At 37.3% G+C, this 72,089-nt stretch overlaps 4 protein-coding genes across 4 annotated transcripts in view; 1 reads left to right on the forward strand and 3 right to left on the reverse strand.

Moving 5' to 3' along the window:
• The window catches only part of LOC146488117 (dopamine D2-like receptor), a 3,675-nt gene extending 2,893 nt beyond the window's left edge, over positions 1-782 (reverse strand). Inside the window, exon 1 of the mRNA XM_085119854.1 lies at positions 1-782. This exon is cut by the window's left edge and continues 2,893 nt beyond it. The gene's annotated coding sequence lies outside the window, so the exon portion shown is untranslated.
• Positions 783-8,780: 7,998 nt separating this feature from the next.
• Positions 8,781-24,581, forward strand: LOC146488118 (EVI5-like protein). The gene is made up of 14 exons (XM_085121265.1): positions 8,781-9,236; positions 12,190-12,547; positions 12,784-12,900; positions 13,270-13,344; positions 15,396-15,521; positions 16,402-16,440; positions 17,289-17,393; positions 18,413-18,502; positions 19,101-19,198; positions 19,909-20,023; positions 20,788-20,820; positions 21,416-21,556; positions 22,236-22,406; positions 23,613-24,581. Exons 1-14 carry the CDS (start codon positions 9,109-9,111, stop codon positions 23,736-23,738), a joined length of 1,722 nt encoding a protein of 573 aa, XP_084977391.1. The 5' UTR covers positions 8,781-9,108; the 3' UTR covers positions 23,739-24,581.
• Positions 24,582-24,708: 127 nt separating this feature from the next.
• On the reverse strand, positions 24,709-41,370 carry LOC146488119 (zinc metalloproteinase nas-15-like). The gene is made up of 19 exons (XM_085121250.1): positions 41,271-41,370; positions 40,474-40,625; positions 39,764-39,887; positions 38,872-39,057; positions 37,931-38,054; positions 37,203-37,381; positions 36,451-36,669; positions 35,035-35,064; positions 34,640-34,768; positions 33,793-33,915; positions 33,289-33,423; positions 32,554-32,676; positions 31,867-31,932; positions 30,516-30,653; positions 29,976-30,065; positions 28,848-29,003; positions 28,112-28,209; positions 27,130-27,272; positions 24,709-25,310 (listed from the first exon to the last, which is right to left on the reverse strand). Exons 3-18 carry the CDS (start codon positions 39,867-39,869, stop codon positions 27,135-27,137), a joined length of 2,040 nt encoding a protein of 679 aa, XP_084977376.1. The 5' UTR covers positions 39,870-39,887; positions 40,474-40,625; positions 41,271-41,370; the 3' UTR covers positions 24,709-25,310; positions 27,130-27,134.
• Positions 41,371-59,022: 17,652 nt separating this feature from the next.
• Positions 59,023-71,913, reverse strand: LOC146488120 (uncharacterized). The gene is made up of 16 exons (XM_085121259.1): positions 71,885-71,913; positions 71,466-71,593; positions 69,275-69,460; positions 68,497-68,620; positions 67,927-68,105; positions 67,216-67,434; positions 66,763-66,789; positions 65,931-66,068; positions 64,446-64,556; positions 63,171-63,359; positions 61,719-61,856; positions 61,162-61,251; positions 60,511-60,666; positions 60,085-60,182; positions 59,754-59,896; positions 59,023-59,150 (listed from the first exon to the last, which is right to left on the reverse strand). Coding segments are annotated over exons 1-16 (1,959 nt in total). The 5' UTR covers positions 71,887-71,913; the 3' UTR covers positions 59,023-59,119.
• Between the last annotated feature and the right edge of the window lie 176 nt (positions 71,914-72,089).

A 72,089-nucleotide genomic window follows, 5' to 3' on the forward strand; every position in this document is an offset into this window, starting at 1 on the left:
CCATTTCGCTGTTATATTCGAAGATCCCTTCTTATTGCCACCATGCTTATTTTCTATGTTATCTTTATATAGGTTGTTTATAGATGTTTCTTGACAATTTTCAATAAACATCCTCTCCGCATAAATTTCATAATTAAATTTCCTTGCAAACACATTATCCCAATTGATCCATATCTTGTAAACAGACTTTAGATATATATTTTCTGATTTTGGCAGCTCAAAAGATGGCAACCTTTCTGTATAATATATAACTTCCTTTTTGTATTTCCAGTTTCTGTGCCAAAGTTAACTTGCAAATTTTATTAGTGAGGACGGCGGAATACAAGTGTTTGATAGGCCGATAGTGCTTAATGCACTAAAGTGGCATGTGCCAAAATATTTGTCTGGCGTTCAAATAAAGTGAAAGTCATTCTTAAAACATCTTATTGGACACATTGACAGATTATTTTAGCTGCAAAACTCTGGATCTGTTTTTTTATTTCAGGTTTTTTTCGTTACGCCTCAATGAAAACCTGTTTATTTACATGCTACACTTTCTAGCTTCTAAGCAGACCAGTTCACCATGTTTAAATTGGCTGACGTGGGATAATTTAATGTTTGCTTGGAAATAATTTCCGCTTACCTTTTGCTTCCCGGTAAAAATAAGGAGAGTTGTAAATAAATAATCTCATCGCTTGCTATGCGCTGAGGTTAAAATTTTCAATTGAATCACGCTGCAAGTTATTTTTATGTCTTTAGCTGTTCATTAAAATTTATAACCCGCAAATACCTAAAATTGTTGAAATACAATTAAAGAACAATAAAATTGCAAATCCTACCACGTGGAAAAAAATAAATCAGTAAAGTACTTATGGGGGTGGGGGTGTTATATCTACCAGTCAAACATTTGTTGAAAATTTAAAGTCAACTTCGTAAACGCCGGTATTTTGCTAAGAAAATGGGAAATATTGGTCATTATGTTAAGAAAGATGCAATATCCAGCATTTCACAAACTCGGAACTAGGAGAATAATCTGAATTCCCAATTAGAATCAAAAGCCATCTGGTCGGATGATGTAGCTACATACAAAACTACAGTCAACACCCTTTATTGCGGATACCCTCGGGACCGCGAGTTAGTGTCCTTATAGCTAGCGTCCGTGATAGTGGGAATTTATTTCAGTCAAACGTCTGTAATTTAGTTATGCAGGCCCCAGTTGTTCAAAGGCCGGATAACTTTATCCGCTGGATAAGGCACTATTCGGGGTCTAAAATATGCTTCACGTTAAACGTTGTCCAAGGTTTTCGTTCACTCCCAAACTTAACTGTGGTTAGAGTGTGCATATTCGCTTGTACAAGAGGAAATACTGAAATCTTTGCACAGATTGAAACTGACGGATAGCGACTTATCCACTGGATAAAGTTATCCGGCCTTTGAACAACTGGGGCCAGGAGATTTAGTTGCTGTCCGTATTATCGGGGTGTCCGTAATATAGCGAGGTGTACGCAAGGCGAGAGTTGACCGAAGTGTGCTATCAATAAAAATATCAAAGCAGATTTGGGGTAGGGGGAGGGGTTGGGGGGGGGGGGGAGGTGGGGATGCAGTATATGTACATACTGATAGTATACTCTCATCTTTACACAAGTGTTACAAAAAGTCATGAACAGGAATACAGCTCCTAACAGTCTCTCAAGAGCTTAGTTGTTAAAGCATTCGACAGGTATACGGCAAAGTATGGGTTCGAATCCCGTAGGTGAATTAATGTTTTCCTCGTTCCATGCTAGTCGCGTACTGGAAATTACGTCTTTCTTAGCTTATTTCATCATCATTATCGTCGTCCTATCGTCATACCTTTTCTGATGCTTGCGCAAACGCTATGAAACTTGGTGACTTTCTTAGAAATAAATTTGTTTAAGGTAGTTCTGAACTCCTCTGACAGATTTTTTTAAGCTTTGCAAAAATTGTACCTAAACATGCTGATTACAGTTCCATAATAATAATAATAATAATAATAATAATAATAATAATAATAATAATAATAATAATAATAATAAAAATTTTTAAATGATCTCTTTATTAAAATATTCCAAGGAAAATCGATATCCACAAGTTAAAAAAAAGATTAAAAAAGAGTATCTCGAAGCACAACAGAGCTATTTTTAAGCACAATATTAAAAAAAAAAATAATATTAAATTTACAAAAAGAATAAAAGTCATTCATGTGACCAATCATACACTAAAATGAGAAAAATTCGGAAACCCCTATTAATCAACCCATAATAAAGTATCTATAGCAGTCTAGCGAAGTCCTGCTTGGCCCCTCTCTATTTCTAGATCCCTGTCCTTAACATCTACGTTCCTCCTTCTCAGGGTTCTCGATCCCCTTAGGAATAGGAGCGCGCTCCGCAAAATTGCAAAGAACACGTTCGCCCTAACCCATGAAATTGTTGTGGCGTAGCTCTCTTGCTTTTTTGCAGATAATAGCTCGGCTAATCTTGAGTGGTATCTCAGGCATTCGTCAGCCATCCCTCCCGTCGTTGTAAACACCAGTAGGGAGAATGTGCCTTGCTCTATTTCTGTGACGCGAGAGTTGTTTAATAATCATAATAATAATAATAATGATAATAATAATAATAATAATAATAATAATAATAATAATAATAATAATAATAGTAATAATGATCATAATCATAATCATAATCATAATCATAATCATAACAATAATAATAATAATAATAATAATAATAATAATAATAATAATAATAATAATAATAAATAATAATAATAATAATAATAATAAATAATAATAATAATAATAATAATAATAATAATAATAATATAAAAATGGGATCACCGAGCTCGTATTAAGTCATTTCCACTTAAAGGTAAAATAAGGCAGGGGTGTTTTGAACAGGCTATACTGTTGCTATGCTAACCCATCATGGTGAGAAAATGGCCATAACTTGTTCTCAATGTTTAGCCATGTTTTTGATACCATTATTGTTGCATGAACTCATAAAGAATCGTTATATTAATCCGTCAAAGTAATAAGTACTAAAAAGTGATGGAAACTATTTCCAGCAGCCTAAAGCAAAGTACGATTATACTTCAGGTGGACTTACAAAAGAATTATTTTGATTGTTGATAGCCGGGTCCCCAGTAGTTCTCGGCGCGCAATAGGATGTGATGTCACTCAGTGAACCGATCGAGGATCGCTAGTCAAGACCGTTGAGGCCTGGGGCCTAGGCTGAATTATTGATAAATAAAGGGTGAAAGCTGGTTAAGAATCTAATTGCTTATTTTTCAAAGCCGTTGCAAGGAGAAATTCTGATTGTCATAACTCTCAAATTCACACCAAAACAAATGTTTCGGCTATAGCTAAGACTAAACTAAGAATATCAACTGAAAAATGTGATAAGTAAGTTGAAAAATGTGAGTAGATCAGCAAATGAAGAAAAAAAACTCCGAACCGGAACTCAAATCTACTTGCAACCGTCCCGGGAACCGTGCAACTTAGCAACGAGATAAGTAAATTAAGAAACATGTCTTTGAGACGCCAGGTGAAACAAAAAAAAAAAAAAGAAAAGAATAGAGAGAGAGAGAGAGAGAACTTTGTGTATCACAGAAACGCTCGTAAAAGATTTTGAAGGCAAACTTTCGATTTTGTGCTTTTTCTTTGCTTAAAAAAATAATAATATGTGCATTCTTACATGATGCATTTCCACAGCTCAAGGCGAATTTACAATTATTGCCAATACATACAAAGTAAAAATAAGATAAACCCTACAACTCTAAATTCTAATTCCTAAAAAGGTAAGTTTTCAGTTTGGTTTTAAAACAGCTCACAGTCTTCGCTTCCTCTTAATATCCTCTGGCAAGGAAGTCCATAATTTCGGTGCAGTAAACGAAAAAGTTCTGCCACAGTTGTTAGTTTTAATTTTTTTAGGGCAGAGTAGTAAACGTGACACTGATCTTAGAGTTCACGGCAGATAATACACTTAATTATCAGAGGCTTCAATGTACAATCAGGACTTAAAATGAGTAAGTTTATAGAGTCAACTCCCTTTAATGCGGATACCCTCGGGACCGCGAGTTAGTGTCCTTAATAGCGAGGGTCCGTAATAGCGGGAATTTAAATCAGTCAAACGTCTGTAATTTATTTATACAGGAGATTTAGCTGCTGTCCGTATTATCGGGGTGTCCGTAATAGCGAGGTGTCCGCAAGGCGAGAGTTGACTGTAACTCGGCAGCAGCTATCAGTTCTGGAACGTTCCCTTCCCGGCTTCCCTTTATAGTTGTCGACTGATGATCGTTACTCAGATGATTGTTTGCTTTCTGATTAAAATATTGTTGTACTAAACGCAATATTTACTTAAAATTGAGCAGATAAGCTAGCGGCAATATCCTTCGTGAAAAATTCACGAAGGTTCAAAACAGCAGAGTTCTAAACCGAATCTAAACAGCGTTCAGCTCAGTTCAATGGATGACAGTTCACCCAGAAATAGATCGCGCTTAAAGCTAATTAACCCAAGCAAAAATAAAAGATGATTAATGGTACCTTCTATCGTGTTTTGTGCATGTTTAGTTTCCGAGGCTTACCTAAAGGACAGCGGCTTAACAATGATTCCTTGCTTATAAACGAGTCCGACGCCAGAATGTTTGGAGACTTAAGGCGGTCAGAAGCTGTTATTTAAATATGTTATATCAAACCACAGTTGACATAATGTCCTAAGCATGATTAAAGCGGTTGGTTAAATGGCAATAACAATCACAAAGGCTGGGTTTCTAGTCAGTTGCTATGATCTTAATTCAATGACACCTGGCGCGGAATGAGACTTACACTGTGAACAAAAGTATTGATCATAAATCATGGCCAGAGCCGAGAAACTTACGTTTGCCGTTTTCCGTAAACGCAGTTATAAGTTCCTCTAATGTTAAAGAGAAAATCTACACGTACACGTAGGAAACTTAACATTAGAGGAACTTATAATTACGTTTGCGGAAAACGGCAAATGTGAGTTTCTCGTTCATGTTTACTTGAACTGAAAAATTAGTAAACAGTTGAAAATAGTCCAAAATAATTCTGACCTTAAATGCCAATGCAAAACTTCTCATCTCAATTTTACTGAAAATATGAAAACAGTGAGTGGTAAATATAGGGTAAACATGGTCACGTGGTCATTTGTGTCGTCTGCCTGAAACGTAGTTCTTAATCTGTCTCTAATGTTTTAATTTTTCAACAAGAAATAATACTGTAAAGTATAAATGATCCGGGCATAATACGAAAGTTCTTTTTACACCGAATATCTAGCTGTACGTTACAAATTTGCCATCAACAATATCTTCAATAACAAAGCCTTGGTAACAAACAGGTGTGTCTGTGGAATTTATGAGTGCAATTACCGAGTATTTAGTTGACGTCTCATCTTTCAATAAACCTATGCCGGTCTATCAGTTTTAATAAAAACGGCCAGTACGTTCACTTTTAGCAGCAATTTATAGTCATAAATGGTGCTCGGTGTCAGTTAGCGATAGAATCAATAATTTGTTGAACAAGCTACAGTCAAGTCACCTTGCGGACAACTCGCTATTACGGACACCCTGATAACATGGACAGTAACTTAATCTCCTGCACAAATAAATTACAGACGTTTGACTGGAATAAATTCCCGCAATCATACGGCCCGGACTCTTGCTCTTAAGGACACTAACTCGCAGTTCCAAGGGTGTCCGCAATAAAGGGAGTTGACTGTACTGCTTACTAGATGCTCAGCCGACGTCAAACCGGATCTTACGGGTCACGTGAAACTTTCAATTGCAAAATGCGATAATAACTCGACATCGATAAAATATTCTTATTGGATCAGTGCTTTTTCCTTTTCTTTCGTTTTTGTTTGTTTAGTTATTTGTTTTTAGGTCCAAAGCAACATTAACGCCTGCACGTATTTCATAGACAGACTAATATTCCGTTTCCGAGTTGCTTTGAGACTCATTATCAAAGCGAGGTTAAGTCCAAAGTATTTATTATGAAAATTAGTTTATGAAACGTTTTGCACTTGAGGTTTACAACAACTTGGAAATGGCTTATTATTGAACATTGTTGTCAGTGGCGTGTCAACATCTCACTTAACCCAACCCGTTGAACGAAATGTTTTTTCAGTTTGTCTGACTGCTGGGCCACCCTCTTGAATGATGTTAACTCTGTTCGGACTGGACTTTTATTTTGAGTTGGTTAGCTTCATTAAGAAACGGCAGATTTTTCCCGCGACCGGCCTCCTCCCTATGTTATCTTTTCTCGACCCTCGCCAAAGTCTCAGGATGACATCTTGGAATTCCCGATTCCGCCGACTTCGTCCCCAGGGTCCTCTCGATATTCAAAATAGCTTTTGCCCTGGGGACGAGGTTAAATTTCCGAACAAAAAAAAAAAAAAAAAAAAAAAACTGATTGCAGGGCTGACACTACGGCAAAGGGCTTATTAATTTGGGCCAATATTTCGACTAGTACAACTAGTCTTCTTCAGGGCCAGAGGTACAAATTAAATTTCTCCAATTCCGGCCAAAACCACCAGTAACGGAATTGAGCCAAGAGTAATTATAATCAAAATCAACAAAGTTACATAAAAACAATAAACTGCAATTCTACATTTCAAAAACAAAAAAAAAAACAAAAAAATAAATAAATAAAATGAAATAAAATAAATTAATAATAATAATAATGATGATGATGATGATGATGATAACAATAATAATAAATTAAAAATCGAAATTTTCAAAAACATGCCTGTCAAAATGAGGCTGGAAACAACACGCTAGTCATGTGAACAGCTAGCTAAAGTGACATGTCCTACCAAATTAAAACAAGATACGTTTCTGGAAAAGCCGAGAAACTTGATGCACAATGTTCCCCAATTAGAAATAAAATACGAGAACTAATTAAAATATAAGTTCGTGGTTCTTAATCGCAGAATTCCCTCCCTCCTCTCCAGTCATGTCCAATATAGACAAACTGATACGGTCAAAACAAAGCCTCATGATCGGTACAGTTTGACAAACTGATACGGTCTGAAAAAACAGCCTCACGATCCTTCAGATCCTTACGGTTTGACAGATCGTAAACACAATTTTCGGTCCGTATACAGTCTGACAATTGCATCTCATTACAATTGCATGTCGTTACCTGAGCGACGGGTGAACGGTTTGACGATCCCTACGGTTTGTACAGATCGTAAAGGCACTTTTCGGTCCGTATACGGTCCGTAAAACGTATACAGTCTGACAATTGCATCTCATTACCTGAGCGACGGGTGAACGGTTTGATCGACGATCCGTACGGTTTGTACGGATCGTAAACTGGGCACTTTTCGGTTCGTATACAGTCCGTAAACAGAATACAAGTTGAAAAGTAAACAAAATATAAACTAGGGGCTGATGCTGTAAAATTAGTAGTCTACCAGTCGTTCGGTTTGCTGTTACTTTGGCATAAGACATGGTTTTTTTAATCCGCTTTATCCACGCGCTGGCCGATTTATTTTAAATTCCCATTTCCAACCAAGTTTGATATAAGATGTCTTATTAAAAAAAGAAAACTCTGGGAACGCCGGACGTGACGGACGATTTGTCCGGCGTTCCATACATTTGTTAAGATTTTGAATGGCTATATCTCGCCTAATATTAGCTTGATTAACACCAAACTTGAGGATGTTGTAAAGTTCGATGTGCTCTTTCTCGCTATGTGGGTGTTGAGTCCCATAACCCATAATACACAGACTTGTACCCAGACCCCCACGGTATGAAATCAGGCAATGGGGGATTCGCTCAGACCGAGACGTGGAAACTAAACTTAAGTGTCCTAAATGAGATGCAGTTTACGGACCGTATACGGATCGAAAAGTGCCTTTACGATCTGTACAAACCGTACGGATCATCAAACCATATAAGCCCCTCTCTCAGACTCGTGGAAATATTCTAAATGAGATGCAATTTACGGACCGTATACGGACCGAAAAGTGTCTTTACGATCTGTACAAACCGTACGGATCGTCAAACCGTATAAGCCCCTCTTTAAGACTGAGACGTGGAAATATTCTAAGTGTTTGAAATGAGATGCAATTTACGGACCGTATATACGGACCGAAAAGTGCCTTTAGGATCTGTACAAACCGTACGGATCGTCAAACCGTATAAGCCCCTCTCGGCTCAGACTGAGACGTGGAAATATTCTAAGTGTCCTAAATGAGATGCAATTTACGGACCGTATACGGACCGAAAAGTGCCTTTACGATCTGTACAAACCGTACGGATCGTCAAACCTTATAAGCCTCTCTCTAAGACTGAGGCGTGTAAATATTCTAAGTGTCTGAAATGAGATGTAATTTACGGACCGTATACGGACCGGGAAGTGCCTTTACGATGTGTTTTCAGACCGTATCAGTTTGTCAAACCGTACGGATCGTGAGGCTGTTTTTTAAGACCGTATCATTTTGAAACTACACAAGGAAACTTTGCAATAAACTGATTACCAAAAATGGATGAAAAAACCGGCAAATCGCCAATAAGTCCCCGTGTATAGCGATTGACCCGACAACTTTCCCGACCAGTTTTTTAACCATTTTTTTTTTTCAAATCTGCGTTTTATCATTTGGTTACTTATCTGTGTGGTATACAAGATTACAAAAAATTATGAAAAAACAAGATCTTTAATGATTGCATCCACCGGTCCATCGCCTCACCCGACTGGTTTTCGGGCGTCCCTCGGTCGCGTATGGTTGTGTTAGCAATCAACTGTGTGAGAGACTGGACACTAAAATGTAGTGATATTGAAATAGAAATCCGCTGAAACACTGATTTAACTGCGAATTTCTTCCTTTCTTTTTGCTGGAATTTGTTGACTCCTTCTGACCTCCGAACAGCTTCTGTGTCCATTTTTCGCAGTTGCGAGCTTTGAATCTCCAGCTGAGGAAACCGGCTGTTGTTTACCGGGACGTGAGACTAAGGGGGACATGATGTTTGTTGTTTCGTTTGCTCTAAGCTAAGAGGATCGACCATGATCTGACCTTGGTTATTTCGAGTACATGGCATCGACTTCTGTTAGTCACAGGAGTTACCGGAAAGCCTATTGTAATTGTCGCTATGGCCAGCAACTTTAACGGAGATACGGAAGATGTTCCCGATTCTGAAATCCCCAAACCACGTCCGCGTGGCAAGTCGCGAACGAAATCCGAAGATGAACTTGTCGCAAAAATGGAGGAGCAAAATAGGTAAGACTTTAGCTAAGTCCTGCCTGGTGTTATATTCAAGGTTTTTTTGACTTTGGAAATGATTTAATATGTCCAAACCAGTATTTTTTTTCAATTATCGAAGCTTGGAAGAAATTGAAACATGTTTGTGTCTTGCTTTCACTTTTTGTTGCGGTGAAATTAAAGGTGTTATAATTAAAATTATCATGTACATGTAGGATACAATTGTCATGTCTTTAATATATTTCAGCTGCATGTACCGAAGCAACATAGATTCATTCTTTCGGCCTTGCTATTGAAAGGATTGAACGTGTCTAATGTATAATTTATCTCCGGTGCAGAAATTCATTCATTTTTATCAGTAAGCTTATTTATAATTTCAAAGAATTTGAAAGACTTGATTTCCGGTAAGAGTGATGATTTTAAGTTTGGGGGTTAAGTACTGTACTGTTGTACTAAATGGTTTAACCCTAACAGTGATCAGCATCAAATTTCTCCTTGTAATTTCAATTCTTTTCGTTTAGACACAATGTTAATAACTCTAAAGATGAGATATGCAAGAATGAATGTTCTTAAATATACTTATTTTCTGAGAGTTGTGAGAACATGGAACTCCCTTCCCCTTTCCATTCGTGAGGCAACAAGTGCAAATTCTTTTAAAGCCTTAGTTAAAAAAAGTTTTTATGGATTAGTTCATTCTCTTAGTGTTTTTATTGTTATAATATTTAATATTTATTACTTTTTAATTTTTATCATTATTTTCATCTTTGTACCATTGGTGATTTGCTTTAATGTGGGGTCTTAGACTCTTTTGCATTTCATCCCTTGAGTGTAAAGTATTAATGAGGCAAATGAGTCAATGAGTCATGAGTCATGAGTCATGAGTCATGAGTCATGAGTCAATGAGTCAGGTCTGAAAAAGATATTCTGTACATGTAGAAACAATAAAATTATGCGTTACGTTTACTTGTTTTGTCTAGTTGTTTTATTGCTGCCTGCACAAGGCAGTTAGTTTCCTTTTAAATCTCAACCCGGGCTGTTTGTTAGCAGTTCCCAGGTCCTGCCGCATAGCAGCCGATCAGAAGCGAAAATATATGGCGGCCTAAATGTTGTGACTGCTACGGAAGAGAGTCTTTAATTTCCTTTGAACACAGCGCTTAAAGTAAATTGAGTTAAACCTGTTGTGGAGTTTGCCTGCGCTCAAAGACTCAAATCTGTGAACAGTCGCTCTTTGACTTTCGGTGTATTGATGATTTGGCCCGGTTGAAGTAAAAAATCGGTCGCAAGTGCCAAGGAAAGTTTGTCACGCTGGTGTAAATTGGAAAGGGGAAACCCTAAGCGTAAATCACTCTTTTTCACCCTTCCCACTTGTCCCCCACGCCACTGCTTTGTCGTATCCAATCTTAGTAGTTTTATCTACTTTTGTCCTCCATTGACCGAGATTTCCCATTATCAGGAAGAAAAATGACTTGGTATTCATTATCCATTTGTTTTTTCGGGTGCATTTAAGTAATAATATGATTAATGTACAGATACGGGGTCACTTCAGAATGGCAGCCAAAGAGAAGGTATCAACAATCAACATTAACTTATAAAAAACCGCTGATCCGACCTGTTAACTCATTGACTCATGACTCATGACTCATTGACTCATGACTCATTGACTCATTTGACTCATAAAACATCCGTTCTCTCATCCCTTGGCTTCTGTTTTTGTATGCCATAAATTTGTAAAAAAAAAATAAAAAAAAAATAAAATAAAATTCTAATTCAACCACTGAGATCATGAGTATTAAGGATATGATCACCGAAGGTGAATTTTCTTGATATTTCAATGATATCTCTCCAGTACATTTATAAGAAAAGTATGGGGACAGGATAGGAGAATTTGTTCTTTGATATTAGGGGTTACGGGGTTAATTAATAATGCATGTTTCAGCAGAACTCGTGGATGTTGATAAAAATGGCCAGGAGTTTATTTTGTAAGCAGGAATTAATTTATTGGTAGTCATGGTTAATTATATCACAATCAACAAAGATGGGAAGTGTCATGTTAAGAGTTATTCACCAGCTGAGGGAATTTGACCAGCCACAGTTGTATAGGCTCTGTGTATGTAGGATGCATGGTCCTTACTGAAGCCAGTCCGTTTAGCACAGCTGTCAACTCTGTTTATTGCGGACACCCACGGGACCGCGAGTTAGTGTCCTTAATAGCGAGCGTCCATAATAGCAGGAAATTATTTCAGTCAAACAGCTGTTATTTTACTTAAGCAGGAGATTTAGCTGCTGTCCATGTTATCGGGGTGTCTGTAATAGCGAGGTGTCCACCAAGCAAGAGTTGACTGTACTTATTAGCTTTTCCTGGTATGATATTTATAGTCCTGTAGGTCAGGATCGGGGTTTATCAAAAGCCCTGTGTTCGTTGTGCAGCACAGGGTGGGGGAGGGGCAAGGAGCTTTCCTGTGTTACTTGCCAAGTGGGCAAGGCTAAATGTGTCTGCAAACTTAAAATTCTGCAGTTAGATATGTTGTGGCTCAAAATTTTTTTGGTTTAAAAAATTTCAAACCAGTCTGATTTTTATTTCCCTTTGCCTCAGATTATGGTAAATTGAATACTGCATAAAGGAAAATGAAAATTAAGCCGATTTTAAAAAATCTCCCCCCCCCCCCAACAAAAAAAAAAACAACAACAACAAAAAAAACAATTGGGACCTGCTGAGATTAAGAGCAAGAGTTACGTAGAATGAGCTTTGTAAATATGCAGCTGGCAACAGAAGGTGGCTTGGCTTAACCCTTGAAGCCCCAGTATCAGCCTATGTATTCTCCCTATTGTTTTGCCTACATTTCTTATGGTCCTGGTCGGGCGAAATTGCATTTTTATTGTGGTGATCATTTTTCTTTTTATTCCTGCTAAATGGATGCTGATACAAGATGGAGTTCAATAATTATTACTTGTTAATCTTTTAATCAAACAGGATTCTTAGCAGCGATGCCAAGGCATTGACAACAATCCCAGATGCAGCATTATCTCTGGGAGCTGGCAACAGCAAGAGGTGGTCATCATGCAGTGTGGGGAGCAACTCCATAGATGGCGCCTCGGCTGATTCACCAGAAACACCAGAAAATTACGAGGAAGTGTGTGTAGAGGCAGACTCCTATCATCAGTGGGGGCAGGTTATAGGGAACTGGAATGATGCACAAAGAAGAAGACCCAAGCTTGTAAGGGACATGGTCAGAAGAGGAATCCCAAATGCTTTGCGAGGCATGGTTTGGCAGCTGCTTTGTGGTGCAAGGGACTTACCTCTTAGAGATCAGTATCCTCAGCTTATTAAGGTAACATAAAGTAAAATTTCATGTTTTGTTACACTTGTTGACAAGTTGATTGATTAATGGGACAGTGTTTTCCAACATCACTGATCACATTTATTTAATTCTTGCTTCATTAGCATTATTAAACAATAAGCTACATGTACGAACAGTAATGTATCACTGTAACAGTAGTGTATTTTATATAATTATTCTGGTTTAATTACATTTCTTTTTGATTTACTATGCCTGTTCATTTGCAGAGTAACTCTGCTTGTGAACGGATGATCAAGCGTGATATTGCAAGAACATTCCCTGACCATTCATTCTTCAAAGACAAAGATGGAATTGGACAGGGAACCCTTTTTAATGTCATCAAGGTACATGATCTTTTAAGATTAAATACGTAGGATGACGCTATCTATTACTTTTATGTCTAACTTGAATAAACATCCCTGGTATTTCAAATGCCACCTGCAAATCAGAACCCTTAAAATGAAAAAAAAAAAAATGTAACAACCCCAAGGGTTTTCTGGAGAGCGAACATCATTATTGATACTGTACTATCATTTACATAAAGAACACAACATTTTCTATAGGTCTGTAATATCACTGTGATGGTGTTGTTCAAATGAATAATAAGGCAAACTGATTCTACATTGCATATTGATGAAATGAAATATTCTTAATGTTTTAAATTAATATTATAATTTAATATACTAATAAAGACATTATTTTTCCTGCTGCAGGCATACTCCATTTGGGATAAGGAAGTAGGCTACTGTCAAGGGAGTGCATTTATTGTTGGCATTTTACTGATGCAGGTTAAATATAGATACCTGATTTGATATTCAGTAGAATGCCCACAGAATCCTGTGCCTGACTAGATGCTTCATTGTTGCATCTGCCAATCCATCCATTCACTCATAGACAAATTCCCTTATAAATGGAAATCACTCTTTACAAGGATGAATAGTGAAGGTTTTAAGGGACTTAATGTCAGCTGGGGAGCATGCGCAGTAGTCTAATAATATGAGTCTGGTTGAGAATAATTTCACACCACTTGTCGCCAGATTTTTGCTTTTCTGCCATTTTGCAAAAGCTTTCAAAATATCGCAACAAACAGCAATCTTTATTTAACTATAAAAGTTAACGTTAAAAGAGAACGACGTTTCGACCGGCCGACGGTCATTTTCAAGTTCAAAATGAGAAGTAAAATATGTGCTTATATACAATTGTGAAAAAACTAATGAAATACTGACTTAAAGAGCTCTAAGATATTCACATCTAAACAATATAAAAAATAATAGCGTGAATGATAAATACAAAGGAACGCTTAAAACGATAAAAGGTATTTAAAAGGTATTTAAAAGTGAAATAATTAAACAAATAACTTCGCGCGGATCGAGTTGCATTGTTTGTTCAGTTTCGGCGTTAGGTCGCGAATAAACAACATCTCGAAGATCAAGCAGTCGAGTTTGCTCTGACACTTTCTCAGGATTCTGAAGTTGCTTTTAATGGTCTCTGGATCCTGTCCATGGTCGTCCTTTACATGATTACCAATTGCTGATCGTTTGTGTTCCTCCACACGTTGATGTAAGTGTCGACTCGTGAAGCTAACATAGTCTGCATCGCACAGACCACATTTGAAATAATAAACAGCGTTTTGTTGATTCACAATGGGAGGTTTATGTTCCTTTGGTTTGATTTTGCTCTTAATCTTCTGACTTGTGTAGACAGGATGGACATCAGCATCGATCTTTCGGCTGAGATCATTAAGTTGGTGTCTTACCGCGTTTTACTTCTCATTTTGAACTTGAAAATGATCGTCGGACGGTCGAAACATTAACTTTTATAGTTAAATCAATTTCGAAAAACAGCAATCTGTAATTGTTGCAATTTTGAATGAAAAAGTCAGTTAACTTTTCAAAGGTGAGCATGATTCAAAGACATGAAAACAACTGCCTGAACCCTCAGATTGTATTTGAAAAAGTTGGGCAAATGATTTAAATGCACTTATCATCAAAGTGTGCATGCACTTGGGGTGACATAGTCCCTTTGAGATCCCTAACAGGTGAAATCTTTCTTACCACAGGTAACAAATTTGGGTCACATTAGAGAAAACGTTAATCAGCTATGGTTTTCAACCAGAAATATTACAATTTTTTACATGTGTGAAGAAAAGTCAAGTCTTGAGGCTGTTGTTTTTTTCTGTACTAGTTTGCCTGTTATTTAAATCCTGGCTACATTATTGTTTGCTATAAAAATGATGTATTGTAGAACCTCCACTCATAACCACCAAAAAGGCAAAAAGTGACTCTTTGAGCCTAAGTGGCACAATTAGTTTTCCTGTACAAGGAGTGTTAGTACTACTCCTCCCTCCATAAAATGCTAAACCATTGCAGAGTTACTCGTAGCAGTATGTTTTTCACTGCCCATTTAAACATGTGGGTTGGGGAGACAATATGGAGCAAAGTTTCTTGTGTACAGAAAGGATACTGAAGGCTACATGTATGTAGAGACCAAACTAGCCTTGTCAGAACCAACAACCCTTCAGTATTTGGACTGGATGTCTGATTTATAGAAACTGATGGTCTCCCCTTTGTACTAACCTCCACTCTCCAACAGCCAAGCTTCATAATGTTCTTGTAAGTCGTTAGAAATTTCTTATTGACACCTCCTTACATCATACCATGACCGCACCCCCTTTATGATGGCTAGTAAATTGTCTGCAAGTCACTCTTGTTGGAAGGTTTGACTTAAGAGTTATGTGCACTTTGTACATTTGTACATGTATGTGCTTCAAGCAATATTCCCAACGGCTTTGGAGGGTAGGTGTGAGTTGCATATCATTTGTTTGTTTTTCTTTTAATAGATGCCAGAAGAAGATGCATTTTGTGTATTTGTAAAGCTAATGCAAGATTACAGAATGAGAGAAATATTTAAACCAACAATGGCAGAGTTGGGACTGTGTATATTTCAACTTGAAAGCATGTTACAGGTGCATCATATGACCATGTTAACTCTGTACGTAATGTCAGCGTTTTTCATGAGAAAAATACCAGATTTGCCACCTGACATACTTAATTCTTATATGTGCATGGTTTTGTACATCTTTTGCAAAGTACTCATTTGATCTTTTGAGTAACGTTCAACACCAGTTGTAGGTGTTGCTAGTACATGTATAATTTGTAAGTGTAATCATGGCTGTAAAAGTCCAGTGCTTCCATTAACAGTGATCAGCATCAAATTTCTCCTTGTAATTTATCCATGCCTAATTGCAACCCCTGAGGCCATGAGAATTAAGGATATGATCACCCACGGTGATTTTTTTTGATACACTGTATTTTTAATAACTTCTCACAAGTACTTTTATAAGAATTGTGTGGGGCAAGATAGGAGAATTTTTTGTGACATATTAGGGGTTAAGGGTTAAACAAAAGGAAGTCTCCCATTCTTTCTTTTTGTCTTTTAGTCATTTTTAAACTGTAACTACATGTAGCTTGGTATCGTCACTGTTGTTTAAGCTGGCCATAACTGTTGGCTTCAAACTAAAAATTACCGCTCTGTACATTCCTGTTGAAAGCACTTTGTGTTTTTTTTCAGGAGATCAATATGAGCTGCAGCACACATTCTTTGGTTGTGTACATGTACTTCCATGTTAGGGGACAGTGTAAACATCACAGTTCCAATTGCTGATAAAATGTTTCATCGATAATCTCGTTAAACAGTATAATTATAACTGTGTCTGTTCATTATGTGCTGCAAATGATGGTAAAAGCAAAGTGGCTGTTACATGTATTATTATACCTACATGTAAGTACTTACTTCTAAATGCTTTGAACTTAATCTTTTTTGTTGGTTTCTCATTTTCCTACTAGGAGAGTCTGCCTTTGTTATATTCACATTTTCAAGCTCAGGTTAGTTCTGCATTAATTTGTTAATGAAATGTACATGTATAGAGCACATTCTAAAAGAAAAAAACAACAACAACAACAGAACAAAACAAAACTAAATAAATAATAATTATAATAAAAATAAACAAAGAAAAAAAGAAAGAAATTTACCAACTAAAAGTACATTTAGAACAATACTAATAAATGAGTGACAGTAGACTTTGGTTACTTCGTCATTTATATTCAGTGGAAGATCATTTCAGATTTTCATCTATTACTTTTTTAAATTCATCAAGAGAAAATAAAGGGACAGAGAGGGAACTAGGGGTGTTGGCTGGGATATGTGAATTTCAATTAATTTATTTTTAGAGTAGACATTGGATAAATGGAAGTCGGTCTTACAAGACATCTGCAGACAGGCAGTGTGACGTCACGGGAAGTCATCGGTGAAGTGTGCCAACATCGCATCAATTGTGTAATGGTGGCTGTTGAATATTCAGTATGGATTTCCTAAATGACATTTGCAGGCGTGCACACATGTTTGTGAATGTCTCAGGAAACAGACTTCCATTTTGACGACATCTAAACATAACTTAAGTGAAATTCACATATCCCATGAGATATACGGGGGGTTTCCCTCTCTGTTCCTTTATTTTCTCTTGATTCATCCATTTGTTCAAAGCTTGGGGTTCTTGTTTTTCTTTTATAAAATAATGCTCTAAAGAATTAACAAATAGTGTATTAAAATCCGTTTTATGACAACAACTTTATAACTGTACGTAAACTGTATTAAGTTTGATACAAGTTTTAAACAGCGTGATATGGTACAACTTATAATTGTTTGGTTTTTTTCTATTTGTTTTTATTCCCAGGGATTTCACACAGCCATGTATGCTTCACCCTGGTTCTTGACTTTGTGTGCTTCCGTGTTTCCTCTGAATGCAGCATTCAGGATAATGGACGTCTTCATCTGCGAGGTAAAGAATGGTTGGCCTGCATGCAAGTAGCAACTGCATTCATAATGTGTTGAGACACTTCACTCAGACAACAGATTTAATCACATCTCGCCCATATAGCACATACTCCCCGTACCCCCTGCTTCAATTCTGTGTTTCCTCTAAATGCAGCATTCAGGATAATGGGTGTCTTCATCTGTGAGGAAAAGAATGGCTGGCCTGCATTCAATTGCATTCATAATTTGTTGAGACACTTCACTGAGACAACAGATAAATCACGTCTCACCCATATAGCACTACTCCCCCTCTTCCCTCCTTCAATGTTGCTTTCACAGCGTTTTTTTTTTTCACTCCCACTTGCTTAAACAAATAAATTCAACATTAAACAGGAGAGGAGGAAAGAAAGAAGGATACCATTTCAGCATTTGTGATTGAGCGTGTGGCTTCATCGTTTGCTGGAAGGTGTGATGGGCTGTCTAAAGCTGCCTATTAGTGTATCTATTGCTACAGGTATCCATGCACACTGGCAAGGTTGCTTGTTCATCAGCATTCATAAACTTGAAAGCAAAGTTTCTTGTTTGTCAAAATGGTACACTGTATGTGACGGTTTTGACCAGAGTGCCAAGTTACTTTTTCGCCGTCCCTCAACTGGCGTGATATTACGTCATGCTTGCTAGTTTTTCTTGAAGTCTGTTTTGCATAGGCCAGTCATGTTGCACTTCTTGAAATTTTGTCGCTCATGCTTTGTCGCTTTTGTTTTTTGTTTGTTTCTATGGCTCATGTTTTGTTTTGTTTAGCTCGGCCACTTGGTAAATACATCTATAAAAAGTCGACCTGCAGTTTGTCTTAGTTTATGCTGTATTGGAATTCAGAATCTGAGAGGAGCACAGGATAAATTGTTTTGGATTTTGTACCGCACACTCGTGGTTTCCACATGCTTGCTTTTGCTCAACTTATTAAGACGTCCTTACCTCATGCTACAATTTATAACAGAAAGGATTGAGTATTAACAACTTTGCATTCTTTTTTTGTTCTTCAAGGGAAGAGAGGGTCTTTTCCGTGTTATCCTGGGAATGCTTACACTTGGAGAAGAGGAAATCATGGAACTTGATATGGAAGGAATGCTTAAGGTACATTGTACATGAATGCCACTCATTGCACATGGTGAGTTTTTTCTACAGCTACATGTACACTGTAGGACGCGGATTCTGATGAAGCCCTTCCAAGTTGCATTCACAACATAAGTGATTGGGAGAAACTTGCAGCGGTGTTAGCAGCTTCAGCAATCATGAGCAGATGGCTATGGATTCAAGCTCACCCACTCCTTAAAGCCTAGTTCGGTTTTCTTTTCTTGCTTTTTTTGCAGTGGCTAAAGGTGCTACCATACACTGTATCACTGGTACAAACGCTGGCTGTTGTTTAGTTCGTTTTGGAGGAACTATGTATTAACTGTCTCAAAGATTCATGGAAAAGTGCCAAGCGTATGAGCCTTGCGTACACCTCGCTATTACGGACACACCGATAATACGGACAGCAGTTAAATCTCCTGTTTAAATAAATTACAGACGTTTGACTGAAATAAATTCCCGCTATTACGGACGCTCGCTATTAAGGGCACTAACTCACGGTTCCGAGGGTGTCCGTAATAAAAGGAGTTGACTGTAATGTGAATGTTGGTTTTTTAAAAGTAGCTGTGCCGCTAAACATATGTCACTCTATTGTTTTTAGTATTTCCAGAAGGATATGCCTGAAAAGTACGAGAAAGACATGAATATTCTCATGAAAGCCGCCGCTGAACTCAAATTCAGTTCAAAGAAATTGAAGAGGTAGGCTTTCACTGAATTTCTCTCGAGTTATGTTATGAATGGTTTTCCTTAAAAGAAACCGATAAATCATTTACAGTTGTGTGACTGCTGTATAGGAACTCTGGAATTATCGTGCGATTTGAGACTTTAAGACTTCTCTTATAAGTTCACGAAAATTGGATCATGATCAGTGCTAAATGATTGAAAAAGGTATAATTTTGGCATGCCACTGCGTCTGTAGTATTGCTCGATAAACCGTTCGACATTTGTTCTTTCGAGCACTCTTTAGCAATGTTGTACAGTGCATTCACTTACTGGACTTTCTTGACTGGAATAGAGGCAGACTCGTCTCCATGCAAGCAAATTGTGTAGACATTTGTGGGCTGAACATGATAAGAAAATAGAGCAATTTATTACGGCGTCCGTCAGCAACTCATAACATTGTTTGACATTTTCATATGAAGCCACAGATATGATGCTCCATCTTGTGTTTCTCGATTAAGTAGACGTTGTGCATGTCAATTAATCAGCCTTATATACAGCTGTTGTGGGCTTCATGTTTTTCTTACTACGATAAACAACAAAGTTTGTTGTATGTTGTCCCGAGAAGTTTGTTGGGAATAAGCGTTCGCCGCGTACAAAGGGAAATGTATACGAGAGTGTTGAGAGTGGAAATATATATCCTTGGCATGGGAGGTTTAATTTAGCTTTATTTTGTTTACTCTTTCAAGGTTAGAGAAAGAATACACGAGAGTTAAACACAAAGAAGCGGAAGACAACGAAGAACTGCGACGATTAAAAACGGAAAATAGGCTGCTGCTGCAGAGAGTTGACGAGCTTGAGAAGGTAAAAGCTTCAAATCAGAATGCATGTATGTGTTTGTGTCGAAGCAAATACATGCAACTGGCGCCAATCGCGGGAAAACGCGTGCGGCCAAAACACGATTGGTTTTGGTTTGGATTCCCATTGGTTGAGAAAGTGGCGCTAGTTTTGTTAACCATTTACTAGCGTAGTAATGCAAAACGAAAGCAAACACGAACTTACTTCGACACTCAATTGAAAACCGCTCTAATACTAACCTTGTTTTTATAGATTGTGAATCTGACGATGAGTGCCCTTAAGAGGGCATCTCATCTCTGGGACCTTTCTGAAATCGTAGCGTTTTTTTTTTCTTATCTATTTAACACGAATGCATCTGTAGAGTGCTCACTTGTCTCTTGTTTTCCTCCCCAGCTGAAAGCAAGGCCTTTTCAGTACGTTAAGCAAAATGACGCACACGGTCGTGTTTCACTTTGAATGCCGTATTGATCCCAATTACCAGCAACCTTAGTTTTCGTGTTGAGGTGCGATGTTACTGCACAGGGTACAGATATAACATCGCAGGCTGTTTTCTTTGCGAGATGTAGTACTCTATTACACTGATTAACATGCACGTTCTCCATACTGTGCTCCATACGTTTCTTACAATACTAGTAAGGAGAATTTTTACATTGATGCTTTGTCTGTAGTGATCGTTTTCTTTATTCTCATGATTTACTTGTTTGGTCGAGTGGTGATGTTGTAAGGAGAAGTTGTATGTTGGTCCATATTTTTTCGTTTTGTCTTTACAGGAAGGTGCCGAATTAGCAGACAGATTAATACAGGTAACTGAGGAGCATTCAGTACTTAATAACGGTGCCTGTTAATACAAAGTTTTTTATGCAGTTTACGCGGGAAAAGCAGATGAGACGATCTGAGCAAGGGGGAATGGAACAAAAAAAACATAAATAATAAATACGTAAATAAAATAAAATAATGCTGGGGTGACCACGCATTTTTCTAAGAGATAATTAAGTTTTTAAGACTATGCCAAGATACGTATGCGCATCATAAAAGGAGGCATCATCCCCTGAAGTTAAATGAAAATTATGGGCGCTTTTCCATTTGTCAGAAATAGGCCATTTTCATGATGGCGTCATTTTACTACAACTACTACTACTCTATTTTAAAACTTTATTCCCCAGAGCGTCGAAGTGATGTTATTGTTTCAGGCTGAATTTTATTTGGGCTATTCATCGTAAATAATTGGCAAACGGAGGTGAAACAAATTACTAGCAAAGCCATCTTCAGAACGTATGGTGTGTATATTTTTAGACTTAAGTAACTGTGAATCCGATGAAAAAATAAAGTTTTTACAACACGCAATCTCGGTTATGTTATGGATCTTACTGTGTGATAATCATATTCTTCCATTTGTAGGGCCAGGTAACTCGAGCACAAGAACAAGAAGAAATCTACGCTCTAAAAAAAGATCTTGTAGTCATGCGAAGGGACCACAAGGCTATGACATCGGCGCTTTTAGAGGCCAACAGGCGGATAGAGGAGCTCACAATGTTCAAGGCAAGGAGTTTACGCCTTGTTGCTTTTGGGTCATTTCTTTAACTGAAGAAGAAGCTGTCGTATGATACAGTAGTAAAGAGACAGATGTTTCATGTATTTCTACAGTCTCTTGTAAAAGCGATCCAAGGGCAAGCTGTAAGTCCACGGAACTTCAATCGTGTTATCTTAGAAGGACTGTCGTGTTACTTGTAGTAAATATCATATATTTCGCACGGTGCTTTTCTCTCCTACAGCCACGCTGTACATTTGTAACAATGTCAGCTTGTGCAACAGTTCCACCGGCCCTTTTAAGTTCATTGTCTCGTTTCTATACTCAAAAACAATTGACTCAGAATCGTCCATCCCGATTTATTGAACTCCATAGTCGTTATCACTCAAAAATCTGCTATCTTGGAACTACGACACGGCGGTATTTGTAGTCGTGTTTGAGATCCTGTACGTATCTTGTAAAAGGAACCATATTGTGGTAGAATTTCCTACGGCGTACGTAGCAAAACCTATTACGATGCGCGCTCTCCTTCGCTTAGCACGATAAATTGTTTTGAACGTTCATAGGAGAGAAGGAAGGAAAGTCTTGCATTGCCATGTTGTCAATGTTTGTTCCCATCGTTAAACGATTCATTTGTACTTAAAGTGAAACTCAATACTTATCTTACTGGGTATTTTATTCTTTGTATAGAATCACATTATTACTGAGATGGTTGGACGAAACGATGACGCTCCCCCTTCCCCACGAGATGTAAAGATCATTGCGCTGGAGGCGGAGCTGCAGGAATATAAGACAAGAGACGCGAAAACAAATCAAATTATCAACGATCTCACGAAAAAGTCACGAGATCTGGAAAACGAGGTTTGGAATTTTTTTGTCATTCAACAACAACAACAACAACAAATACTGTAACTTTATTCAATTACTTGTGCATGTGCACAAAACGCCAAAACGTATTTCAGTACTTTTTGAAGCCACTGATACTCTAGTTAACATAGTGTAAATTGTAAATCGTCAGTAGAGACGGTTTCTATTAATGTCAAGCACTCAACTCGGTAGATATCGCTTCGTTGGAATCGACTTTAAATTATCCACTGGAAATGTAAAGATTTCCACATGTTGAACAACTACGCCAGACGTATTTACCAAATCTGGTCACTTTAATTTAAGACGAACTAACGATTTTTCGGCAACACATGAACACGGCAATTTTCTTAAGAATCTAGCCATTGGCTGTGTTGCTGCTTGTAAATCGAAATAAAGTTTAGCCTTTGAACAGAATAGTTGTCCTTGAAGGACGTTACAAAATCTTCGAAGCACTATGACTATGACACTATAGCCTTCAAACGGCCTAAAACGTTACCTTCAATCGTCAAAACCTATATATTTCCTTCGATCGTCAGAGCAGCCCACTCCCCCCCCCCCCCTCCTCACATACAGGCATTGCAGGGCCTCGTGGAAGGGATCTCATTCCCTTGATCAGACGTGAGGAAACTACGGAACTGTAATGGTTTTAAATTATCGTATATCTCACTGTCTGAGGGACCAGTGATCGATCAAATGAGGTTATGATTTGAAATGCATTAGCTTCCTATACGCTTTCTCTGGAAAGTTAAGCTGTTTAATATGTAGCTGTGATTGTGTCTTTCCTAACCTTCACTTTCAAGGAATGTCCTGTCAAAGCTTTAATATAGGAGTCTGGAAACCGGCCTACAGCACAGCTGTTAATTACGTTTGTCAGAAAAAAACAAAAACAAACTTGGATAACAAAAAAACCACCAAGGTTAATGTGAACTAAGTTACAACTAGATTTGTCTGACAAAAAACAGATTCTCACTGCCCAAAACTGATCAGGTACCCTTTAGAATCTTCGCAGGCAATAACTTCGTGGCTGACAAGTTCATTAATCAGCGACTTTTACACCATTTAATATGGCTTCCGCTCCCGTTGTATAACACCACTCTACAACGACAGCCTTTGTAAGGACTATTCTCACACAGACGATTAACCAAGACAGAATAGAGGTCCAGGCTTTTTAAACTGATTTTACGCTGTCCATTCCTTCAGCTCTACTTTGCAAAGGAAGGTGCAGTGAATGCCAACGTCACTCAAGCGACTTTCAGTGGGTCAGGCGAGGTCGAGAAGGAACTTCAAACAGCAGAAGTGAAAGTTTCTGAAAACACCGCAAGCTGATCTTGCTCGGGTCTGGCTTAAATAATAAAGTGTTAGGCAGTAACAGTACTAGTGTATACTACATATGCGAGGAGCAATGAATATGAAAAAGGTTGCGAGGTCTTTCGGTTGAATTTTATCGTAAACGTCATGCGAACTTGTACTGCGTTTAAGCCTCATGGGCGTCTCCTATTTTTTTTTTTTAACCAAATCGCGGATCGTTGCCTTTGAATGAATCTGAAGGTAATTAATTGACATCTGTTATAATTTCAATTGTTGTATAATTTTCCTAGGGAAAAGACAGGTTGAAGATACTTTTGTGATATCACTTTCATTCAATTCCCTGTATAAAATACGAGATAATTTGAAAATCTGCGGCCGGTTCAAAACACGATCAGGTTATTAGCACTGATCGGCTTTCGAACAGCGAGGCCCTGAAAAATTTTGTTTTTTACATGTCATGTTCTCAGCTCAATTGTTTTGAACTGAATAGCTTATGTGGAGATAATTATGGCACAAATTTGCGTTGGCTTTATCCCTCTTAGCTACCTGGCCCAGACTCCATATGGTACACTATCAATTATCTGATGGCAAGGATAGATGCCTGAATTGAACTGATTGACAAATATTAATAACTTATCTGTTACATCCTTAACGAGTTACATGGATTAGACGTGTGCGTAAAAGAATGATGGAACAGAATATTGTAAAAAGAATTGTATAAAGAAAAACTTGAATTGTCAGCTAACATTTTTTTCAGACATTCAAACGTCTGATAGTCAATAGTTAATTTTTTTTGAATTATGGATACCGAGTGCACTTGAAAAAGTAAAAAGCAAATTAGTAAAAGTATATTGAGCTTTACTTGCACTTGTTTGGTCTCTTGAAAATTTTGTAAAAATATATCTTTACATAAATAAGTGAAAACAAAATAAATAAATTACAAAAAATATTGGTGAAAGTGGAACCTTTGTTTTGCACGGGAAATTCAACATGCGTTGAATCGTTTCGAAAAAATTCAGCTTTACTTGAAGCCAAGTGGAAATAAGTTGGCTCTCTTCACATTTAGACATTAGTAAACGTATGCTGCTGCAATACATTTAATAGAAAAAGGCAAAATGGTCATTGTGAGAATTTTTTTTTACTTTCCCGCCCACCCCATTAAACTAGGACACTTCAGGGTGAATTTCTTATGGCAAACATTGCTAAATATTTGGGCATTGGAAATGAGCAGAGGCGAGTGGGATGGGAATTGAAGGAGGGGGAGATAGTCGTATTCAAATGTACGCAGTGCTGTTGTTTCCCAAAGAAAAAATTATTTTCTTGTTTTGCACCTTCAATATGGCCGCACGTGACAAGTTTCTATTGCTGTTTCTGCTTATTCAAGATATTTCACTTCTTTTCAAATATTACGTTGTTTGCTGTTTGAAATGAGACAGTTCAGGAAAAAAAGAAACAAACACATAAGGTGATGTGCAATTTTCATTCTATTTATTTCTCTCGTCTGCTGTTGCAGCCGTGTTACAGTTAATTTCCACACCAAGCAATAAGCAGTGCGTTTGTTCCACATGAAATGCGTTAATGGAAAACTACCTAAGAATGGAAACAGAAATAAAAACGTTGTTACATTCGAAGGAAGGCCTATTATGTCAATCAAACACGCCTCATTCTGACACACTTGAAAATAAAGCAGCCTGCAAATTTTACCCTAGTTTTACCTGGATGAACCTTCGCTACTTCAGTCGGTAATTTCAGTACGGAACGATTTCGCGAACATTATGGTTGTTCGCTGCCTTGTGTTTGTTTGTAAACACTTTCATTTTGAAACTCGTGGCTGTGTAAATCTTTCTTACAATGCTATTTAGGTCCGGCTCAATTTCAGTGCGTCGTGGACGCAGACGTAGAAAGCAGTTAGCAATAGTACAAGAAGTGAATATAACTTCTGCAGATTTGAATTGGTCATTTTACAGTTGTGTGCTTAGTGACGTCACTTTGGAGTGGAAGCGAGGCTGGAGTTGATTTTAATACAAACCTCACTACTTTTTTTATATGTGGTTCAAAAAGCATTAGTAATTCATATACCCTTGACCTATGAAATGGTCGATAATACATCACGTGCAGTGACCTTATACCGATAAACCTCCTCCTTAATAGTGTGCGGTGTGCTATCAGCGGATAATACACTCCTTATTGGAATGCGGTGTTTTTCTCGTATGCTAATTTCTAACGTTCACAAAAGTATAATTGTTATAAACTCTATTGACACACGCTTCTCCAGGAATGTTTTTGAAGCCGTTCAAAAAACTCGCAGCACGTGTTTTATCGGGTCTAAAACCACTCGGCTTCGCCTCGTGGTTTTAAACCCGATAAAACACCCCTGCTCCTTTTTTTAAACATTTCATGAAGAACACTGAGGTTTTTATTAAAACAGAGTCAACTTCAGCCTCGCTTCCACCTAAAGGTTAGGTCGCTAAGCACACATTGTAAAATGGCCTATTGTCTTTGTCAAAATCTTAAGCGGGTACGGCAGAGGTTTAGTGAAGGGACGACACTGGAGAAAAATGTATTATGCACTGCATACGAGAGGTAAGACCTCTTAAAGGGATGGGTTCACGGTTCTGCGCATGTCCATGAATCAAAATACTTTTTCGCCTTTGCTTGCTATGACAAATTCGTTGTTTATGAACCATTCGGAAGGGAATAGTTAACTCGGGTGGTAATTTTTTCATATGATTGCGTTATTTCGCATGCAAATAGCTGTAAACACATCAACCTTGGAATAAATCCTACGGGTCAATGCTAAATTCAATATCGACAATATGAGTACAATTGACTAGCATTTTCTGTGAATTTTGGTCATCCGTCATTTGCTTGGACTAATTATAGAATGTGATTACTGAAGTACATGTGAGTGGGATTTTTAAGGCCATAAAGTTGATAAGAAAGGGAAAAAAGCATATAGACTCATGCACATGCGCTGAAATGTGAACCCGTCCCTTTAACCGGACCTAAACCTAAATATACACAATGCTTCGTTCCAAAATGGTTAGTTAATATATCAAGCACGAGGAAGAGTGTTTCGTCCGATTTCCAAACATCTAGAGGTGGTTTGGAAAACCGAGGCACAACCGATTTTTTTAAAATCAGTTTCGAGGTGTTTGGAAATGATGAAACACTCTTTCGAGTGTTTGATAAAGCTTCTCAAACCATAAATGATTCTTGGAGAAACGTTCACAAATTTTATTTTAATTAAGATCGCATTATTTTTCAAACCTCTTCATGGTAGTAATTTCCCTGGCTTTCTCTTCATAAGGTATTAATAAGTTTGAGATTTCAATTTTCGCATAACTAAAGTAATACTCATTACATTGTGAGCGTAGACGGCAAAACATTGCAAATGCAGTGCACTTACCGGATTTAGACGTCACATCCGTAAAACTCCACCCTCATGCATGGATAGGAAGATTTGCCAGCAAAGATCTTGACGTATCTGGCTGTGACTGGGTTGAACGTGTTTATGACAGGGGTAAAATGGTCACAGCTGCCGATAAAGTTCTAGAGGAAGACACGAGAAATCACATGGTACAGGGAATAATACAGTTACACTATCTATGTATGTGGACCTTTGAGAAAAGCTTAACGGTCATCATTACCAGTCTTGAGAATGATGTGTTCAATCAAAGGCATGCTGGCGCGAACGCAGTTCACCATTCGCCTACCAAACTATTCTAACTTTTGAGTGTGACGCTCAAACCTTTAAAGTATGGCGTATGTGAGCGAAAGTACGATTTTGTTGTCTTGACCTGTTGGAAAGCGTTTATTTCCTTTATTTCTTGCAGGCAGCTTTGTTACGAAATAATCACAAAACGGATTCGCTTCTGTAGGTTACAACTGCGTAGCCGGTAACCCACAAATTAACTATATCAGTAGTTGCTCAGAAGAATTTTCTAATTTTTCCTGAAGATAAGGATGCCAAACGTTAGCTTATGAATTGATTTTCTCATCGTTAGAAAGGAAAGGAAAGCCAAGGAAATCTGTCCCCGCTATGACGTTTGATGTTGATGTTTCTCTGCCTTTTAGAATTGGTTCCTATGCTGCTAGAAAGGATTTCTTTTTACAGTAAAACACCATATTCATAGGTATCAGTTCGAGTACAGCATCTTTGAAAGTCCTAGAGCGTCAGGCAAAAGTTATCATTTGCACAATTGGGGAACAGTGTTGTCCACTGAGCATTTCTTGAATGTAACAGACTGAGGCAGAGAGGCAGCACCCAGCAAATGGTCTGTAGATTATCATAGGGACCGTACCTGCTCGATTTGTCGCATGTGAGTTCAAAGAAGTTCTCGATAGATAAGAAGCTGATAAATAACAAGCTTTTAATGGCGATTCCTCACCCTTTCTTTCCCATTTTCTTTGTAAACCTTGAAGTTGGACCCATCCTTGCTGAAGGCCAGTTTGTATTCCTTGACGTGCTCATGGAAGACAGCTCGACCTTAGTAATAGGTAAATAAATAAATAAATGAATATAAATAAGAGCACAAAAGTAATCGTTAATTTATTGGCCCAGTTCTAAATCCTTACTGGAAATTCCACGTTGTGACTGTTTTTTTTTTTTTTTACCATTTCAGGATATATACCATTTTGATAAGTAAGTAATGATTTTGCTTTTAGAGACCTTTTTTTCATTCAAGGTTCGCTACCGGCCGGTCAGACAAGTTAGTTGGCGACAAGTTAATTCATGTTTTTCGTGGCAAACTTGCCCTTAAAGGGGAAGTATCATGAAAATTTTATGTGATTTCAATGTTTGTCTGACAAAAGAAACAAAAAATGATTGTCTAGTTTTGTTATAAATTATCACCCCAGTGTAATAAAACTGTCGATTAGTGCCCCTGGCCAGAGAAAGAGTAGGTCGGAATGGATTAAAACTTAAAAAAATATTAGGCTAATGTTTTTCAAGTTTTCGCATTTTTGTTTCAAAACCGCGCTAAAACAGAGTACGAGTTGTTTCTGTCAAGAATTGGGTTGATTTCTCTACTCTCGTTGTTCTAGAATTATGGGCTAGGACGACAGCTTTGTTGTTATCTGGTCCTAAGACTACCTGCCCCTTTCTATTAGAGTTGTATGATTCACCTTGTGTTGCGATCGCCCGTATCTTCTTCGTTTTACCGAGGTCAACCTGTAACCACTGATTATCTCGATCATTCGCACACCATGCTCCAATTCTTTTGTTGTCTTCATCGTCCTCAAAGTAAAGCCGGGCGTTGTCCGCAGATGCTCTCCAACCAGCTGGGACACATGAGAGAGGTATCAGCAACTTGTTTATCAAACGACAATGGTCTATCTACAGTATTATAATTGAAACATGTTGCACGTTCTTAAATGGAATGGAGCCAAGGTTTAGTCCTTCAACAATGTGTAATATGTTGAATGACCTTTTTCAACATACAGCAGCGTCAGATGATACAACATTTGTTGCACCGGTGCAACATTTGTTGGTCAACAACCTACCCAATCATGACAGCCTACTTTTAAACTATCTGCTTGCTTATAGCTACTGCATAGAAAATTTTCTGTATATTTTGTAGTGCTTCTCTACATAAGCGACATTTGTGTCCCTCTGAAAGCAAACTGAATCTTTCTCGTTACGAATTCACCATAGAATAGTACAGTTTCTCATTTGAGCTAAATCCCAATACATAAGAGGTTATTGCGGTCATCGGAATTTTTTATCAAGCGAAAGAACCATTGAGTGCCCCTAGCGTTTTTCATGTTAAAGGGACAGTATCACGCTATTTTTAGTAACACATCGAAAATCGGAAAGACGCTATTCGGTTGATAGCAGCCAAGATATAATGACCAAAATTCCATTAAAAGACTGTCAGAATGCAAAGAAACTATCCAAGGATATTTGACCAAGATAGAGAGGGGTTCAAATCTGAAAACGTCTGGCGTACGTTTTCAAATTTCGCTATTGTAACGCACTAAAAATCGCCGGTTGTACTATATTTTGGTTCGACCTTTCGTCTTAGAATCACTATTAATATCTCTTTAAATTAGCGATTGAGAAATTAATTAACACAGTGTTCAAAGTTTAAATTTAGTGAATTTTGGCCAAAAATCATGATATCTCCCATCGATCTCCCATGATACTGCCCCTTTAAAGAGGAGCGTTCTTTTTATATGTGTTGTTTTCCTCATGTATATGAGCATGAGGAAGGCAATGCGTTTTAACTCAGTTGATCGAAGGGGTGTATTGACCTGGTCTGTACTCTGTAGAAGCACTAAATGCAGAATCGGGCAGTTGAAATCCTCCAGGCCATCCAAGACCAAAAGCGTCCGAACAGGTGCCTTTTAAGAGGTAAAAGAAAATGCAAATCCAAATTAGTTTGGCTACAGCAGAATGTGTTAACGCTTTGAAGTTTGTACCTCACTATTGTTTATTTACCTGGAAAAATGGCGAGAAGGGCGGAATTTCCATTATAGTATGTTACCATAATCTTTAAAAATCTCCTCCTTTCAACGATTCTATTGGTTAAATTCACAAAAATGGAATTGTACTGAAATTGAAAATGGGATGCTAAGACAAATTCAGATTGTTTAGTCCTTCACCAAAAGAAGGACCACGGAAACTTATTTCCCTTTCTACGACAGTGCCCACGAACTTGAAAGAGAGATTGTTTTCTCTGTTGTAATACACATAAAGCTAAGATGTAAAACACCAGTAGAGGTACTCAAAAGACACTTTCATGCTTGATTTTAAAGTTTGATAACAAAGGGAAACAGTGATTTGATTTTTACCATTTGGCTTGATCGGGTAAGTGTCACACTTTGATCTGCAACTGATACGACAGTTTGATTCAGTCCAACCATTGGTGATACAATCACCTTGAGCAGCATAATCTGGACACGCTTTTCTCTTGTCAACACATATCAAACCTAATAAGAAATGCAGAGAGAACAGCATGTTGAGTGATTTAAATCTAATTGTACTATTGGGTAATCTTTCAAGTTTCTGTTCTAAAATTCCACTTAAAACTGAGACAAGGGTTGCAAGGGCCATTCCATAGATTTCTGCCATTACTATTTAATTTCAGTGCGATATTTATATGGTATTCCGTACAGCATAATATTTATGTGGCCTTGTGGCTATGATTAAGTGATCTTCATTTTACCACCAAAATCACCGCGATCTTCCGAATAAGGTCTCCTGTTACTTTCTGCATCTTTTTTTCTATTAAGAACACAACTGTAAGAAAAAGAAATATAGTGTGTGTCTTAGTTTAGGTGAATGTCAACGATCAAGAAACAGAACTTGAGACTGGAGCAACTACAGACCGCTGAGGAGACAGCTTTTTTCCTGAAGAAGCGAGGATCGAAACCTCCGCTCACAGCCGACCTTCGTGATATTAATACTGAAGCGTGATCAGTCGACCTCCTCTCCTACGTGGCGATCTAAAACTTTAGTAACTACATCGCGAGACAAACGAATATTTATTTATTTTTATATTTTACCACGATGACTAATCATCCCCTTCACGATACTATTTTTAATTTACAGTTATTTTTCGGTTAGTTAACTTTGACCTTCTAGGTGAAAGCCCATCCTGCAGACCAAATTTCCATTTGAGGTTCAGCGGGACGCGACGGTATACAAAGACGTAAAAAGAAAATTACCTTAATTGTCTTAAATTCATTTTGCAGCAAGAATCGTTTTGCCTGTGATTCAATTGTTAAAGTAAATTGTTTCAGACGTGGTTGGAATTTGTCAGTTCGAAAGAAGGATTATGCTGAGAGTGTACTCTTCTTTTGGTACCAGCTTGCTTAGTATCTCAAGTCAAGAGATTGTGCTATGCTTAACTTTACCATCTCTAAGATAATAAAACAAACAAAAACAAAACAAATAAAGAACAACGACAACAAACACTTTTCTCATGAAGAGAAGGCAAACACCAGCAGAGGCAATTGTTTTTCTTCATTCAAATGTGCAATCTGCAGCAAATGGTGTAATTTTTTTTGACTTTTTGTGGCCATATTTCAGGGAATGGTTTTGCATTCCATGTTAATTGACTTACTGACTAGCCTAGGTAAGGGCGATTTATACACTAAAGGTTTACCTGACAGACAAATTAACAAGAAGAACATCACTCACCCACACCAGTCCTGTTGGGCAAAACTGATGGAATGGTAGGGAAATTTGTTGGTCCTACAGTTGGCTCTGCAAACGCAAAAAGATAAAACGTGACTCAACATACTGACATTCTGTGTTATTGACTATTAAAGCATGTGAACCATCGATTAGTTGGCTCCTTCAGAGAACGTATCATAACGAAAATGCTATTGAAACTACAGTTTCTTAACAAAAATGGATTTATACCCGTTTTTAGCCTTCAGTTTACAAATACAAAATTAATGTTTAAAACCTGTACCCATTCAAAGACCTCTGAATGGCTCCCAAACTAGACCCTTCACGGCAATACATACTGTATAGCTACCTGTCCCCCCCCCCCCCCCCTTCCTCCAACAAACGCCAGGATTAAATTTCAGGTCGCTAGGGTATTGTATATCAGAAATGTCTGTTATAATCTCAGTTTCTTGTCTTTACCTCATTGGCGGCACTGAAATGGGATCTTTTCGACTTAATATTGTCTTATTCTAAACTATTTTGGAGACATTCCCACTTAAAGGATCAGCAGCGTCATTGAAAATCGATTTCGATTAGACATTTTTTGTGTGATGTTTTGAAAAATATTTGATGTCCTCTAAATAGACCGCTTCATTTTATATTACTCTAATAAATGTTGTATATATGGAAGCAAACATGAAACTTTGCACTTACTTGTACACTCGTCGCAGAAGCGACATGTGTGAGGACAGTCATTTCTCATGTTTGTTGTGTCCGAGTCGCATTCACCATTGGTAGCACGTGTCTTGCAGTCAGACTTCAGATCGAGGCAAATATCTGTGGTAAATTAAATTTAAAGCGGAACAGTCATGGCGATCTCAATTTATTGCGGTAAAACTGCTTAAGAAAGAAAATTTTGCCTAACATAACATTTCTCTTAGAGCACTGGGAAGACATTCCTTGCAGTAATTTATTGGAGTTATTTCTGAAATTTACGAAGAACAAACTATAATCCGGTTTTAGTTATTTCTCTTTAATGCTCAGGACGAACTTGAAAAAATTGGTTAATGTTTTCAAGGTGCAATCCATTCCCATCGAAGCCATCCGCAGCCAAAAATAATTAATGCCAGCTCCTGTGCACCGGTAGGGTAATTGTTGGCAAAACTGAATCATTATTAGGTTTAATGTTTCCATCGTAAGTCCTCTGCTTCAAATTCAGGCTTCCCCATCACCAAACCATCACCATTATGTGTGGTGCGTAATATGTATTAATATGAATGTGTGAAGAAACCAGTAAAAATCTTTTGACAAATCTTCTGAAAGACTGCCGCTAATTAGGTACACTATATGGTAAGAGCTTTGTAACTTGCTAGCCACTATCACCGTATATATAAAATATCTTTTTTATTACAACCCAATAAATCGCCCTAGAAAAGTTGTACTTGTTACCTGATGAACAAAAGTCACAAGTTTTCTTGCAATGAATAATCATGGCAGAGTGTGCTGTACAAAATCCAGCTTTCTTCCAATCTTCGCAGTCCTTAGTAGAGGCTTGGTCTACACACACAGTTGACGGCCCAGGATCTGTAAATTAGAAACAGACTAAACATAAAACCTCTTGAAAGAAGGGTGTGTGATTCTGCTTATTCGTTATGGGTCATTTAGTGTTTTTGCCTGAAAGAAATACGATTTTTTGGCTTTCTAATGCCATTTACAATGTGGCTGACCGGTTTCGTTTAGAGCAACCAAGAAGATTTTAAAATAGTGTATGAAATGCACGAATGAATGTCATGATCAAGATAACTTATCTTATTACTTGATCAAATGTCGCTAGGACTACCGTATCTTCGACGAATCGATAAGATGGACTTCATTTTCCTTCATTCAAACCATTTCCACTAAAATACTCACATCCTTTTCGGATAACGTTTGAAAGTGAAGGTTCAAACTTACTGCTGCAAGCTTGACAGGTTTTGCAGGTATGGGGACATTCCTTCTCCATGTTCGTCTTGTCAGATGTACATTTGCCTTCAGCTGCCCATTTCTTGCATAACTTGCTGTAGTCCATGCAATCATCTGTAAAAAAATATTTCTAAACTAACCAAGATGTAGTAGTCCAGATGTCGTGAACACCTTTGACTATCTGACACCGGTTGACTACGGTGCTTCTAGCTAAACTTGATAAGTTTGAAACAAGTGGTTGTTACGGAATGGGCTATGAATTCCAGCAGGTTTTATTTAGTTAGCCTTCAACAACGTGAAATTAAAAATTAGATGTATATCTTGACCGAAGAATTTAAAGTACTTGCGTCACTAGAAATGGATAAGAAGAATGTTATTTCGTTTTGTTTATTTAGTATCAATCAATCAATCAATCAATCAATCAATCAATCAATCAATCAATCAATCAATCAATCAATCAATCAATCAATCAATCAATCAATCAATCAATCAATCAATCAATTAGTTATGAACAATATAATACAGGGCTTCCAAGGCTAAGTAAGCTGTAAGGAAACTTTCATTCATTCTGTCTAACTGACTTTCATCTTATAGGTCACTGAAGTTCTAGTTTTTGCTCCATGTTGACCTTTACTGCATTGGGCAATAATATGCGATGTGAATCGAATTAAGGTCTTTGTGAATGTTATTGCCAATCATCTTGCTTAGCTAAAAGGAACGTATATAAAGTCCATTCGATTTTATCCAAAGTCACCGCCAGAACCGCTTCGTTTGTATCCAGACTCCCACACTTTTAACTGAGGTTTTACGATTACCACCTGGGTTTATATCTGCTTACTGTTCGAACAGAAGTCACAGGTTTTCTTGCAGTAATCGATCATGACGTCATGCTGTTCACAAAACCCAGCGCGTTTCCAGCTCTCACAATCAACAGTTTTTGCCGTGTCTACACATCTGGCTGCGCGCCCTGAGGAACAGAAGAAATAAGATAAATATAAAGTAATAGTTTCTTACACCTTCACATCCTCCGAGATGTTCTGTTTTTGAGTTTTCACATTTCTTAATAACGTATCAAGAAACGTACTTATGAGAGAGATGCCATGTTTCTTTTCAACCTCGTTCCTAGGGTCTCTCCTATTCACGAGGAGAGACCCTGGGAACGAGGTTGGTTTCTTTTCTGTGTCAGTTGTTTAGCTTGAAGGGAAAAGATAAACATTTTAGCTGATGTCTTACCTTGGGCAGATGGTGGGACACTGTTACGACCTAAAAAATTAATCAATCAATCAATCAATCAATCAATCAATCAATCAATCAATCAATCAATCAATCAATCAATCAATCAATCAATCAATCGATCAATCAATCATTCAACTAATCAATCAACCAATCAATTCAGTCAGTCACTGAAACAGATCACAGAAGGTCAATCTATCGATTAACTACGTACCTGACAATAAAAGAGCATTTCTCTACTAGCAGTAATTAAATTCTCCCAGCGTAAAAGCTTAAGGCGGAGGTAAGCATTAAAAGGCTTCATAGCCTCACTAGAGCTGTCTCTTTAGAGAATAACACGTGCTGCTTGGTTTCAGATACGCTGTAAGTTATGCTTACATGCAACCGAGGGCTCACCCTACGCAGTCTAAACTAAGAAGTAGTAAGATTAGGCAATTGTACACACATTTGAAGGCTTCAAGCGTGAGACACAATCTAATTCGGAAAGTAAACCTGGGCACTCGTTAACATTGCAGCAACGTAATTTGTACTGTAACTTCAATAAAAGAATAAATACATGCAATTCAAAATTTCTTAATACGTAACAGTAACTGGACACCTAAAATAACTACAATACTTAACTAGTTGGGTGACCATCATTTATTAATTGAAAAATACAAAGTTAGGAAAGAGGCTTAATATTGAAATAGACTTAAATACTAATTTGCATGCTGTGAATTACAGAACAAATACACAGACAAATGTAGAATAAAATAAATAACTGTGCATAAGTAAACAGATAGATAACAGAGCAGAAATAACAATGTATCCCAAATATTAGTAAAATTACATAGATATTCTCTTTTCCAGACAGCTTATCTAAAGTAACCCCCTAGTAATTAAATTTGTGACTTTCACAATATTCCTCCCTTATAACTGCAGGATGGCAAATATTTCCAGCGCTTTCAAGCTTGTATTTTGGTTCAAACGGCATGCCTTTGGTCTTGCTTTGATTTAACAAAGTTAAAAGCTTACTATTTGTCATCCAATTTTTCCATCCTTACCATGCTTAGTAACTTCCTTATAGACAGAACCGTGTATCCCTCATATAAGCTAATACGTGAGAGTGCGGCAGACATTGGAGAGGGAGATCATAACAAAATAACACAATTCAAAGAGTAGGAGGGCCCAGTAACGAGCCTTGTGGCACCAATTGAAGACCAGCTGACAAGTGTTCCCCGTATTTCACTCGTTCTAAACTAAAAGTCAATTAGTTCTTCTGTGATCATTTTTTCACCAGAAATGGCTAGCATGTATACTGTCCATGACCAAAAGAATTTACCGAAAATGGTATCGTAAGTATTTTTGTATTTATAAATATATTTGTTATGCCTGCATCAGTACCACTGAGAATAATATGTGTTAAACTAATCATACTTGAGCATTTGTACATCCTGCGTGCCTGCAATGCATCATCGGGGCTGAGTTTTACATACGGGGTTTTTCCGTTTAGTGATCGGATCGGCACCATAGTATCCTTGCCATTTTTTGAGAATGCAGTCCAAGGGTAGTGCATTATTGATGAGTAATCGTATGGGACTCCATAGTCGATTACCTCTGTTCCCCAAACCTTCTTCTTAAAATTATACGCCATGCCTGAGGAATACAACACCAACTGCGTCAATACCGTGAGCGTTATTCATATTTATTATTTTTTGCTTAAAGAGGAAATTCTTGGTAGCTTAAGAAATAACTTTTTTATTTGTTGTCTGTGTACTTATTATGAACGCACTAAATTCATGTCATTATTATTTACATCTATTACGTACTTATTTAGGATAAATTACTGTTATGATCTTCTGGGCCGGGTTGTTCGAAAGCCGATTAACGCTAATCCGCGATTAAAAGTTAATCAAGGTGTTCATCATCGCTCGTTAAAATGAGTTTAAAGGTTAATTTCAAGCTGGAGGTAAAGAAAAGTCTAAGTCAAAACTGAGGGCCCAAAATCCTTAATAATAAGCAATTGAACTCGAGTCAAAGTTTGGCTTAATCGGGCTCTGAACAGCTGAGCCATGGAAAGTACCTTCTCTAAACCTTTTAAAGTTGAGACCATTAAATTAAATTAAAAAAAAAAAAAAAAAAACAGTAAACGATTGCCAAAAAGTGACATGATTTAGCCATACACTTACTGTCATCGATGTTTTCCCAGTTGATCCTCAAGTAGCTATCTCTATCGGGTCTGCTCTGTTCATGCCAAAATCCAATTGCGTGTCCGAGCTCGTGAGTCATCACATGCTTATATTCACAGCCATGGCCAATGGATAGCCAGGTCTTCCGTCCACGAACTTTACCCACCTCGCACCAACACCTTTTAAGCAGAAACAAGAGACTATGAGGTAAGAAAGCGAATCCCCCATACATGCCCCTCTTCTATTTTTGTTTGCGTTTCTATTTTAATGTCGACATCTTATTGGTCAGTTAGAGTGACGTCATTTAATTTTAAACTCAATGGCGGATTATATTTCCCAAAATAGCATGGTGCAAACTAAAAAAAGATTGAAAATAACTATCATGGGGCACAGGGATTCGCTCTCTTGCCTCATAGTCTCTTGGCAGAAATGAGTCATTTAAAAGCAACTGAGAATAGACTAGATAAACTGTCAACGGAAGATAGTTAGTCTAGACACACAGTGCGTCTCGTGCCACTTTGTTTACACGCATATTAACCAGACGGACGAACATCAAATCTTTTCCTAAGTTCGTTTAGACGGATAATGCGTCATCTAGTACATACACAGACATTTACCCTGTAACAGACCGGTCCTGGGTCTTTTTCTCCATCTGCTGTTATGAGGCTTGGAATATATTTTCTTGTTGAATTTTTAACTTACTAAAAATATCAGAGAAATTGTCTTACCCCTGTCCTCGGAAAAACCACAGGAATTCTTTTTCTGTTGTCCTCTTTACAAACTTAATGCACGTTTTGCTCTCCCACTCGGCAATGGCCTCCATGGTGGCTCTCACTGCTCGATCAATGCTGGCTGTAAATTTGAAGAGGGTAAAGTTTAAAGGGGCCTATCTTACCCCCGGTTTGTAGTCACGTATTTTTCCCTGCCTTTTTTTTTTGTAGCCAGAAAGATTTTCTCGGCTGTAAAGAATATCTGTTTTGCGGATTAACCAAGGTCTTTAACGACTTTTGATATGTTTTTGAGATGAGATTATTATTATATTAACGACCACATCTAAATGACCTTTTTTACGTAGACGATTGATACGGCCATAAGGGCTGTGTCTGAGCTCTGTGAAAATACTACTCATAAAATTGATTGAATATTAGTGACAAAAGATATGCAACGAGATTGAGCTTTCACTTCAATTTGTGGATCCGACTTGGAAGATGACGGATTCTGGCGGTTCATTTACATGGGAGCTTTCACTTATCTTGAAAATCAGCATGAGAAAAAAAAAAAAAAAGGAAGCGATTGAGGATTCTCTCCCATCTACCGAGCATTTTGTTGGCCTGCTTGGGCTGAGAAGCGGCAGGTCCTTCCAAAACCTCAAAGCTAGCGTATGTAATCCATTAAAGTGAAACTCTAAGAGAAATCCCGTAAATGTTTTTTTTTTGTTTTGAACTTGACATGATAGCATCTAATGACTTGGAAATTACGTCATGATTTTTAAACGACAGCCATCTTGGATATCTTGAATTTTCAAGAATGTTAAAGAGCGGAAAATTTAAAAAGATAGTAACATTCATTTTTCGCTTGGGCTGAATCACCCCCCCCCCCCCCCCCTCCCCTTCCCCTTTCCCTTTCCCTGCTCAAAATAGGGGTAACCTGGAATTATTAAATGTCTTACCTACACTACAGTCAAATTCGTAGGGAATGACAGCATTTGGCCACTTTATCTTGTCATCATTATTTGCGGCACGTGACGGCGAGCCATCTGGATCTCCAAATACGAGGTTGTTCAGTCGTTGCCTTTCAGTCAACTTGACGTCTCCTTCGAAGAGGTGAGAATTGAAGTGCGGGCTTTCTGTATTGTCTGTAAAAAGAAATCAGTTAAGGTTGAAGAAAACGAAGCTTCATTTTACCCAGCCCGCTGAATGCTTCGTTTGGCATAATACAATTCCAAAACGTACTCTCAGTGTTATCGGAGACTGCCGAAAACCGCGTTTCATGCAGTTTTGTTCACATGCCCCTAAACTAACATGTAATGTTCTGTGCAACAGGCGTCCGTTACGTTTAAAAAGCAATAGTGGAGGTAGTTATTTTGTAAAATTGTGTGTATATATCCGCTTTTTTTTGACATCGAAAGAAAAAATATGTCCATGAATCAGTGGTTAAGGTTTCCATTATAGGATTCCTCAGCACATTTTTCGGAACCTAAATGTTAACTTTAGCTTGGAATTATATGTGGTAAATAAAATTGAATTGTGAGTGATTTTCAACAGCTACTCGCTACTCACACGCTATGCGTGAGGCATCTACAAGTTAAAGCCAAAGACTCGTTCATCTGTGGAAATGTAATCAACAGTCTTTTCAACGTATTTTGCTCGGTCGATATATCAGTTAACGTTTTTAAAAATGTACACTGTCAAAAACACGGAAGTATAGCGACAATAACAAGGCCTTCACAACAACAACAACAAGTTAAAGTTATTTGTTGGAAAGTTTAAATACATGTACACCTCCAAAACTTCTGTAGCTTATATATGTTGCTACCAAGTAAAATAGTAATTTTAACTTACCTTTTCCCATATTTATTTCAAGAATCTTTTCAAAGGCTCCTTTCTCCGCTAGACCTCCCTCGGCCAGCAGGAGAACACAAAGGGCCAACAACGGTATGAGACGCATTGGTTAATGTGGCACTTTCTGGACAATGAGAGAAAAAGATAGATTGCAGTCCTGAAAAAAGATATTCAGCAACTCCTGGCTCATAAAACATATACATAAAAAGGGGTAATACATTTGAAATAAAGTTTGATATAAACTAATCGTACTGTGACCTTGCTCATTAATCTCTACTTTAAAAGTAATTTAAGGCCACCATTATTGTTGAATCAATGTTTTTGATATAAGATCACTGTTTTCATATCGGAAGTTAAGAATTGACTTGCATATTAATTTCCTTTTATAGTTCATGTCATCCAAAGTAAATCTTGTGGCCTATTTCTGACTTTTTTCGATATTTAATCTCCTTATCTGCTCAAAACCCTGTGAAAGGGGGATGTTTTTTTTGAAGTGTACCCACTTTTCGTGGAATAAATTCTGTATGCCCAAACTGTTTACCCACAGGTTTTGTTTCTGAAGTTCAACTGCTACCAGCTTGTAAATGCCTCAGTTGTTCTTGGCCCAATTCAATTAATACAAACTATAAATTTACTTTAAAATTGTTAAATGTAGTCTGGAGTCTATGAATGAGTTATTGAATTCTTACCTTAACCTGCTTTTTACCTACCTGTTGGACGCTCCCTTTACAAAGTAATTCTGCGACAGTGGTTTCAAGAGTCGGTTGGGCCTCTTTTAACCTTACTGTTAATTTGAACAGTCGCCCATCCAGTTTCCATTTGAACAATCAGAAGCTTTTCCCAAAGCATGGCTGTGTTTAAACTGAGGAATCAATAAGACTGCCTGCTTAAGCAATAATTGATAGTCTCATTGTATTTCCGGATAAATAATGTTTTAAAAGTACATCAAAGCGAATGCTATAGTCTTATCTCAGCGATGTGCTGCTTATTTGTTTCACTTTATTACTGAAAATGACATCACTAATTGTTTGTATTGCTTCTTATTTTGCAAAAATTTTAGTACTTCCTTTTCATGCATTTTAAACCATGTTATAAAATAGATTCAATGATTTGAAATACGACTAAAAACAGAGGCTGGATATTCTATAAAGCTTTGTTTGATAAACAAACACGTTGCGCATTGTTCAATTGTACTTTTATAAAACGTCTGGAATAAGCTTGGCTGGAAATGTTTGTTATTGTCATAAAAGGCGCAAAAGGGTTTTTGTTTGGCGACCAAATTCAAGGCCATGAAATAATTTCTCTTAGTAGCCAACAACGCCAAGGGAAATCGCTGATTTTCCCACCTTAGATCATAATTGGTGTACCAGTTTGAAAATGCTGCACCGATTCATTGATAAATTTCAAAGTTATATCTACCAAGGCTGTTTGTTTAGCTGCGGTAGCAGTACAAAAAGTTGCAGCTTATTGTTAGTGTTTAAAGATTCAGCAACAAAATAACATTTACTCTGGTTCAATCCTGCAGTCAGCTGTACTTTGTTGAGGTGGCAAATTTAAATTTAACATACGGTTAGCCTGCGTGCAGACGTCTCCTATTTCCTTTGTTGCACCGACTCTCCCCGATTTTTCCTGAGGGGCAGACCAAAAACGGTTTGTCAGACCGTAGGGAAAAAAACAACTAATAAAAGATACTGCTGCTGATAATTGAAACGTTTAAACCTTTTATTTCTTTCTTTTAAGTAACATTTAACCATTCCTTTAACGCGTCACTAGTTGAAACAATTCAATTGAAAAAGTGAAACAACCCTAGCTGACACACGTCGGCTAATAGCTTTAAAGTGGAATAATGGTAATGGCAAAGTAACTCAACGTGCTGTTTACGAGTAAATTTAAATATTTTCGCTTCCGTCGAGCGATGACTTGGTAATTTATTTTGATCATGTAAGGTTCTGTTGAATCTAGTAGACTGGGTTGTTTGATGATGATTTAGTGTTAATTCAATAACAGTATTGCGGACATTCTCTCAGCAGTGAATTGGCAGTTAATCGATACATTTTTGACAAGAAGAATTCATTTCATTCTGATAACAACTTGGTTTTGTCTAGTTAGAAATTTATGCACCGATATTCACAATATTTTTGTAGGGTGGGCAATGAAGAGTCACGCACGCTGCCTTTAAACAAAATCTGTAGTAAGAAATCTGGATACTTTTAGTTCAGACAAGAGGTGTAATAAATGTAATAAATGCCCAGTTCAATTTTGCACATGTTAGGAGTAATGGTTTTGTTATTTGGATTTTTATTTTCCTTGCAACGGTTATGCAAGAACTGTAATTTATGGTAATAATAATGATCTAACAAACAAACGTATACGCCAGTGATGAAATCGTCATCAATGTACGTTTTTGCAATGAATGCGAGTTTAAGTTAAAATATTAACTTTAATACTCTTGCTTGAAATAATTTAGTTCATTTATGCATATGATTAAATAATTTTAAATATTTTAAAAAGAGTGAAAGTAAAACAGTTTGAGAATAGCTTGGCCTTGCTATTCCAAAAAATAATTTAAATTTTAATTGTTCTTATTCCTTTCAGGAACTGAAATTTCCCCTAAATCGTGTATCTTCAGCTCAAATCGCCTTTAAGATTTTGTTGTAGTATTTGTCTACAAGCAGTGATCTTGTGGAGTTTTGCTATTTATGAACGATTTTGGCAAAAAAAATAAGTACACCCGTGTGAATTTAACACGTTAAGCGATTGAACTGTAACGCAAATGAAAAATTCCCCGTTATCTTGGTGAAAAACGCGGTATGGTTCTAAAAAGTTTCCCTGTAACTTGTGGAATACTATATATAAGATCGGCAAGCTTGGTTTTTGACAAGTACCTGTTACAGCAGTAGGAAAAACGAATCAATCATCAAAACTTGGACTAAACATGATCAAGGTATGTTTTTAACAAATTTGTAAATTGTGCCATTTAAAATTGGTTGAGTTAATATTTCTGCGTGCCGAGAAAGGAATTGAAGAAGTCACGTAGACCAAAGATCAATTGCCAAATAGATTTAACTTGGTTAAAAATTTTACGCGGTTCAGAATTCTTCTTCAGTTGTGGAGAATGAACTGAGAGATGACAAGGCGTTTATAAATAAAATGATTATATGCGATATGATCGGTCAAGTTGTACGTCCGAGTAAATCCTACTCGTTTTTTCTCGCGAATTGGTCTCGTTTCGTTGCAAAATAAATACCTGCCGTCATTTACGAACGAAACGTTTTTGCCAGTATGTATAACTAAAATTCTTACCGAAATACCAGACAGAGAACAAACCTTATATTTTGTCGAAAACTAGAAAAGGAAAAAACTCATAACTCCAAAATTGTTATAAGAATTATCACCGTTTTCGTTTTATTCGGAAAAAATGTCAACTTGTTTTCACGAACATAAACAACACCAGAAAATCCTGAAATAGAACCGTAATCAATACCTCTTTAAATTATTTCTTTTACAGGGAATTGTCATTATTGCTCTTTTCATTGTTATCGTACCCAACGAAACATTCTGCCAGCCGAAAGACATGGGTGACTTCAAAAGCACACAGCCCTCATCTCTTAACCTTGTTCAATCAACTGGCACTTCAAGAAAACGCCTCCTCTTAAGATCCAAGCGACACTCATATCCTGGATGTGTGAAGAAGGTATTTTTCTCTTCTAGCGGGATAGTCATTGAGTGTGAGAGAGGCCATCCTGACTGCTACGAAGTCGCTCCTGGGAGCTACGGAAGATGTGAAACTGTGAGGAACAGCAAAAACGTTGTAACGGAATGTCGATGTAAAGGTTCAGTCCACAGATAATTTATAAAAAAAAAAAACTAAATATAAGCTCTCTGCTATTTGCTAATTGTCATTATGTATTCAAGAAGCCAATGAGCAAAATGTAAAGTGTACGAAGTATGTGAAAAAAGCGTAGCTTTGTTAGGAGTAATAAATTACAAATGCATGGAAGAATGTGTGTCAAGTTTAACAACCTTGTGACATTGTTTATTGAAGAATTATTGCTCGTACTTTTATCCTCTAGATTTCAAAGGGCTTGAAAAAGGCTACAGTTCTTTCCACCAATGTAAATTCATAGCAGTAAAGCTGTGACTATGAAACTGTAACGATAATAAAACAGCATGACGTTTCGACGACTTCATATCGTCATTGTCAAATGAGTAAAAATGGAAATAACGGAAAGGCATATTTATAGGTATTGAAAGTGAGAAAAAATATTAGCATGAAAGTATTCAGGTAAAGAGTTTCGCGCGAATGGAATCCGCTTGCGTGTTCAGTTTCGGTCTTTTTGTTCTTGATCCACATCATTTCGTAGACCAAACATTCAAATTTATCACGTCATTTCTTTACGACTTTATTTCGGCATTTCTTTATGACTTTATGACTAAAGTCATAAAGAAATTCCGTGACAAATTTGAATGTTTGGTCTACGAAATGCTGTGGATCAAGAACAAAAGACCGAAACTGAACACGCAAGCGGATTCCATTCGCGCGAAACTCTTTACCTGGATACTTTCATGCTAATTTATTTTCTCACTTTCAATACCTATAAATGTGCCTTTCCGTTATTTCCATTTTTACTCATTTGACAATGACGATATGAAGTCGTCGAAACGTCCTGCTGTTTTATTATCGTTAATTTTCTTGTTGAAATGTTTCTCCAAATCGTTTTTCATCACTATGAAACTGAAAGGTTATAATGAAGTATGCCCTTTACTTTTACACGTGCGGCATTTTGGATTTCCCAGTTTCACAATAAAACTAACGCAATCAAATAAACAAACAAACTCTCAGAATCAAAATAACAATCTTTGATAATCTATTCGCCCAAATATGGTGACCATGGAAATATAAACAACGTAAATAGAGGCGTCCTTATTGCTAGGCAAGTTGGAGGAAAAATCTCGAAATTTGCCGCTTTTGTGTTTTGAGAAAAAAAAAAAAAACTACTAACTGTTAAAATAAAGCTCCGGAATTTTTGGACCCCCCGCCCACGCTCAATTATACATGCTGTTTAGGGAAATTTTAACTTTATAAACAAGAAGCTGGTACAAGCTTAAACTCGGGCCATATTTGACCGCGTGGTGCGTAAGCCTACGATCTTTTAACCTCCAGCATCGCTAACTCCCTCAAATCGATAGATACATATATATAGTGAGGCAACAAGTGACCATCAGATAAAATTGCATTACTTGCAGTCAGAATGGAATACAGAGAAAAATGGTTAAACCATTTGTACATTGAGCCAGATATGTATCTGTGTGACGGCCGTTCACTGACGGATCGTTATTTCCAGTATGATCTAGACTAACGTTACGTTTCGCCAGCACGTGTACGTTATCCTCGTACGTTTTTGAATGTCCGCTGTTTATATTTATAAAGGAAATACAGGGGAAAGCATTTGTTATTAACCTTTCATTTTGAGACAGAAACCGTTTATACATGGATTATTTTTCAATAGTAAACGTGAGTCAGATCTGTATCTGTCTTGGCCCGTGGGGTCGGGGTTTTAGAGTGATTTAGTTGCCGAAATTTCGGTAAAACAAAACTAACCTTGAGGAACTAAAACGGCTAAGTAAAGAAGGGTATAAACCTTTCGAATTTTTAAAGTGCTAGTAATGAAAAGATGAAATATGAATGGTTGAAAAACTTCGAAAGTTAAGAGATGTACAAAGACACTATAAAAATAGAAATATAAACAGATTAAGTTTCTTCGCGTCTGTTAATCGCATAAAGTTTAAGTATCTTCGCCTTGAAAATAGACAATGCCTCTCTAGGTAAAAGAATGCCATTTCTGTTAAAGTTGATAAATTCTAGGGGAATAAGTTCTAAATTGTTGTAGATTGAATGGCCAGAACTAGAGAGTAAAATGATCTGAAACGCATTGTGTACTTACTTAATAGCGGAGCTCCACGCGCGCCAAAGGCGCGTGTGCGAAGCCCCAGTGATAAGAGATTTTGGTAAACCCATGTATGCGAAAAATGTTGGTTATGACCTCACTGTCCGATCCTCCGGCGTACGTACGTACAGCGTACGCCCCTCTATGTAAGCCTATGTGAAATGCCGCACTCAATTTAACTCTGTGCCTTGCAACCGTAACCGCGTTTCTTCGGCGGGAAGTGGGATGACCAACTTCTTTTAGAAAAACAAACGAGAATTTTGAAGAAAATTAATTCTTGTATTCGTTGAATATGTCGACAAACTACATATGTCGAGAAAGCAGGCGACTATTAGTGGAGCCCCGCGCGCGGAGCCCCATTGATAAGAGATTTTGGTAAACCCATGAATGCGAAAAATTCTGCTTTGGGCTACGACGTCACTGTCCGTCCGGCGTACGTACGTCCGCCCCTCTATGTTAGCCATTGTGAAATGCCACATTCAACTTGTGTCTTTTTTTTTCCGGCAAAACATGATTTTGAAGATGACAAAATACAAAGTCAATTTATGTGACCAACAGTGGGGGAAAGAGCAAGGCGAGTAGCGGCGGGAGAAACAAATCGACTAAAACATCATCAGAATCTTAAAGTGAAATCATTTTACTCCGATCCGGCGCGACGAAACGTTGGATTTTTCCCCTTGAAGTGAAACGTTTCGCTCACTTAATGTTGTAAAACGAACGAAAAAAATCAGCAATTGAATAAAAGGACTGGTTATCCTCAGAAGAGGCGAGTATATTCATGTCATTTTGTTGACAAATTTTTGCTGGTTTGTTGTTTTGAAAGATATTGATTTCTTGCAGTGTTGACACGCAGTTTAACTTAAGCTTAATCTTTAGCTTAATACTGCTAACTTCAGAGCAGTCTTTTGAGCTTACTTTTTCAGTCCATGTTCATTATATCCCTTGGATTTCCATATTCTAATCGCGTCCAATTTTGCCTTCCAGCAGCTACAGAAAGAGCAAGACCACTAGCGGTGGAGGAAAAAAATGAACTCTTTCCAGAGACGGCACATCATAAACAGCGGCCGTATCTTGAAGAGAAATTATTTTACTCTGATCCGGAGCGACGAAACGGACGTTGATTTTTCCTCTTTAAGTGAAACTTTTCGCTCCCTTAACGGTGTAAAACGAACGAAAAAATCAGCAAACGAATAAAGGGACTGGTTATTCTTCAAAGAGGCGAGTATATTCTTGTGATTTTGTTCACAAACTTTGCTGCTTTGCAAGATATTGTTTTTCTTGCAGTGTTGACACTGCAACTTGTTTAAGTTAAGTTTAATACTGCTAACTTCAGAGCAGTCTTTTGAGCTCATTTTTTGGTTCGTGTTCGTTATTTCGCTTGACGTTTTTTTTTCTAATCTCATCCCATTTTGCTTCATTTAAAAAAAATGTGATTCTCAGCTAAAATACTTAGTCAAACAAACGTCTTGCTGCAACACTGTACGTTGTCATAAACTACTTACAAGTTTTTCTCACATATATTCATAATTTTAGCATTTATTTGTGACAATTTTGAGAGAGAACAAACACAAATACTTAAAACAATAGGATATAACGGCAAAGACTAAGATGTGTTAGTATTTTTCACTGAAAGTCTTTTCAAAGAGCGTTCAGAGCGAATGTAAAATTAAAGTGTGATTTCATCAAAACAAAGCTTACGCAAAACATTTATTCGCTTACGGTTTGTGCGAATTTTTCGAAGATCCCTGTTTAGTTTATTTCTGTTCTAATTTCTATGAATTATAACAGCTTGTTCTTTTTTTCCAAGATATATTTGAAGTCTGTTTAGTGGTTAGCGTAGTTTTTTTCGCTGAGGTTTACGTAAGGCTTTCTTGGTAAGGAAAATTTACTAGACAGTGACAGTGCTACGAAGCGCGCATTCTGTTCACAAACCAGTTCGCCTGGATCACCTTAAAAACTAAAAAGAATTTATAACAACAGAAAATACTAATATTATTTGGAGTCCATTGAACAAAACTCTATAAAAACATCACTTTGAGCGTGAAGAAAACTATCGTAATTCGATAAATTGCCCATCCCGTCCTGCACATTTACCTACAGTATACATAATATTTTGATATTTTTTTGCACACCGGAATCACAAAATCATGTAGCTAACTTGTAGCCAACTTGCAAGCCGTTTACAAATTAAATGCTTTCTTTCCGACACAATAGATAAATTTTCCTTATTGGACGCATTTTAAGCTTTACACAGATACATTAATAGTTTCCACAGGACAAATATTTTCGGCGAGCTTAATTTTTTCATCCACAAGTATTTTATACTCTGGAACGTCATCGGAATTCAGCACTGTAATCTTGCACGATCGACAAGAACAGCTGGTTCAAAACATTTTCCGCTGACACTTAAACAGTTTGGTTTATGGAAAACACATTTGCCAGCAAATAGGATTTTTATGTTTTCTTGTAATGCTTTGTTTATACTGTTAGGTGACAAGAATTTTGGTCACAATATTACACAACCGCATGCTGGTTTGACGTGGTGGGCTAAGGAATTATCAATTGTTATCATCCCCCTGTTGAGGTGTCATTAGACGTGTGACGTGTCATGCAGCTTTCATTCACATCTTCTACTCGTCGAGGGTCAGAATCTTTTTTCTCTTTTTTCAAAGTAAACGAGCTGCAGGTAAAGCAACCTGCCTCTTTGAAAATTTGTTGTGATTGGCACTGCAGGAAACATAAATGCACTAAAGATTTATAAAGATATATAAATATTAAACTCCAGAAAGGATGAGGAATTTGTAACGTTATTACGTGTTATTACGTTCATACAATAAGCAGACCTGCATGTATATAAATGCTATTAAAAAGGAATTGTGGAGCTCCGCTTTTAAGCCATGGTTAAATATATATATTAACACAGTCACGCAGGACAATTGATACCTCGATTTGTCCCTTGTATGTTGCCGCTGACGAAATACATCGCTTTCTTTGCCACTCGACATGCCATCATTGCCATCACCTTTCTGTTCTAACGACTCCAGAACCCTCTCTGGGCTAAGGGGAACCGTTCGTGAACGCTTCACAGCTAACGCCATTTTGATTCGAAAGAACAATGTATCGCAGAATAGATCGGGGAAAGGGAGGGGGAGCGAGGGAAGCGAGAATAAAATGAGGGAGTTCGGGGCTCTCCCTTCCCATTTCACAATTACGCAAGCCACGCAGGCTACGTCGTGAAGGCCACGCTTTCTACCAAATCTTGTGTTGATCGCGGACATTGTATTAAAACGCAAACTTTTGCAATCGTTTTCCGTCATCACTGTTTAAGTCCGGATATTTACAACTCTGGACAGAGATGATTTAGAGTAGTCATTAAGAATTTCCGAGATACTTCTCTCTATGAATGCCAAAGTCTTATTTTTAGTCTTTTGTCTTGCATCCGCCATCCTGTATGTGACAAGTCATTTGGTTGTATACGAAGTCTTATGCATTATCTCTTGGATAATCGCGACACAAAGAAAAAATGTAATAAAAATAGAAAAGAACGCTACCTTGAACTTAACTCGGTGCCCCACGGCCCGAGTAATAAGTTAAAATTCTCTAAACAGAATAAAGAACGCAAATTCTATGGTGAGCCTTGCAACAATATATAGGTAGATCACGTGTCATCGAATTTGTCATCAGTATTGATGTGTGACGATCTTTCAAGTGACACAATATCATCAGTAATTAAAACAAGATTGGAAAAGAGCTCTTGGACTAAATATAGATCGATCGATCGATAGATAGATTAAAATACATACATACTAAAATCTGGTTTACGTAGGATCCCTGTTAATTACTGAACACTAGTTTATAGCAACTAGCATTTAACAGCTGTCTATATTTACCTTCAATAGTTAACGTTTAAACGTTGTCAACAAAATTTTTTCTTTCAAAAAGCAATTGAAGTGGCGTATTCCAGATCTTGACTCCGGTGAACGCAAAAATAATTTTTATAATTATTGAAATATTTATTAAAAGTGAACATTTCACCACAATGTGGAACAGCCAGGTAGTTTATAATTTTCAACATAGATAACCTTCTGAAATGTCTCGCGGCTTCTAAATGTATCTTCTGTAGCTTTTAAACTTTTTTTTTGTTTTTTACTGTTCGCAGGCTACTCATTTATTTCCTTTTTTTTTTTTTGAAACTGTATTATTTATTTTCAAAAACCAACAATATTACAAAAAACATTACAGAAAATTGACGCATACAACAATAGCGTTACAGACAAAAGAGGCGTTTACAGGACAAATAAAATAAAATAAAGTCAAAAAAAATTATCAGTAGCTAAACAGTTTGCTACAGCCGTTTTCTTTACATAGTTTGGTGGCAGCGGTGGATAATGACATTCACGTCAGATAACAATAAGGACAGTTTGGTAGGTACCTCAGTGTATTAGGGAATGGGGACTAAGCTTAGAAAGGTGTGACCTTAAATTTTTTTTCTTGATTTCTAATTAATATTGAGGAAAGGGAAGAGAAGCTCCCATTTCTTTTGATTTGCTCTTGATTTATAAGACTCAATGTGAAATTGTGATTTGAGGACCAGAAGGAAGCTTTTTAAAAGTGGGATCTTATTGTTTACCCTGCAACACCATATGAAGTACCTTGCTAAAAGAAAGCACAAATTCAGTTGAAGGGCGGAAACGGAGTTGTCAGACCTCAGACCTAAAAAAATGGCCACATCTTTTAAATAGTTTCTTGGTATTAACTTAAACCGCTCTAGCCTTTCAACCAAATTCTCCCAAAAAAGAGAGACCTATGGACAGAGCCAAAATAGGTGGGCTAGGTTTTCTGAGGAGCCGCTACAGAAAAAGCAATTCTGGTCTTCTTTAATACCAATTTTGGTTAGAAAAACGTTTGTGGGTAGGATATGGTGAAGAAACCTGTACTGGAAGTTAACGAGTTTTGTGCTTTTGGTACACTTAGCTTCTAGCTTTCCAATCAGGAGTCCAATTTTCGTCAGAGGGAAAACTGTTGTTCCATTTCAGTTGGCTTTTCACTGGTGAGGTGCTTTTGGTGGAAAGAAGTTTCTTATAAACTGACCTGTTACCCTTGTCACTTTTAAGAAATGTATGGAGGAAAGAGCCGGGTGTTATTGTGTCACCAGTTTCCTTTGGAAAATGAGCATTGTAATGGTAACGAAGGGCTGATACAAGGCCAAAGTACTTCAATGGCTTTACTTGTATTTTGTGAGTGTTAATAAACTCATCGAAAGAGAGAAAGTTGTGCGAGTCCTTCATTAGATGAGCTATCTTGGTAATTCCATGAAGAGAGAGTTGTTTATTGAAAGCCGGTTTGTCTTCAATCCTAATTAGCGAATTGTGCCATATAGGTTGCTCAAGGAATTGTTGCTTCGTTTTTATATGTTTACAGAAATTGACTTCTGACCGAATTTCCAAAAGTTCCTGTACAAATGGGTCTTGCACCGTCATTGTCTTTCGAGTATCACTTTTATTTAGATTACCAATGAACACTGATTTTCCGCCGATATTTTCGAAGTTCAAGTTCGAAAAACTCTTTCCATTTTCCACGATTGCAATCAAGATATTTTTTAATCCAGTTAGTCCTAAGCGACTTGTTAAACAGCGATATGTCGACCATTTTTAAACCTCCTTTGTCGTAGTCGTTTATCATTACGCTTCGTTTGATCTTGTCTCCTTTATTATTCCAGAGAAAACTGTAGGAAAGGTCATTTATCTCACTTATGATTCTGTGGTTTGTTACGAGTGGAGCTAAGACATACGTAAGCTGTGTTGCGGCTAAGCTTTTGATAACTAGGATTTTACCAAGTAGAGTTAATCGTCGATATTTCCAGCAGCTTAGTACGTTTTTGATCTTGTCCACTTTTTCTCGAAAGTTTAGGTTTAGCATGAATATTGTCATTAGTAGAGATCCAAACACCAAGCACTTTGACTTTATTTTCAGGCCATCTAAAATTTCTCTCTGGAAAGAGTTTTTTATTCTTTCCCGCCATTGATCCAATCCATAAGGCTTCGGTCTTAGTGTTGTTAAGTTTGAGACCAGATACACTGCCAAACTTTTCAAGTGTAGCTTTTAAACTTGGGCTACACCTCCAATCCCACACATTACTACAGTTAGTAAAATAACGCTCGATTATTAACCTGTAAATTTCAATAAGGTTCTTTTCAATTAAAAACGGCTTGATGTTTTTCAAGATATGTAAATTAAGGGCCGTTTTTCATAATAGAGTCGGCTCCCGTTTACTCGAACCCTCGCTAACTCGAACCAAAATCGATTCCACCTGGATTTCCGTCATACGTTTACTATAATTTTACCCTCGGTAACTCGAACCTCCCGCTAACTCGAAGCAATTTTCGTTTCCCTTCAGGTCATTTTCTATATAACTTTAACCTTGATAAGTCGAACCAGGCTTGTCAAGACGTGACAGGTCAAAACAAACAGTACCGTAGTCCAAAAAATTGAAATTATTTTGAAGCAGCCGTGTATCCTTTGTCCTTTTTTTGAACTACACAAAACATCTCAGTCCAGTTCAGGTTTCGCTTGTTTGGGGTACATTTAACTACAGTGTATTTTATCTTCATGAAGCTTTGCTGCCACTTAATATAACTCCTTCAAAATGTCAATACATCCCTTGTGTAGTGCAGTGTGCATGGCACTTACATTCCTTCCCCATCTCCACGGTTAACTACTTTCCCAGTCACCACCGTGGCCACAGTACAGTACTAGTAATTCCTCTAATAGAAAATTGTTTTTAGAAAAACGGGCTGATTTGCCTTTCATTAAATGTCCAATAACTTCGTCATCACGTTTCACACAAACCGCGTACTTGTCGATGTTCTGATTTCTAATTTAGAAATATTATTCCATTTTCACTCGACTTCTCTAAAATGTACACTGTATGAATAGAAATACACAGTAAACACCGTTTTTTCCCTTATTTCCGGTCATTTGTTCTCAAATCCCGACAACTCGAACCTTTTTCAATTTCCGTTGAAGGTTCGAGTTATGGGAGTCAACTGTACTAAAAAAGTGAAACAACCCAAGCTGACACACGGCGGCTAATGACTTTAACTTAGAATGGTAATGATTAAGTAACTTAACATCCTGTTTATGAGTAAGTTTCCCTTCCGTCGAGCGATGACTTTGCCATTTTATTTTTGATCATGCAAGTTGTGCGGAATCTAGCACGCTGACATGGCCAATGGTGTTTTAGTGTTAATTCAATTACAGTATTGCGGATATTCACTCAGCAGTGACTTGGCAATTGATAAATACATTCTCGACAAGAGGAATTGATTTCATTATGAAAATAGCTGGATTTTGTCAAGTTATAATTTAATTTATGCACTGATATTCACAGTAGTTTTGTAGGGTAGGCAATAAAAAGTCACGTGCAATGAAACAAGGACGGATCCGAAAGACCGCATTACGATACCAATAAAAGAGAATACACTTTACCAGGGTTGCTTAGGGGATAACGTTGCACTGTATTGCTATCAGGATTACCGCCTTTAAAGCAATTTGTAGTAAAATCTCTGGATACTGTTAGTTCAGACAAAAAGATATTAATCTAATAACGCCTATTTCAATTTTGTATACCCTACGGACCACAGTTTTGTTGCATTTGGATTCTCCTTGGAGGATTACAATGCCATCCGCCCCTCTGCCTGATGTTGTCACTATTCTATTTTTAGAATATGTCATCGTTTCCGAAGACGTCAGCTCCACTCCTCTACCCCGTTGCAGAATCCCAATTTTCCCACAACTCTTGTTCCTTTCAGAAACTGAAATTCTCCTAAACTAAATCGTGTGTCCTCATTTCTAATCATCTTTAAGTTTTTTCTTGTAGTATTTGTCTACAAGCAGGGATCTTTGGAGTATTGTTATTAATGAACGATTTCGGTTCGAAGAATAGGCGTGCTATATTAACTACAGTCGTCTGAATTTTAAGGCGCTAACCGACTGAACTGAAACGAATAGGAAAAATTTCCTGTTATCTTGGTAAAGAACATAACTTAACAAGGTATGGTTCTAAAAAGTTTCCGCTTAACGTACTTGGAATCATATATAAGAACGGCAAGTTTGGTTTTTGACGATAACCAGTCACTCCAGTGAGAAACGCGAATCACCGATCAAAACTTGGATTAAACATGATCAAGGTATGTTTTAACAAATTTGTTAATCGTTCCATTTAAAGGTGGTTGAGTTAATATTTCTGCGTGACGAGAAACAAATATAATAATAATAATAATTTAATAATTTATTATTTATATAGCGCGCGAATGAAGACAATATAAGAAATCACTTTGGAAGACTTTGTTCAAATTGTACGCGGTGCAGAATTATTCTTGTGGACGACGTCATCTGCTGTGGAGATTATCGGAAAATGAAGGCTTTATCGGCATTTTTTTTGCTTTGTCCGTGTTAAATCATGTCACTTTGCAGTAGTTGAGAAGGCGATATGATCGGTCAAGTTGTAGATCAGATCCGAGTAAACCGCAGACGTTTTTTCTTCTGTGTTTGGTCTGGTATTATTGCAAAATACTGTTTTTGGTCATTTACGAACGAAAATTTTGTCAGTATGTATAACAAAAATCCTTTCTAAATATCAGGCAATGAACAAATCTTACTTTAGGTCCAAAAACAGAAAATAGAAAAAAAAAAACAGAATTACATCTCCAAAACTCACATAAATTATCGCTTTTTACGTTTTATTTGAAAAAAAAAGTAAAGATAAGGAAAACGAAAAATGAGAAATTATTTTCACGAGCAAAACAACACCAGAAAACTCTAAAATGAATCGCGACCAGCACCCCTTTAATTGTTTTTCATTTTTTACAGGAAATTGCTGTAATTGCCCTTTTCATTGTTTTCGTGCCCAACGAAACACTCTGCCTACCAAAACACGTGGGTGACTCCATCAGCTCACAGCCGTCATCTCGTAACCTTGTTCCATCGACTGGCACTTCAAGAAAACGCCTCCTCTTAAGATCTAAGCGACACTCATATCCTGGATGTGTCAAGAACGTATTTTACTCTTCTGGCGGGATAGTCATTGAGTGTGAGAGAGGCCATCCTGACTGCTATGAAGTCGCTCCTGGGAGCCACGGAAGATGTGAAACTGTGAGGAACAGCAAAAACGTTGTAACGGAATGTCGATGCAAAGGTTGAGTCCACAGATAAATTTATTGAAAAGCGGAATGTAGTCTTTGCTATTTCCTAATGAATTAGCTTTACGTATTCAAGAAACCAATGAGCAAAATGTAACGTCTACGAAGTATGTGAAGAAAGCGTAGCTTTGTTAGGAGTAATAAATTACAGATGCATGGATGAATGTGTTTTAAGTTTAACTACCTTGTTACTTTTATCCTCTAGATGTCGAAAGGCTTGAAAAAAGCCACAGTTCTCTCCACCGATTTAAATTCTACAGCATTAAAGCTGTAACAATAAAATTGGAGGTTATTTTGAAGAGTGATCGTTACTTGGGAATTACTTCTTTATTTCTACGCATGCACCATTTTGAATTTGCCATCTATGATTTTTTGATTACTCTAAAACTTAACAGGAAAAAACCGAAACAAGCTGTTAGAAAAAAAAGAATCTATTCGTCCATATTTCGGGGTCATTGAAACATGAATACATGCAAAGCTGTAATATTTTAGTATCGGTCACAGTTTAAGGTGGGTTTACTAAACTAAATAGATCAATCAATCAATCAATCAATCAATCAATCAATCAATCAATCAAGCAAGCAATCAATCAATCAGTCAGTCAGTCAGTCAGTCAATCAATCAATCAATCAATCAATCAATCAATCAATGAATAAATAAATAAATAAATAAATAAATAAATAAATAAGTAACTAAAATATTTCCCTTTTACGGTGGCCAATATACCTAATTAACTCTGTCGATAAAACCAAACATTCTTTTCCACGCCTCACTGACAAAGCACCAGTTTCTTTTAAAAGGAGCTCACTTATCCACTTGTACATCATTCACTTTATTATTAAAACTTTGTTGTGTCAGTTATTCCATCTCAGTGCCCTGAGGAACGGGTCACCCTTACTGTCACAATTGGCTTGCATTAGAATCCACGCTGCACGATTCTGTAACCTCTGATGCTTTATAGTTACCCCACGCAGTACAATAATCGAAGTACCGGTGAACAATTATACAAAATAATAACTTAACTTGTTTTACAGATATTGTGAACATGGCATTCCCAATTTAATTTTTCAGCAATGCAGATACCAACAGATTCAGCTGAGCATACCTGCTGACTCATCAATTTTCAGAAGGGGACAACCTAAAACATTTGACAACTTTTCCCCAGAAGCAATCAGCATAAACTCAGTTTATTTGCTGAGAGCCACTTGTAGACTCCATCCAGATCAGAACAGAGCGAGCCGTTAATACTTTTCAATTCTCAACTGGTAAATGTTAATGTTAGTATCACTGGCATACATACTCGGCTGTGAAAAGGAAACACAGTTCGGTAGGTCATTGATGTGGGAATAACAACAGCAATGCGGGCCCTAAAATGGTTCCCTGCGGAGAGCCACATTTAAGGCTTTTCGAAGTTGTAAGTTATAGCAATCAGTGAAACAAGTTCTGTTACGAGGCAAACAGTTTGTACTTTCAGAAATTCCATAGCAGTGTATTTTAGACTTAAGGATGTCACGGTGTCTAAAACCTTTTTGCTTTTAATCTAAGAAGACAGCAGCGTTGCCAAGAACGTGATCAATATTCATACACCAACTTTCAGTAATTGGCCATAATAATGTTTTAGAGTACAGAAGAGGGATAACAGTCATAAGAAGGTAATTATGGGATGACTTCGTTTCTCGGTGTTTTATATAATGGTGTAACTCAGATTATATTTTTACTAAAAAATGAAAACTTAAAATAAATACTCAAGACCAAGGGCACAGTTTTTTTTTCATACTTTATTTTTAACCAGGAGGAAAGCGGTAGCAAACTATGAATATAAGTGAATATAAGGGCATCAATTTAAGTGGCATGTTTATGTGAGGCTTAATTTTATATTCACTCGCAGGTCCGTAAAAAAAAAAAAAAAAAAAAAAAAAAAAAAAAAAAAAAAAACATTGAAAGGTCATTGAAATGACAATCATCTGTCATATGCCAAAAGTGGATGAATGTTGACACGCTGCAAATGATGACAGGCATGTTCAAAAGGTCTGAAAATATCTATCGATAAATTGTGTATGAATGACTCAAACACGGCGAAGTTTAATTTTCCAAAGGGCTGAAAACATGTTCAAAACGGCCATGTGGATTTGTGGAAACAAACTTTCCAGAAGGAACTTCAAGTTAACCTGAGTCTGAGTCATCTGAGATGATAATGTGGCGTTTTCGCGGCTTTGACCGAGCCGAGCTTTCACCACTGCTGCAAGGTGCTGTGTTGAAAGAGAAAGTGAACGTGCAGCCTTCAATTTTTTTTACTGATGTTCGAACCAGCAAAAAAAAAAAAAAAAAAACAGTGAAGGGATCCTCGCCTGAAGAAGCTTGCTTGTGTTCTCTCGGCTTGAATGGGTGCTGCGAGGCTTTGGCTGTTTGATTAAGCGGTGCATCGTTTGAAGAGATGGGAGATTTCGTTCCGCTGCTCAATAGCAAGGATATCTTGCGCTGGCACCAGCGAACCGAATTTCCCAAGTAACCAACTTACGAAGACTGAAGCAGAGGTTGTTTCAGGTCGATTTTCCTGAGAATCCGTCATTTAATACTTGTCTTCCAATAACTCAATACATCAGAAATATCTTACGCGAATATCTTTCTATTCTTATCTAGCGGCAGAGTTTACCAAACGCGAATATTTACGATATTATTGCTGGTCTGTCTATATTCTCTTTCTTTGTGTTTAGTCACTTATGTTAATCCATTTTTGTCATGACAGTTCTTTGCATTAATAATTCTATTGCTTCCTTTCCTGTGGGTTAATACGTGATGACGCCACTCGCTTCTGATTGGTTTGCCATCAAGCTATTGTTATTTGCCTATATAAGTGCGACACCACCCGGATGGTTTGGGCGGAATCAGTAGACCTAATGCACAGTATACAGAATGAACCTTTTTCTTACGCACCGTATACAAAATGAGCCCTCCTCTTTTGTTATTCATAGGACCCATTGATTTCCATAACACACTACAATTCAATACGGAATACAATAATCTTTCCATCCAATCACCCTTTAACAAAACACAAAACAACACTAAACAAGACCAGTACAATAGGAAACTACACGAGCATAATAAAATTAGAAAACATACCTACTCAACACAACACAACACAACACAACACAACACAACACAACAAACACAATAAAATTCAATACAATGCAATAGAACAAGACAACACATGAACATCACAACACAACACAACACAGCACGATACGATGCGGTACAGTGCGATGCGCAGCCATACTTAATTATAAATCTGGACAGTGCTTTTCAAAATATTTTGGTTATCAAATGTTTTTTTAAGAATTTCGAAACAATTTTTGTTTCCTCGCAACAGACCTGTTTCCAAAAGAAATGTTTCCTTTTCACGAATTCGAGACCAGAAAGGAATGAACTTATCGCTCGATGTTTAGCTTTTTTCACGGATTTGAGACCACTAACACCGGAGTGAACTTTTTGCCCGGTTTTTGGCTATTTTCACGAATTTGAGACCGGAAAGCAATGACCTTATTGCTCTCTTTTAGGCTATTTCCTTGAATTTGAGGCCAACAAGGGGTGAATTTATGACTTCATTTTTGGTCAATTTCACGACTTTTAGTCATTTTCGCAAATTTCAGTCCAGAAAGGAATGAACTTAGGTGCTCTAAATAGTATCAGTTTGTTATAAGCAATAATTGCTCAACCCTATGAGGACCTGTTTTTTTTCTTCTGGGGCCGGATTTCCGCCCCTCACCCTCCATAACTTCGCAAGAATAAAAGTTATAACAATGAGAATTGGAGCAGAGATAGTACTTCCAAAGTTACAGAAAGTAATTTTTCTTCATATTAAATACGGATTTTCCCTTTCTTTCTTTTTTTTTTTTTTTAAAAAGGCCTTCCAAAAATTCAATAAACAGTAACCGATGAAATAAAATTGTTCCAGATAAATTGCCTAAAATTTATTGAAGGAAGGTACAGGATGTTTGCTGAAATGACAAAAAAAAATGTTATTCCGGTTCAAAGCCGCCAGGGAAGCATTCGCCCCCTACGGGGTCTAGATAGGGTTAATCAAAACAACAACAACAACAACAATGCAAACAAATTATTTACTTGGTTTTACTCTAGTTTATTGGTTTATTTTCCAGAATTAAGAGATCACTGGATGCAATCAGATATAGAATTTGGACCAGTAGGTAAGCTCAATCCGCTTCATTATTCCCCTCTGCGCACCTGTTAACAAAGATGGAAATAATAATAAAAAAATATGTTGAGAAACCTTAAAGGATTGTTGAGAGAATACGGTCAATAGGGTTTTAAATAACGAAATGTTAAAGGTTTGATGGGAGGGACTAGGAGGGTGAAAGGGTAGTGGAGAGGGGTGTGTGTGGGGTGAGGGCAAGAGCTGCTAAAAGTCTCCCGTTCCTGGTCCTTACTTGAGGGGTTTTGCCTCATTATTATTGGATTTTCTGTTAGTCTATAGTGCTTTTTACCCATCTGCGTCGTTTGGCTTATTAACTCATCTGGGGTTTTGTTTTTCACATCCTTTTCCCCCAAATTGCCTGCCTCGTGATTTTAAGGGGTTACTGGAAACGTCTGGACTCGACGACACTGGAATAACATGAAGCATCTGATTTACTAAACTGCCGTATTTCCAGTATTTCATTTACTTTCACGGCGTTACTCCGGTGAAGAATTATCCAAATAGCGGGAGTTGCTCTTAAGAAAAAAAGTAAGCGTCACTAGAAGTTATCAACAATTTTGATATTGCAATGAACGGAATTTCTATGATTATCAACCGTCAGAGATTAAACACTGGGACTTTGATTTACCAACCTTTTAATAGCGTCACAGCCATAGAGTTCAACCCTCATGCAAGGGTAACTGGCCTGGACAACAATGATCTTGACGTGCCTGGCTGTGACTGGATTGAATGTGTTCAACACTGGAGTGAAATGATCACAGTTGCCAGTGAAAACCTGTGAAGACACACACAAATGAAAATAGCTCATATTGATCAAATAGTGGTAAAGGGGGGATTATAACACGAGCTCCGGTCTTACAATCTAACACGAGGTTAGTATTTTGTTGCACATGTAATTGAAATATCAGAAATTATGTAAATCTCTCTAAAGCGTAGCCCTTTTTGCTTTTAGCATGAAATTACCTTGTCCTTTCCATTTTCTTGGTACACCTGGAAGTTGGATCCATCGTCGCTGAAGGCCAGTTTGTATTCCTTGACGTGCTCATGAAAAACATCTCGACCTTAATTTAGAAAATTAATTATGGTAAGTACCGTAGTTAGTTAAGTTATGATCATGTATCATTAAGGTGGAAACATACTGACGACCTTAAGGCATTGTACAGGAGCAAACAATGACTCATATAATGCAAATTCCAAAAAGTAAGTTAATGTAAACAGGCCGGAATGCCGATGACCTCGACGATAAAAAATATCCACGCTTAATTGTGCATCTATATTCTAAAATTATTTTAGAAAATCGTGATGTACTGTGAAGTAAAATCTTATTTAGTCTCTACCAATCTGTCTCGCAGAAAACGATCTATCACGGAAAAGTCCAATTTTTGTCACCTTGTGTTGCGATGGCTCTGATTCTCTTTGTTTCGCCGAGATCAACCTGTAGCCACTGATTCTCTCGCTCGTTCGCGCACCACGCTCCAATCCTTTTGCTATTTTGATCGTCCTCAAAGTAAAGGCGAGCGTTGTCCGCAGATGCTCTCCAAGTACCTAATGAGAAAGTTTGCAAAACATTGAACATTTCTATTTTTCTTTGGTTTTGGTTTAGGCTGAGTTGGATGTATAGCAATGCCCTTCTTGTCCACTAACAATTAAAGACTAAAAGTGTACAGGTGACATCACCAATAGAATACAAAGGGTTATTACCGTAATATATCACTTATATCACTTACTGGCAACAAAACATGCTCGATACTGATCAGCCGGGCAGGCTCTCTCAGCGATAATTGCAGAATTAACCATTCCAATCAAACAAGATTGTTGGCTCAGTAGCAGATTAATTTGTTTGAAACTTATCCTATGAACACTTTGGGTCAGTGAGTATATGCGGCAATTCCGTAATCTACGACCAGCTGAGACACTTGTGTAAAAAAGTACTAGTCATTGGTTATGATTAGAACTGCATACTGAAACAAAAGAAGAAATCATGATCATGATGTGCCTTGAATGGAGTTTACCTATGTTTTTAAATTATACTCAACCCACCTGGCTTATACTCTGATGAGGCGCTGAAAGCACTACCAGGCAGTTCGAAGTTTCCCGGCCATCCGAGGCCAAGGCCGTCGGAGCAGGAACCTATATTAAACAAATAAACTGGGATGAACGGCGAGTCGGAGCAATTATCACAACGTCTTGAAAGTCTTACTTTCTAGCGAAACTCTGTTAGATGCGTTTCGTGAGGTAAATTTTTGCAACTATGATACGCTGGTTGTCTAAATTATAAAAAAAAAAATTAAAAAAAAAAAAAATAATAATTTTTTTAATTATAAAAAAACGATAATAATAATCTTTATTAAAATATTCCACACAAATTGCTATTCACAAGTTAACAGTATATAATAATAATAATAATAATAATAATAATAATAATAATAATAATAATAATAATAATAAAAGTTGAAGGAGGTAGAGGTAGTGTTTTGTTTGTTATACTTGACCTCAAAAAAAGTGAAGAAAACGTTTTTTTCTCAGTGGACGAACAGGAATGTACTATGCTTCCTTATTGCTACCTTTAACAAAATATATTGATTTCATGTTTATACCGTCGGGCTTGAAAGGCTTGGAATCACATCGTGTCTTGCAGCTGATACGGCATGTTCTCTCAATCCAGCCATTTGTGACACAATCGCCCTGGGCAGCCCAGTCTTTACATTCAATGCGCTTGTCAATGCACTTCATTCCTAAGAAAGGAGATCACTGTAATGATAAACAAGTTTGAGTTGTTTGACCTAGTTCTAACAGGTCTCAACTGATAAGAAACACGTTAAAAGACTCCATGTCTATCAGTATGACCATTGCAGAGGTGTCGTATTGGTGTGAACTCTCGTCTCTCACCAGTGATCTGTGTTCCATTCCTGGAATTGATCCTATGCGTGAATTGAATATGTTACTGGTTCTCATCCCTACTCTGTGGGTTTTTCTCCGACTACTAAGGTGTTTGAGGGTAATCTTTAATGAGGATGCCAACATCACAAAAGTGGTTTACAGAAGGGTCCACTAAAAATCACCAAGAACAAGTAAAAACCTAATTATAGAAACAAGAAATTAAAAAATGTATATATCCAAGAGTTAAAAGTAGAACTAAAAGGATCATAAAATGGCTTTTGACAGTCCACGTTTAAAAGCAGTCAGTGACTCTGATTCCCTTATCGCGGGATCTAATCTGTTCCAGATTTCTGAACTAAAAAGAAGTGACGACGAGTGGCCCCATTTTCAATTGGCAGTGGATTCGTGAATATTATTTCTAGACCTGGTATAATAATGGAAGGCAGGAAGATCTAATATAAGGCGAGCAGCCTTATTTTGCAGCACTTGTAGCTCAGAAATCAAAGAGGCATTACCTCTATCACCCCAGATTATATCCCCATAATCAAAAAGAGGTAAAATAAAACTATTAAAAAAGTAACTCTCGCGCTAAGGGGCAGGCATGACTAAATACGCCTCAATAGACCTAACGTTTTGCTAATTTTGCTTCGGACAGACTCAATATGATCAGACCAGGAGAACCGGTTGTTAATCACAATACCCAAATACGTATAAGGGTCTACGTTATCAAAAGGGGTGTCATCAGCAGAGATACAAATTGAACAAATTCAACTTGGGCGAAAACTACTACCTATTAACAGGAGTTTATCCCTGTACAAAGACCAAAATTTTCCAAATTTAAATTCAATCTGAACGAAAAGCCACTCTGTGGATGCACCACTGAAATTCCCATTTTGTTTTTCATTTATTGCAAAGAAGTTTCCTTCCCGTTACTTTTCTATTTCGTTTTTATTAAAGAAACTGTTGCCACAATTTTAGCTATTTTCCAGCTTTGTTACACTTGAGCTCAGAGTGAGAGAGATACATCCGACCAAAAATGCGGTTATAGGTTGCCTCGATGACACAAATGGTTGTTGCAATAACAAAGCGCAACATTCAATACCTAACACCGCCACTTGTGGTTCACACGTGAAACTTATGGAAATATACCCATGGTGGAACACACCCACCTGCGGCAGTACTGTTGGGTGATATCGGTGGATTGGTGATCGGAGCTGATGTCGATGGTCCATTGGTTGGTGGAGCGGTCGTTGATTCTGTGGTCGGAGCTGATGTCGATGGTCCATTGGTTGGTGGAGCGGTCGTTGATTCTGTGGTCGGAGCGGTCGTCGGTTGTACCGTTGGTGGTGTAGTTGGATCTACAAAAAGCACCTCAGTATAATGACCTTTGCAGTGCAGAGGTGATTTTACGTGGTAAAATTATAGGTTGCATAATTGCTTTAGCAAATGTACAACTGCAAGATCGTGTACAGACGTGTAAATACGGGGATGACTGCACAGCGTTTGAAAGTATACCAATTGGTGAATTATCAAATATGAAGGAAGTACTTGATGGCCTTCAGAACTGGGCAACTACAAATAACATGCTGTTGAACCCAAAAAAAACCAAGGACATGTGGATCTCGTTTTCTCGAAACTCTTTCAAGCCGGAACCCCTGCAAATAAATGAGTCATGTTTGGAGAGGGTATAAAGGTTTAAGTTACTGGTGGTATGGCAACAGGATAACCTGTGTTGGAACTATCATGTTGAACAGACGGTAAAGAAAGCCAGCAAGAGACTGTATTGTACTAAGATACGTCTACTCCTCGAATATGCATCCCCAGACTGCTGACAGATAATCACTGTTTATAGACATAGAAGATAGCTATAATAAGATCTGTAGGTAAACGGGAATTTTTACAGTGAATGTTTCAAAATGATACAAAGTTTCATCAAAAGAATGAATAGATGTGAAAAAATAAAATAAATTAGTTTCTATTTGCCTAATTTTAGCTGCTAAAGTAATATCTTTATGTAATTAATTAATCAATCAGTCCAGTATAAGGCTTATTTTGTTGATCTTTCCTGTAAGCGAACACCTCCTGTAAGCGAAAACTTTGTCGTGCCCCAAGGGTGCTCACTTACGAGAGAGTTGACTGTATTTTCTAACTCAATAGATTTCGGAAATAATTTCCTTCCTGAAACTTGAAAGAGAGTTATATCTAAACCAAAGCTATAGATTGCCAGAAACTTGACGTCGTTGCCATGCGTCCCTAGGTGTTGTTTTTTTCTGCCCCAAGGGTTTTAGTTCATTGTTTTAGAAAAAGAACCCAACAAGCATGGACAGTAAGAGTGGACCAAGCATTAAAAGATTGTCCAGTAATAGGTTGCATTTTTGGCTTCTCTTTTTCTTTCAATCCAGAATCGTACTCATGTATAAGGTAAAAGGTCAAGCATTACTTACTAGTGTTGCAGGTTTTACAGGAGTGCGGACAGTCTTTCTTCACCTGATCAGATGTACATTGCCCTGTACATGCCCACATTATACAGTCTATTTTCGTGTCCATGCAGCTGTCTAAAAAAACAATTAGCTTACTATTTAACAAGTGTAGTATATTCTTTACAATAAAAGGCAAACGTGGGGTAAAATACGATAGCCAGATTTTGCCAATTAAAGGGAAATATCGTGACATAAATATGACGGGGGGGGAGATGGGGGGGGGGGGGGGGTCTCTTTCGCTGTTCTTAAAAACGATATGTGGTTGTACACAGGCGAGTCGTAAGATGAGAAAACAAACCAGCTGTCAAGACCGGGGGCACAGTCACAGAAGCTTTCTAGAAATCTTGGGATAATACATTCATTTGGATTGAATTTGAAGAAAGTTTTTTGCTCATTCAGGAAATGTTAAAATATCAAAAAAATGCCGGATTTAGTGTTTCATTGCCTTCGTACGCAACGTTGCAAATTTGTGTTTTGGCTCAGCCACTCAAACGAAGGGATTGTTTCCTTTTTTAGCTCATGTTATATTCTAAACCGAATTGATAAGTAGTACATCCAAAGATATTTCCTTTCAGATCCACAACGAGACATGATGAGGTCATATGACGCAGTAATTAGGTCATGTTTGCCAAACGGCGGCCACCTTGGATTTCTGAACCACCAAAATTGAACGAAAAGAAATCAAAAGCCACTGAAAGCAACTGAAAATAACAGTTAAAGGAGAAGTTGGCGGTAATTTGCATTTTTTTTAGCTTCTTTCTAGGATTTTTACAGAATATTCAGTGCCGGTTTGACTGCTTGAAAATAAAACTATCCTCTGCGTTTTTGCTTTAAGGTAAAACATGGAGTTTTGAGTGTTGCCAGTTTTTTTTTTTTGGCTTCTGTGATTGCTAATACTTTTCCTTACCTCTAAATATTTTTTAGGTCAAACTTTTTTTGCGTAGGATTGTCTTGAACGCTATTGTTCACAAAATGCTGACTGAGCCGTGCCATTCTGTGAGAGCGAAGTAATCTTTTCTTTCCGTTTTTGTAGTCTTCGATAATACTTTTTTAGCCTCGTTTTCAAAACATATAAGGTATTACAATTCAAACTTGTAAAGTATGAGGCCCAACTTTGAAAATCTAAATGGAATTTACCGCAGCGAACATCCGGGATACCATTGTTCTATAATTTTCTTCGTGCTTCTATTAAAAAGTAATGGACGACAGGTTCTAAAGAAAGTATTTAGCACCTATATTGTAATGTACACTACACTATCCCCCTCACTAAACAACACCTATATTACAATGTATACTACACTACACTACACTACACTACACTACACTACACTACACTACACTACACTACACTACACTACACTACACTACACTACACTACACTACACTACACTACACTACACTACACTACCATCCTATGCTATAGTAATCGCAATAAACGTTCGACCTTACCGGAGGAGCACAGGTTACATGTTTTCTTGCAGTGGTAGACTAAGGCTTCGTGTTTCAGACAAAATCCAGCTTTTTTCCAGCCTTCGCAATCACTCGTATTCGCTCTGTCCTCACATCGTTCTTGCTGCGAATCGTGGTCTGCAAAAAGGACGTTTGAGAGTGCGTTGTGAAAATAACCCTTGACGTCTTCAAGCGATGGTTTTTCCTTTTTTTAATTTCGATATCATTGCCTTCATCTATTCATTTGTTGTCTTATTTCTATTAATTGTGAGGTTTCTTGATGGTGAAAAATGATACATGTAATAAAGCAAATTAGAGTAACTATTGTCATTACCATAATCATTGTAATTTTTCTGAAAAAGCGTTATTGTCGAACGGAAAGTAAAAGTAAAAAAGGAAAGCATTTTTTTAATTCATGGTTATTATTAAAGCTAGGAGCTTGTGGAGCCGTATACATCTATTTACCAAAATTTTAAACAAACTGGAGATAAACTTCTTAAAAACCCCAACCGCATTGAGTCTTACCATAATATCTACAAAACGTGACTGAGAATTTGAACAAATACCTACCCAGTTAGTGGTCAAAGAGCGGACGCAAACCTGGGACCTCCAGATCACGAGTCCGCGTCTTTAGCCACTCGGCCACACCTCCTCCCCTGATCGAATGAAAATTGTACTTTACACAACAAAATTTGAATTAAAAGGTTTACAAAAAGAATATGTGGAAACCGCCGTCCCTTTTAAATATTTAATATTTACAATTAACCGTTCTCAGTTCTCAAAAAACAAAGATTAAAACCAAACATACAAAATATAAACAAACACAGCGTACCTTCTCTAAAAACAGATCTTTTACTACCTGTTGAGAAAAAAAAAAACAGCTCATCTGTAAAATAATTCCTGGCAAATAGCACCCTAACAGCAAGATGAAGAGTACAAGAAGAAGAAGAGGCCAACGAAGAAGAAGAAGAAGAAGAAGACGAAGAAGAAGAAGAAGAAGAAGAAGAAGAAGAAGAAGAAGAAGAAGAAGAAGAAGAAGAAGAAGAAGAAGAAGAAGAAGAAGAAGAGGGGTAGTATAACAGAAACAAGCAGTGATTAGTAATTTCACTATTAGTGACGCTTCCACTGGGTTTAAACACAACCCTAAGAAATGCACTAATGGTACTGTTTATGGCCCTTTCGGAAAATTCTTTTGGATGGTATTTTGCGTCTTGTTTCAGGTATCCAGATCAATTAAGTTAAGTCAAATTATACTACCATATTTTGATATGCCTCACAGTCTCACCGGAACATTTGTACATCCTGCGCGCCTGCAGTGCATCATCGTCACTGAGTTTCACATACGGGGTCTTTCCGTTTAGCTGTCCAATGGGCTCTAGTGTCTTTTTACCATTTTTAGAGAAGGCAGTCCATGGGTAGTGCATGATGGATGCATAATCATAAGGGACTCCATAGTCCACCACCTCACTTCCGTACACCTTCTTTTTGAAGTTATATTCCATGTCTGAGAAACAAACCAAACGGAGTCGTTACGGGAACTTTTCCAAAGAAATGATGAAACAATCTAATCTCTTACACTATTACTTACCAACCGAATAGCTTAATAATGAACTAATGAGCTAACGAACTCAATAACTTACTAAAGAACCAACTAACTAATTTAGTACCCTAGGAAATAACGAACAAAAAAACAACTGACAGCCTTTTCAAACTTTCTTAAACATAACGCGTAAACTTGCAAACGAATGGATTTTAAGTGTAATGATCTATTTTTCGTTGAAATTTATCTAATTGTTTGAACAATAAGAAATTTTCGGATATTTATCATTTCAAAGCTGGAAATTCTCTTGTGGATTAACTAATATTTACTATTTTCAGCTGCATCTCATTTGAGGAGAGTGTTCCTTAAATGTTCCCCAAAATGCATTGGTGCAAGCCTACTTAAATCATTACCTTATTTGCTCCTTTCATATTTAGAGTCAAGAAGTCATCTTACCATCTAAAATGTTTTCCCAGTTGATCTTTAAGTAGCTATCTCTATCGGGTCTGCTCTGCTCGTGCCAAAATCCAATAGCATGTCCGATCTCATGGGTCATCACGTGCTTGTACTCACATCCATTTCCGATGGAGAGCCACGTTTTTCGACCGTACACTTTACCAACTTCGCACCAGCAGCTGCCAAAGAAGAGCGGAACGGAAAAAAAGCTCACTTAGCGATTGAAAGATGTCTCATTTCATTAGTCTTTAAAAGGTCCATATATCTATCTCAAGCATATTTTATGTTTTTGTTTCTGATCTTGTACAGTTATTGGTAATTTTAAAATTCAACAAGAGTGTTAATATAAATATAGTATGGGACTTTCAAAATAAACTGAAACACTTTTGTACCCGCATTGGGTAGTTGCAGGTTGCTAATAAAGCAGAATTTGATTACATATGCCGCCTGTTGGATGTGTTGCAAATAAACCTTTCTTCTTTTTCTTCTTCTTCTTCTTCTTCTTCTTCTTCTTCTTCTTCTTCTCTGCAAGAGACCTTCACAGTTCGAGAAACAGATTAATGCCCTTACCCGTTTCCTCGATGAAACCAGAGGTATTCCTTTTCAGTTGTTCTCTTCACAAACCTGAGGCACGTCTTACTTTCCCACTCGGCAATGGCTTCCATCGTGGTTCTTACTGCACGATCCATATTGGCTATAGATTAAGATTTTAATTTATTAGTAGGCGATGGTACTTGCTAACGGTGAAATTAATTTTAGGAAGAACTCGACAAGTGAGTTATTTTGATCGGCTGAGAGTATAGTCAACACGAAGACACGAAGACGATTAAAACCAAAAAACCCTTAAAAGATACCAGAATTTCATTTTCGTGCAAAGTTCAAATTCATTTCACCCCAGATCCGTTTCCCTTCTTATGCTACTAGACCCAATTTCCCTAAAAAAATATGCCAAGATAAAATAAGTTTAGTTAGGAAGTCTGGAAATCGAGAAGCAAAAACAACAACAACAAAACCAGCAATAACAATGGCAACAACGATAACAGCAACAACAGCAACGAAAACACTGACAACAACAGCAACAATAACAGAGAGAACGATACCAGCAGCAGCAACAACAAGAACAATAACAAAGACAACATTAACAGAGAAAACACCAGGAACAACAACGACAACAGCAACGGAAGCAAAGGAAGGAGGAAAGCAAACAGCAAGAGTACCAGCAACAACTGATACAAGAACGGCAGCCATGTGAAGAAAAGATGTTACGCGCACAGGTTTGAGATTATAGAAAGGAATGTCGGAAACAGTTTTTCCATATTGATTCTTTGTATAACCAAAGGACACGTACCCACACTGCAGTCAAATTCGTACGGGATGACACCATTGGGCCACTTTATCTTTTCATCGTTCGTTGCAGCACGTGTTGATGACCCTTCCGGGTCTCCAAATACAACATTGTTCATACGCTGTTCTTCTGTTAACTTAATGTCCCCTTCATAAAAACTGGACTTGGGGTGTGGGCTCGATGAAACATCTGCAAGAATGTAGGATTGACATCTTGACTTAGTTAGTTAGTGTTTCCTTTTCAACTTATGTTTAAGAGAAAATGTGAAGCTTTCGATAAACTTGTACGTAGCAAAAAATATGCTTGAAGTCAAACGTCTTATAAAATATCTTAATTTGCGAAAACGTACCTCTAGAATCTTAAATTTTTAAGGAGAGTAAGCCTACGTTAATTTTATTGATACGTTTCACTAACGGAAAAACTTCATACTTATACATTAATCCTATTACAATATTCACTCTAACTTACGTCAGACCTCACACCTAAGGCAGGTCCGTGCAACTTACATTAAACTACCTTTTTTCTTTTCTTCATGATTCCTCTCTTCTATCTATTTTTAACCAGAAATACAATGGGAAATGAAAAAAAGAAAAGAAAAGAAAAGAAAAAGCTTCGATTCTCTTTTCTTTTTGTATTTCCCATTGGATTTCTGGTTAAAAAATAGAAAGAAGAGAGGGATCATGAGCAAAAGTTTATAAAAATTAGTTTGCTTTTCCTCTCCCTCACCCCCCCCCCCCCCCCCTATCAGGTGCATATTAATTTGTTCTGTTTTTCCAAGTTAATCGTAAAAGAACTGCTGAGCTCAGAACGAAATTAATTGTCCCATATTTGTTTTTTTGTCTTCCTGGAGCAACGTGTTCCTTAGGATATCATTAAGTCCAGCGAGGGAAAGTCCTTTAGCCTTTTTTTCCTCGCAGTTTTTTTTTTGTTTGCAACTTAAAGGGTACCTTAACTCGAGCTGCCACTCAGGGTTGATATTGAGGGCTTTTTTTCAGGAACTAATAGTATTAGAAAGCCTAGATTTCGCCTTTATACCTTGAGCTTTAGGGATGTTAGGCTTTTAATCGGATTCTCGAGATCTGTCATTTTGTGTTGGATTTCGCTGGAGAGTTTCATAACATTAGGAAGATGTTCCATACATAGCCATGATGCGCATGAGGAATGAATCTTGTATGAGAAATATATTTAAAACGCTGTCTTGCTAAGGCACTTATGTTGTAAAAGTTAAACCTGAGTTCCAAAAACGAGGATTTGAGAGAGTTAAAGGGAGTTGGCGCTGTCATCGCCCACTTGTTTTGTGGGATCATAGTTCATGTTTTATTTCGAGCCCCCCCCCCCCCCCCCTTAAAAAAATTCTGTCTTCCAATAGTTTTCCTTAATCATGTTTTCTTGTGACGAGCCCTAACTGAAGAAGATTTCAAAAACACCAAAGCACCCCGGCCCAAGGATATTAGATTTCTCCAAACGATTCTAGAAAAGGCTGACCATAATAACTCTTGCTATAGCTAGTGATCGATTTTAAAGCTTAAAACAATACTTTGTTCTACTTCTTCGCCTTGCGAAAATATTGTTAAGCAATGAAAACGCAGTTGAGGAACTTTCAAACAAGATAAAGGACTGATGGTGATGGTATCTACTGAAGTACTGAAAGTTAGTATACTATTGCCTGGCTTCTTAGGTAAAGTAAAAAAAAATCCACTTTCGGATGTGGTGATACTTTATGCTCATGTGTTCGGTCACTTAACTCCGCTGCTGCTGCTTCCTATAAGGTACGTATGTGCCTTGCTAGAAAATCAGCAAGAATGGTGTACTAAAAAGTGTACTTCATTCGATCGTGTGATGTTAGTGGATAATGCAATTGCAAGATAGAATAAAGTGATGTTTCTGGGTAGCCTTAAAAAGGGTTTCTTCTTTTCTTCGCTTTCCAAAGTTGTTATATAAATTTGTTACTCTGACCTTTTTCATGTTTTTCCTCCTAAAGTTTTACTTCAGTTTTGCTTTAATAATTGACGTATGGCTGGCCATAGCTCGCCTAGATCAGCAACGGTCAGTTCATTGAAAGTAATGACTTTCAACAATAATTTAAAAGAAGCTAAGTTGAAGTTAAAGTTGATAGTTCTCAGAAAATAGGACGGGGAGATGGGTGGGTGGACTGCAATCAGTCTTATTTATAAAGAACGTTTAACAGGCAAACCTTTTCCAAAATTGACGTCAAGAATCTGCTCGAAGGCTCCTTTCTCTGCCTTAATTTTCTCTGCTAAAATAAGCGCTCCAAACATCAAAAGGAACAGATTAGGTCTCATCTTGAAAAGGAAGCTTTTCCTAATAGCAGAGAAAAAGTTGTTCTAGTTACTATATTGGCAAACTGAGAAAAACAATAATAAATAAAATTAACACAATTTCTTTCTTCTTCTTGATTAATCTTGAATATGAGTGTAAAGTACATGTAGTAAGAGGCGATTAACCACATACGAAAGGAAGGGTTAGTTTATGACTATGTAAGTCTGGTGTAGCTACTTACAGATATATTTTGAAATGTATGGCCCTTTAACTTATATAATCTTTGATGATTATGTATTGTATGATGAGACTTTACTGAAACAAAAAACTTACATGATTCTAGTACCTTTCAAGAAGTTCTCGAAGAGTGTCGAGGACAGTGAAACTCTTTTTTTTATTAAACAACTATTTATTTGAACAGTTGATATTCTGGTCACCTGAGAAAAATGATTTGTCTTTTGTAAAGGAGACTGTGTTTTAAATCCACAGCCAATGATTACTTTTTGAGACAAAGAACTTGGCTTTAATTTCATTTTGG

The sequence above is a fragment of the Pavona decussata genome, unplaced genomic scaffold, assembly GCF_977016875.1.
Source record: "Pavona decussata unplaced genomic scaffold, jaPavDecu1.1 SCAFFOLD_11, whole genome shotgun sequence".
Taxonomy (NCBI): Eukaryota; Metazoa; Cnidaria; class Anthozoa; order Scleractinia; family Agariciidae; genus Pavona; species Pavona decussata.

What these genes read in the sequence shown, in the direction of transcription:
- LOC146488118 (XM_085121265.1), top strand. Translation starts at nt 9,109, where the DNA reads ATGGCCAGCAACTTTAACGGAGATACGGAAGATGTTCCCGATTCTGAA. An exon ending in ATTCACATTTTCAAGCTCAG is followed by an intron (nt 16,441 to 17,288) that starts GTTAGTTCTGCA and finishes TTTTATTCCCAG; the next exon opens with GGATTTCACACAGCCATGTA. An exon ending in AGGAGCTCACAATGTTCAAG is followed by an intron (nt 21,557 to 22,235) that starts GCAAGGAGTTTA and finishes TTCTTTGTATAG; the next exon opens with AATCACATTATTACTGAGAT.
- LOC146488119 (XM_085121250.1), bottom strand. Translation starts at nt 39,869, where the DNA reads ATGCGTCTCATACCGTTGTTGGCCCTTTGTGTTCTCCTGCTGGCCGAG. An exon ending in ACGGGCGATCGCAACACAAG is followed by an intron (nt 28,210 to 28,847) that starts GTGAATCATACA and finishes CCTATTACTAAG; the next exon opens with GTCGAGCTGTCTTCCATGAG. An exon ending in AAGAAAATGGGAAAGAAAGG is followed by an intron (nt 27,273 to 28,111) that starts GTGAGGAATCGC and finishes GTCTTCCTCTAG; the next exon opens with AACTTTATCGGCAGCTGTGA.
- LOC146488120 (XM_085121259.1), bottom strand. An exon ending in AAGATCTGTTTTTAGAGAAG is followed by an intron (nt 66,069 to 66,762) that starts GTACGCTGTGTT and finishes TCCTTTTTGCAG; the next exon opens with ACCACGATTCGCAGCAAGAA. An exon ending in ATGTAACCTGTGCTCCTCCG is followed by an intron (nt 64,557 to 65,930) that starts GTAAGGTCGAAC and finishes TTGTTTTTTTAG; the next exon opens with ACAGCTGCATGGACACGAAA.